The sequence below is a fragment of the Camelus ferus genome, chromosome 17 (assembly GCF_009834535.1).
Source record: "Camelus ferus isolate YT-003-E chromosome 17, BCGSAC_Cfer_1.0, whole genome shotgun sequence".
Classification (NCBI taxonomy): domain Eukaryota; kingdom Metazoa; phylum Chordata; class Mammalia; order Artiodactyla; family Camelidae; genus Camelus; species Camelus ferus.
This window is the reverse complement of record NC_045712.1, coordinates 33,700,112-33,769,471: the sequence shown is the minus strand read 5'-3', so window position 1 is coordinate 33,769,471 and position 69,360 is coordinate 33,700,112. Positions and strand designations below refer to the sequence as shown.

At 49.0% G+C, this 69,360-nt stretch overlaps 2 protein-coding genes across 3 annotated transcripts; one reads left to right on the top strand and one right to left on the bottom strand.

The window, feature by feature from the left end:
- Positions 1 to 34,672: 34,672 nt before the first annotated feature.
- On the top strand, positions 34,673 to 54,115 carry OXTR (oxytocin receptor). 2 transcript variants are annotated; one of them, XM_032458860.1, is made up of 3 exons: positions 34,673 to 35,341; positions 35,939 to 37,241; positions 51,852 to 54,115. In XM_032458860.1, exons 2-3 carry the CDS (start codon positions 36,314 to 36,316, stop codon positions 52,097 to 52,099), a joined length of 1,176 nt encoding a protein of 391 aa, XP_032314751.1. In that variant the 5' UTR covers positions 34,673 to 35,341; positions 35,939 to 36,313; the 3' UTR covers positions 52,100 to 54,115. The 2 variants fall into 2 exon arrangements, with proteins under 2 accessions (XP_032314751.1, XP_032314752.1); XM_032458861.1 differs by lacking the exon at positions 34,673 to 35,341 and adding an exon at positions 35,481 to 35,526.
- Positions 54,116 to 58,751: 4,636 nt separating this feature from the next.
- CAV3 (caveolin 3) lies at positions 58,752 to 68,814 on the bottom strand. The gene is made up of 2 exons (XM_006195357.3): positions 68,580 to 68,814; positions 58,752 to 59,492 (listed from the first exon to the last, which is right to left on the bottom strand). The coding sequence occupies exons 1-2, from the start codon at positions 68,691 to 68,693 to the stop codon at positions 59,151 to 59,153; spliced, it is 456 nt and encodes a 151-aa protein (XP_006195419.1). The 5' UTR covers positions 68,694 to 68,814; the 3' UTR covers positions 58,752 to 59,150.
- Between the last annotated feature and the right edge of the window lie 546 nt (positions 68,815 to 69,360).

Genomic DNA, 69,360 nt, shown 5'->3' with positions numbered 1-69,360 from the left:
GGTCCACATGGGGCAACCAACTGGGACAAACCCCCTTTAATTCTGAGACCAGCGGGACTTAATAATATATGTAAAAATCTGCCGCTCCTCACCCTGGGCTCTCGCTACAGAGAGTTGCCCTGGTGAGAATCGACGTCTAAGAGCAGAGAGCCTGCCCTCGAGACTTCAGTCTCAGCGTCGGTGTTTGAAACCCATTTGTCTCTCTGAGTAGCACTCAGGCCTCAGACTTGGTTACTTAGGAGAATCCACACCATCCTTTTCCAGTTCCCTCTGGGGTTTTCAAGACTAAATTCGAGGTGGACTAAGTAGCCTGTATTTAGTGTCCAGCTGCTCACCCACAGCATACACACCCTTCACACCTCATTGAAATCCATCAATCCATCAGGCTTTTTTGTTTGTTCAAAACAAACTGTAGTTAAAAGACAAACTTAATTTTATTTCGAGAGATACCCAGATACTCGGAATTTCACCTTGAGATGAATCATTCCCTCCAATACAGCACCTGGCTCTCAGAAGGGCCCCTCTGAACCCTGACCCAGGCTGGAGTAGCCACCCACCCCGCTTGATTTCAATATCTCGATCACAGTTAAAGCTGTTTTTGTTTTATTAATGATTCACATTATTACAGCTATTAATGAACATTTTCTAACACTACAAGATGTTTGGGAAATTGACAGATGAAGTCTGCCTCATTCCCTATGTTGCACATGTCAATGAGCTGGTTTCATTCTGGCACGCCGTCTTCCAGAATTGTCCACTGGCAGACACATTTGTACATGGCAAACCTTGCACACGTACATTTCTGCCTCCTGATTTTTACATCTTGTTAAATGATAAGACTTGACCACGCTGCCCCATCATTTTTATGATTATTTTAATGGTTGTGTAACAGCATCAGCAAGTAGTGGAATAATTTAACTTTGTGAGAAACACTTGAGGCGATTTAAGGAACCGTTTTCCTGTCCTCCTCCTCGTCGTCTTTTGCTTCTTTGTCTACCTCTCCCCCCACCCCCTGGGGATGAGGATTCAGAATGAGTCAGCCTATCCCCAGCTCCGGGGACGAATTCTGAATGGGCTGAGACCATCATGGTGGCCCTGTTTCTCTTACCGGAGACTGGTTTGGGGACCCGCCTGCTGTGCTGTTCTGTGAGAGGACATCTGCTGGGGAGCCTCTAGGAAACAGTTTCATGCTTGTAGAAAGACGCATCCAGGACGAGATGTCCTTCCCTCCCCCTGGATGTCGTTGTATCTGTCGGTGATACCCACAAACGTAGCAGGAAATCTGTCCCAGTTGGGCCAAACTTTGTCTCCCACTGGTAAACACTGAAGCCTATTCTTAGGAGACAGGCTCTATTACTAGAGCCTATGTGTTATTAGAGCCTATGATCACCTGTTTGTTGTCAGGACTCTGATAGGCATTTGGAGTTGCAGACCTGGGAGTGTCTCCCAGGCAGCCGATTTCTCCCTGTAAGTAGTATCTTCCCCAAACTCTGGGCCTCTCCCCGGCATCTTACGCTTAATGTCCTGCTCCTCACTGGTGTGAAAGGATGGAGACTAAACCAGGTCAGCCAGGTTCTCTCCTTTTGCCTTGTCCCAAGTGAGTCAGGGCACAGACAGCTGACAGAGCCAGTCTGATCGCTGGGAACAAGCTGACAAGCGGGACTCAGAGCTGTAGACAGGGCAGGAGGAGGCAGGATACTGGGCTCTGAAAGATGCCGGAGAAAGAGCTTCCCCCTTCAAGGACAAGAGCTCACAGGACATGGCTCACTTGGCTCTTCTCAGAGAAAGGATCTTTGCTGGAGACCGAGGCCTGCAGACTTGGACTCCTGTCTCTCTCTGGTGGCCTGGACCTTTGGAGAGGCTCCATTTAGACTGTCCACAATGTGTAGGCTTTTGCAAAAGTATAGGATTTAGACTAAGAAGACTTGGGTTAAGATACTGATTCTGTTCCTGGTCTGTTTTAGGCTAATTGTAACTTGTGGGCATCCTCTACCCTATCTGATTCTCCCTTTCCATTAACTCCAAAATGAAGTTGATGGCTGTATCTCTGTCATAGAGTCATTGGAGTTTGAAGTGACATATATGAAATGGAGGGAAACAGCAGCAGTTTATGCGCCATCTACTATGGGATAGACTCTGGAAATAAAGACATAAATAAGTTTATGTCTTCTCAACAAGTTTACAATCTAATGTAGAAGATGGTTAGTAAAGTATTGAAGTATTGGTTATTTTCTCTACTACCTGGGATCCATGTTTGAGTTTCAAGTAAGAAATTTTCTAAGTGTACGTTGTGTGGTCCTCCATTGCCGCCACAGTCGGGAAACAGGAATGTAGCAGGCTGGGGAGACCTCTGTGGGCCTGGACCTTATCTGCAATTCTGTCAGGGCAGGTCGTCCTTGACATTTTTCATGACTAATCTTGGGGCACTTTCAGCTGAGAAGTGATAGCATCACGTTTCTTACTCCCAGAGCCTCATATCAGAGTTGACAAGAGCAGGAATTGATGAGGATGGAGGAATCTGGAGAGAGGTCTTGGGCCCTTTTCCTTCTGGGACTGCGGGACAGGTAGCACCAAACAGAAGCATCCCTCTGGTTGGTATCTCGCTCTGGATGGTACCTCAGGTATCAGCCCCTCTGCTTCCCCTCCAGCTGGAGGCCACACACTTGGCCTTGATGAAGGAAGTATAAAGACTCACTTGTTTAGCAATTAAGGTTGTTTCAAACATTTTTTAAAAAAGCAAAAAATCCTTCCTTTCAGTGGAAACTTACTTGGCGCCGAGTACATAAAACAAGTAACCGTGGTGTGCTCTTGGTTGACGTTAGTTTTTAGGGCAGGGTGTCCTGCCTGTTCAGCCCCACCCTTTCCACGGAGGCCTGAGAGGATTGTGGGGGAAGCCAGAGGGCTCTGCAGAGCACAGCTTGAAGCCCACAGATTAGACCGACTCCAGCTACACGTTGTAGGTAAATACCCACAGGCCACACACACACACTCCCCTGCACCCAGGAGCTGGGGGCCTCTGTGTCCTTACTGGCTCCCCAGGGGATTCTGAGACGCACCAAGGTTGGAGAACCAGTGGGTAAGAGGATGGGAGGTTAGGGAGTGGAGGGATGAGTGACCAGGACACCCACACCATTATATATAGGGAATTTGTGTGTGTATATGGAACATATATACCATTCCTGCGGTGACTCGATCTCTCTTTAGAGTCCCAGCCCTAAGGAATCTCCCTGGCCAGCCACCTCTTAGATACCTGGAGTTCTATCTCTTGGGGCCTTTGGAAGTTTTCAGTCTTTCCAGAATGCCGCATAGAAATACAGGTGTTCTCGGAAAGGGTACGGTAAGTCTGTGACCCATTCCTGGTCACATTCTCTCATTCATCCATTTATTCAGCTAATATCTGTTGTTCTATAGACCGGGAATACAATTCTGAACACACAGATGAAACCCCTACTTTCTTGCAGCCTGTATTCCAGTAGCAGGTATGGGGGAGGATAGCCAACCGCCAGACCCCAGAGGTTCAGGGTACAGCACTGGGGGCCAGACTGCCCATAATATAAGATAGTCTTGCTGTTCTCACCTCCGTCCTGCTGGCCCGTGCTTAGACGGGGCTGAATGATGGAGAGTCAGACCAACTTGGTGGGGCATTTCTGCCAGACGTGAAGTCAGTTGATTTGCATGCTATCCTCTTGGAGTCTTGGGGTCTGGTGGCAGTGCCTTGGGGTGGAGAAGCGGGGAGAGGTGGGAGGTGGCAAGGAGAGGCCACTGAACTTGGATCTAACTCAGTGCTTGTCAAACTTTGCTGCACAATAGAACCTCCGAGGAGCTATAAAAAAGTGCGGCTTCCTGGCTGCCCCACAGAGCTGTCACATCAGATTCTGGGGCGGGGGTCTCTAGCCTCAGGAGTGTAAAAACTCCTTGGGTGAGTGCAGTGTCCAGCCACGTCTGAGAACCACTGACCTCACTTAGGTGATCGTCTCTGTAAGATTTTTCTTGTTGACAGGTGTCCTGAGCTTTAAATACATCTCGACAGTGTTCTCCACCTTTGGATGGTATCAGAATCGCCTGGGGAACTTGGTTAAATACCCACAGGCCACACACACACTCTCCTGCACCCACGAGCTGGGGGCCTCTGTGTCCTTGCTGGCTGTCTGGGGGACTCCGAGATGCACCAAGGTTGCAGAACCAGTGGGTACGGGGATGCATGGGATCGGTGGAGAGATTGGTGACCAGGGGTGGCTCACAAATCCAGAAAGGAAATCAGGCACCCCTGTCTAGGTTTATGACTTTGGTGCTCTACCTGCTGCAGTACTGTCTACATGCACGGTCATTGTCATGGATAATGAGCATTAATTACCTCGCTCAGTGCCTGGCTCTTAGTAAGTATTGATATTACACCACTGGCGGGCACATGGTGAGGCCCTATCACATCAGTGTAAGTGACTTTGCTAGTTGGTTCCTTGAACAGATATTTATTGAAAGACCCACTCTGTGCCAGGCACCATTCTAGGCACTGGGACCAGCGTCCTGAGTAAGTCAGCTGTGGTTCCTGCCTTTCTGGATGTACAGTCCAGTGGGGGCAGAGAGATGGAAGGGAAGTAGACAGCCCATCACATGATGATAAATTGTGAGGACCCCAAGATGGAAGCAAGGTTAGGGGGCTGAGACGTGGCGGCAGGGAGCCCTGCTGTCTTGGGAGAGCAAGGAGAGGGAAGAGTGATGGGGAAGCTGGGAAGGGAGGCTGAGGACCGCCCCGTCCCTCCCCCACAGTTTTGCCTGATGACTGCAGAAAGGACACTTTAGTTCAAATAAACAGATAAATCTAAAGAAATAGGATCTGTCATAGCAAACTCAACACCATTATTCATGATTTCCTCAAGCACTGAGGAAAGCGGGTGTCAGGAGCCCTGAGCTCTAATGCCAGTGTAGCCCTCAACCGCTGTGTATCCTTGGCAAGACCCTGCCCCTCCTGGGCCTCTGGATCCTGGAGTCTCTCCTGCCGGGTGGGGCTCGGTGCTTCTGAGCACCCGTGGCTTCATGAAATGACCAGCACTTTCCATGGGAGTTTGGGTCAGCCCCAGGAAGGCAGACGGCCGATGGCCAACCAGTTCGCAATTGTCACGTTTCCCCCTCCTGTGCCCACATGTGCCATGTCCCCGCCTCGCTTCCCTGGGCTCCAGCTCCAGGCCGTCTTTTGTTTTAAGTGTTTAGTCATAGTCCAAACAGTTGGCAAATCACAGTGCCCCGGGGGGCAGTGACTGCCAGATTGTGTGTTGTTCCAGAAAGTCATTGCTCACTCTTGGTTCAACCCCAGTGCTTGGGGTGGGGGTGGGGGGCGCCTGCCATGTTCTGTGCTCTTAAAACTTCCCCTCTCCAAGAGTAAGAGCAGATAATAACAATAAATATCACCACAAGAGCCTGTTTATCTTGTACCTACTGTGCCCCAGTGACCAGGATCACAGCGTTTATTCTGCGCATCAAGCCTGCGAAATGGGCACCATTGCCACAGTTTTCATAGGTGAGGGAACTGAAGCTTAGGAAGGTCAAGACACGGTCTGACAGGGGAAGTGTGGTCCTAATCCCTGAACATCTGACTCTGGAAGACGGGTAGTAGGTGAAGTGATAGATATGAGTGTGATCAACCCAGGAGACGAAGTAAAAAGGGAGGAGATAGACAGAGAAAGAGGCCTTTTTATGGGAGACTGAGAGGTATCACTCTTGAGGTGGGAGAAGAAGCCTGAGGGCTTAGAGCTTAATACTCCGTGTTTGCTTGGGATCTTTGCATTTTAAAGAGAGTGATTGGGAAAAAGGGATAATACTCACACCAAAAGAATAGCTTTCTAATGGTGAATTTGGGGACTCTGTGGGAGGAAGATTTGGAGTGAGGCAGCTCTCAAGTCATGCATTTAGATAGGTACCTTCTGTGCCTCTTTGCTGGTCCAGCCATGGCTATAGGCAGCCTCTGATACCTGATTGCCTGTTTTTGACCCAGGGAGGCCCCAGGTAGCACCAGCATTTGTTGTTGAGTCTTTTTCTTAAAATCAATTATTTTTAAAAAGTTGAAGTATAGTCAGTTTATAATGGTGTGTTAATTTCTGGTGTACAACATAATGTTTAATCATACATATGCATACATATATTCCTTTTCATACTCTTTTTCATTATAGATTACTACAAGATACTGACTATAGTTCCCTGTGTTATGCAGTGTATATACCGTAGGCCCTCGTTGGTTATCTGTTTTATATGTAGTAGTTAGTATCTGCACATCCCGAACTCCCAGTTTACCCCTTCCCCCCGTTTCCCCCTGGTAACTGTAAGTTTGTAATCTGTGTCTATGAGTCTGTTTCTGTTTTGTAAATGAGTTCATTTCTGTCTTTTTTTAGATTCCACATGTAAGCGACGTCATATGGTATTTTTCTGTCTTTTTCTGGCTTCTTAAAACACATTATGAGCCAACAACATGGCTGAAGTAGAGGCCAGGGGTGCGGAATGGGCCCGGGGGAGCCGTCTCAGAGGTCCTGTTACTCTTGGCCCGGTGAGGTCAGCAGCTCTCCGGAGTCATTTGGTGTTTCTGCCCTTCCTTCTCCCCCTAGAAGTTTTGAGAAATTCTGAGGCTCGGATTGTTAGAGCTGATACCTGGGTGAGGACTCTGAGGCCCAGAGGGAAGTTCTTCCTCTCGGATGAGCTGGGGCAGATGCCAGGCCTCTGAAAGCTCTGTCCACCAGCCTCACGTCCCCCCATCAGACCCCACCGCTGTCTTCTCCAGGGTCCGTGATGACCACAACTGTCAACAATAATGTCATTTTACAGTCTTAGGCAGTTATTTTCACATTTGTTATTTGCTCGCTCCCCAAATCCATCAGGTAAGTGTGAAAAACTATTAATAGCTGAGAAAGCAGGATCAGAGAGAATCAAGGATTTTCCGAGAGGCAGGAACAGAACCCAGGTCTCCTGGACTCCAAATCACATGACCTTCTGCCTCCTCGTGCTGCTCCCTGGAAGCCCGGCACCAGCAACACCTGACTGCCTGTGGAGACTCCAGGGCCCAGGCCGCTGGCCATTGAAAGTGGGCACTTGGCCAGGTGGCCCTTTTGCAAAGGAGGACAAATCTTCTGGAAGAGCTGGGAAGGAGCCACCAACACAGATGACTTCCTGGTTTCGCTCTGGGCTGACCCTCACCTTCTGAAGAGCAGGATGTTGTGATACAGCTGAGTACATCTTTCTTGACCTTGAGAAACAAGCTTTCAGCTTCAAGAAAGAGAAGATCAAGTAATGCATGCAGCAGACATCACCATCACTGAGGCCTGCCCTGTCCATCCTGGAGCCTCAGACTGTGCCTCTGAGCCTCTCCCGGGGCCTGACCATCCCTTGCCCAAATCCCTCGCCTCAGCCTGGTGCTCTACGGCCTTGTACAAACTGTTCTCTCGTCCCTGTCCAGAGATTGAAACTCACTTGTCTTGAGTTGTCCCCTATCCTTCATCCCAGCCCTGTTCTGTCTCCCTCCCAGTCCCTGAGCCTTATCCTCCCCTTAATGCTGTCTCCATCCTTCACCAGATACGCCATTTTGGCCCCCATCCCATCCCTTACCCCATTCTCAAGCCTACCACCTGCCCCAGCACCAACAATCCACCCAAACCCAAATACCAAACATCACCCACCCCAGCCCACATCCTTCACTTCATCCTTGAGCCCAGGGCTAGAAGCGAGGGTACCTGTTGGACACATCACCAGGAAATGTCATCAGTGCTTCTTTTTCAAGCTAACAGAGCAAGTGTGGCTGTCATTTTGTACACCCAGATCAGATGGAGTAAAATTTCACAAAGCTGAGTGGTCATGTATGTGCTACACGTGGAGCCTGAGAAAAGGGTGGTAATGACTTCATGCGACGACATGACAATGAGTCTGACACGGGGAAGGCAGGCACAGACTGTCTGTCTCTTCAAGCCTACGAGCAAGGTTCATTTTTCAGATTGGTAGGGTTCATTAGAACTAAGTATTGTTGGTTTTTAATGGAGGTACTGGGAATTGAACCCAGGACCTTGTGCATGCTAAGCATGTGCTCTGCCGCTGGGCTATGCCCCCACACCCCCAGAACTCAGTATTTTCTGTCATCCCAATTGCTCATTGGTTTGTCTTCCCCGTGACTTGCTGACTGATTGACTTTCCAAAGCACTTTGGCTCTAGTGGGAGCAGGGGGATAAAAGGAGATCTGGAAATGCCAGTTGTACTGTAATTACCCTGGCAGCGCCATTGGGTGGGCCACCCCATTCTTGTCTCAGTTGACTAGAGATGGCTCCCACAGTGGATTGAAATGTAGAATAGATAAACAAGATTATACTGTATAGCACAGGGAAATATATACAAGATCTTGTGGTTGCTCACAGTGAACAAAAAATGTGACAATGAATATATGTATGTTCATGTATAACTGAAAAATTGTACTCTATACTGGAATTTGACACAACGTTGTAAAAGGACTATTAATAAAAAAAGTTAAAAACCCCCAAAATAGTGTTTTTTTACTCTTTTTTTAAGAATTTTTTTAAATTTATTTTTTCATTGAAGTATAGTTGATTTGCAATGTTGTGTTAGTTTCTGGTGTATAGCATAGTGATTCAGTTATAATATATATTATATATATATTATATACATATATATATAATATATATGTATATATATTCTTTTTCATTGTAGGTTATTACAAGCTATTGAATACAATTCCCTGGGCTATACAGTAGGACCTTGTTGTTTATTTATTCTGTATATAGTAGTTTGTACCTGAGTTGCAGTATTTTTTTAACGAGATTCTTTTTTTCTTGCTTCAGTTGTAAGTTAGGTTTTTAATTTGCAGAAGCTCCCAAGAACCTTCAGCCAGTATTGGAGTCAGACCAAAGCTTGATTGAGGTTGGCCCTGTTTCTGAAGTCCTCTGTACTTTCCATCATCCTTGCCATCTTTTCCCAGTATCTCTGTGTGGAAGGCATTATTACTGGCATTTCACAGGTGAGGAAGTGGAGGTCCTGCAGGGGTTAAGCTATTTGTCCAGATGGTGGAACTTTTCTGAACCCCATCTCCTGAGCCCTGCCTGGCAGTATTGCCACCAAGGTGTTGACAGCCCAGGGAGGGCACCTGAGGCCAGGAAGTCCCGGGAGATGTGTTGGGGGTGACTTCCCTGGGAGACGAATCATGGGTACGAGCCAGGACACCATCTGTGCAACAGGGACATGACTGCAGACTTGGAAATCAGCTCCCTTAGCATTTCTAAATCTCTAGAGGCTTCATGTGATGTCAACTGAGTATCCAGATTTTTGACTGGCTTGTTTTTCCTCTGGGTCATTGTTAATGTTTGGTCTTTTGTAACGGAGAGCCTGGCACTCAATATCTGTGTATCCATCGATTCTTGAAATAACACTGAGATGTGGATGTCTTACGCCCACTTTAGTGGTAAGTTAAGTTACTTGCCTGAGGTCCCCAACTTCAGGATAGAGCTGAGGTTTGAACCAAGTCTTGGATGACTTTTATCTACTATAATGCACCTCTTCTTTCTAAGTAAAAAAAAAAAAAAAAAATGGAATTTTAGCTAAGCTTTCTCTCTTTTGAGTTCTGTGTTGTTGGACAGATTAACAAAATTCAGTGAATGTTTGTTGATTATAAACTTTGTCCAGGCCACATGCTAAAGAGGGAAGGGCAGGGGAGGGAAAGCAAAGACCTTTAAAAAAAAAAAAAAAAAAGGGCAGTGTCTCTGTCCTCACTTTCAACATCAGTGAGTGAATAGCTTCCTTTCTCTCGTGGCTGAGAACACATCCATAAATGAGTGTGGTAGGCTTAATTTTCTGGAAGGTTCCTTCCACAGTCCCTAGATCATGGATTCTGTGATACTGATAGCCTAGGGTGTGAATGAAAAATGTTACCCTCCATATCAGTAAACTTCAGGATGCTATGGCCATCGAGTCATCAGCTGCCACTGCCACCCCTGACAATGAGCAGGGGGAACTCAGGATGGACAAGCAGACAGCCCAGCCTCTGCTGTCACCCCGAACAGTGCACCCAGAGGGGACTCAGAATGGAGCGAACAGGACACTGGCTCTAGACAGCTAAGGTGCATGTCAAAGGAATGATTTCAGTGAGCCCAGACCTTTGTACCTTCCCATATATAGAGAAGCACTAAATTCCTTAACTTGAGGTACCTGGTTTTCTTTAATTAACACTAATCTTTTAATGTTCCAACCAACTGGTCTTTGTTGCAAAAACTCGTTTATATCCAGCCCCTCCCTTGCCTCTTTGGTGCAATCTCTGAGAGCGATCTGAGAGGCTGCCTCCTGGGCTCGAGTCTTCAGAAAGTCCGCTGGATAAAACATAACTCTGCACTTTGAGTTTGTGCATTTTTTTCAATCAACGAGAGTCCTGAGAGGGTGGTGCCCAGACCTCCTGGAGGTGCATCTGGTCTTTCACAGTGTCAAGGTAGTCCATCCCACACTTCAGAAGGGTTCCCTGAATTTCATCAGGTTCTTTATCTCCTCTAAGCACCATTTTTTGTACAACTCTCTGGTTTAATCCATGCACCAACAGTTTGAGCTAGGTGATATTGCTCTCATAGTTTTAAAAATGAGAAAATTGAGGCTTGGTGATTTTTGCCACTTGCAAAGTGTCAGAGAGCTAGCACGGGGCAAAGCTGGGGACTTCCCACTGGAAGAATCGGTGTAACCGATATTCCCTCCTATTCTGGACCATGGGAGTAGCTCAGGCCCAGGAGAAGCCGGCTTGAACCGAGCGACGCACAAGGCCCAGGGCTCTGCAACACCTTCTGAAGGTGCTCAAGAGGGGGTCATCTGCTTCCCCAGACTGTTGGATATTTGTCACACTTGATCTTTGTTATTCTCCCCGTGACCCTGTCTGTGAGTCAGACCCTGACATGTGGTAAGACAAACTACGTGAAGTCAAGCTGTCCAGGTGATCTTTTGGAACCTCTGAGATGCCTGTTCTGTGACACACAGGTATTCAGTCTCCCTGAAGCCTGTCTGTCTTGGGCCGGGAAATGAGTGGAGCCCGCGGCCCCATCTGCAGAAGACAAATGTCCTCCCCACTCAGGTGATGTCACCTGCATTTCCTAAGCCTTTACAACCTCCTGCTCCTGACAGGTGGTCATCATACCTCATCGTGGGCTCCCTTCCTCCCCTGGCAAAGAAACGAGGTTGAGGCTGGGCTCGTCATCACCCCCACCCCCAGTTGAAGGGTGTTAGGATGGTATCTTCACATTGAAGAAAACAAAACAAAACAGAACATCCAAGGGACCAAAATAAGAGTTGACTCATTTAAGAGTGAGTTACTGAAAAAATAGAGTTAGTGGAATATGTCACACTACTAGCTGGTGACCAGTTCTAACCGGTCATTTGGATTAAGATGGGGTTGTTTCCCTTTTGTGGTTCTGGGTATGTAGACATTACGTCATTCTCACCTGTCTTGTTCCCACGGCCGTGGGGAGGGCCCTGGGCCAAGGAAGCGAGTGTGCTGGTCTCCTTAGCACCACGCTGACAGTAACAGAAAGATCAGTGTTAATTGTCACCATCGATTCCTTTCCTGTTTCCTTTTACCCTTCCATCCACCCCTCGATTTCCTCCAGAAAGTCTTTTCTTGTTGCTTCACTCCAGACCTAAAAGCCCTTGTTCTCACGGTCAGGCAGCTCCAGGGCACACACACTCATCCCCGAAAGGAATGCGGTAATTTCCAAGTGAAATCAGATAAGTCCTGAAAGTTCCCGGACATTCCCCTCAGAAACCTGGCAAAAAAATCTTTCTCCTCATCATGCTTTAATTCTGCAGAAAACTGTTCTTTATCAGGTAGCAGTATTCCCAAGAAATAGCGAAGTCATATTCAGTATCCAGTTTCTCATGGATTGAGTCACTGCTCTGGTAAGATCATTACTTTGCAGACAAGTGCTAATGCAGTTGGATGGTATTTTGACTGTCTTCTATTGTCCTTAGAGCAATAAAATTGTCTCCGTTTCTTAGATGTGGAAATTAAGGAAGGAAATGCGGAGTGTTTTAGCTCTTGCTCCAGTGCCCTGGCAGCCAGTGGCACCCCCTTCTCTCTGCCAGCAGGGAGGCACTGCCCGCCATCCTTGCCGTGAGCCCTCGGCCAGTTCTTGTGCTACATCCCTGGACTCACCAGACTCACCAGACTCACTGGGAGTGAGCTGGGGTTGGAGGGGGGGGTCTAGCCCACTCACTGTCCTACAGTTGAGATGTAACTTATATGCAGGAAGTTCCATCTAGATGTGAAAAGTACAGCACAGGGAGACTTACATACAGAACACCTGTGAAACATCTTTTCTCTCGAGGGGTAGAACACTGCAGCTTCTCAGCAAGCTCCTTGTCCATCCCTTCCACGTCCATGCCCTCCTTGTAGAAGGAACCACCATTCTGACCTCTTCTGCCATAGATGAGTTTTCAGCCCACCCACTTAGAAAGTTTTTGATGTTGCAGTATAATAAACAGTAAATTGTACAGACCACCAGACAGGATTTCAGAGAGGATCAGCAGATACAGAGTTGAAAACAAAATGAGAAAAAAACTGGAAGACACAGAGGTGACATTATCTGAGAAGAGTTTGTACTCGTGTCATGACATGCACATTGAGATGATGGAGGATGCAAACCCAACCTTGACCTCCTGGGTTTTAGACTATTCCTCTTCTGAGTTGGTCGGTGGGAATGAGGGGCAGTGAGACAGACTATGCTATATAATCTCCAGGTCTCTTCTGATGCTTGCATCAAATAGTAGAAAAAACCATAATAGAGTGATGTTGCTAAACTTTATTTTAATCCACTAATTTAATGCCTGTTCCTTCCACCACCCTTCATGCAGCAGCAAAGGCTTTCCATACCCACTTCGAGTCTTAGAAATGTGCAGCAGAAAGAATCATCTTGAAAGCCATGATTTTCTAAACAACAAGTTTATACTGTATAGCATGGGGAACTATATTCAATATCTTGTAGTAACTTACGGTGAAAGAAAACATGAAAATGAATATATGTATATTCCTACATGACTGAAGTAGTGTGCTGTACACCAGAAATTGACACATTGTAAACTGACTATACTTCAATAAAAATATATTAAAAAATAGAATAAATTTGGGGAATTTGAAACTAATAAAAGAAAGCCATGATTTTCAATGTCAAAAATAAAATGTTTTTAGAAAGAGGATTATTTTTTTACTTTTTTGCATTCTAACAGCTTTGTTCTTAAGTATCAAGAATGGACTCAGAGGATAGGATTATAATACAAATCTGCAAAGTCTCCTAAGGGAAATAAGAGTTTGGCCAGTTGTCCAGAACGGAAGTACCAGAGGGTCTATGATTAAGATTTAGATACTTTCAAGTTCCTGGTATCCCTTTTGCAAACCAAAGCCCAGGATGGGGCTGGGATGCCAGAAAGCCTGAGAGCTTCCCCTCTTCCACCCCGTACATGCACACGCACACTTCCATGTAGATTTGGGGGATATATCGGAGCAGAAACACCCACTGTTTGGTTTCCCCAGGTATAACCCTGAAGCTTACACGGCTTGTAGAGAAGCTTCATCTTCCAGCAGGTTACCTGAGCGATCAAGCGATGGAGTGGCTGAAGGAGGTGGCTCAGCTGATGGACCAGAGGCCATTTCACAGAATCCTCCCATCCCATCATAGTGTGTGGAAAGCAGACAAGACTTTTAGGGCTCCAGGCTGGCCTTGGGAGGGCAGGTGAGCAGGTGGACCCAAGGAATTTGGGCTTTGGATGAGAAGGATAGTGTTATGTCCCAGGAGGGGAGTCCAGTTTACAAGACTCAGGAGATGAGCATCTCTAAGCAGAAACAGAGGAGGGCCTGGAACTCAATCCCCTCCCCTCTAGGGCTGGAACTTGTAAACTTGGCACAACCACCAGGGAGAAGAGGAAGGGAAAGATCCCAAATTAACTGAGCATTTATCTGGAAGGGACTGAGTCTGAGATCAGAAAGGATTTGGATAGTCTGAGTTGGAAAGCTTCAGTTTTTCTGCGTCCATGGAAATGGTAGATTGAAACTTTTTGATTTTTGAGAAATGAGTTTGCATTTTTACACACATGAGTTTCTTAAGAGTCTTGAGGCTGAAACATTCACACCTGTAGGAGTGGTGATGAAGTGGTTCACACACGTGTATTGGCTGTGGTGCACTCCTGCTGCTCACTCCCAGACAGCGCCTTGACAACCTGAAGACAAAAAGACAGACAAACAGGAACAGAAAGGTGAAAACGGAGGCAGATGGAACATTTATACTCTTTTTTAAATTTTTTTTATTGAATTATAGTTGATTTACAGTGTTGTGTTTCTGGTATACAGCATAGTGATTCAGTTATATATATTCTTTTTCATATTCTTTATCATTATAGGTTATTGCAAGACACCACATGCAGTTTTCTGTGCTGTACAGCAAGACCTTATTGTTTTTCTATTTTATATGTAGTAGTTAGTATCTGCAAATTCCAGACTCCTAATTTATCCCGCCTCCACTTCCCCGCCCCCAGTAACCATAAGTTTCTTTTCTGTCTGTGTGTCGGTTTCTGTTTTGTAAATAAGTTCATTTGTGCCATCTTTTTCAGATTCTACAGACAAGTGATATGATATTTGTCTTTGTCTTTTTTTTAATTGAGTTATAGTCAGTTTACAATGCTGTGTCAATTTCCAGTGTAGAGCACAAGATTTCAGTCATACACGAACACACATATATTCATTCTCACATTCTATCTCACTGTGAGCTACCAAAAGATCTTGTATATATTTCCCTGTGCTGTACAGTACAAACCTGTTTATCTGTTCTATATATACCTGTCAGTATCTACAAATTTCAAACTCCCATTCTGTCCCTTCCTCTGTTTTTGTCTGATTTACTTCACTTAATATAATCTCTGGGTCCGTTGATCCATGTTGCTGCAAATGGTATCATTTTATTTTATTTTTTTATGGCTGAGTAATATCCCACTGTATAAATATACCACAACTCTTTATCCAGTCATCTGTCGATGGACATTTGGGTTGTTTCCATGTCTCGGCTATTGTTAATAGTGCTGCTATGAACACTGGGGGGCCTGTATCTTTCTGAATTAGAGCTTTCTCCGGATATATGCCTAGGAATGGGATTGCTGGATCATATTAAGTCTATTTTTAGTTTTCAAAGGAATCTCCATACTGTTTTCCATAATGACTGCACCAAACTGCATTCCCACCAGCAGTGTAGGAGGGTTCCCTTTTCTCCACAGCCTCTCCAGCATGTATCATAACAATTATTTTTTGTGGCCACATAAGGTATCAACTTAATGTACCATAATTTATATAACTACTTCCCTATTTTTTGATTTTCAGATTATTTCTAATTTTATATTACTTTAAACAATATTGCAGTAAATACTTGCCCTCCTTTCTGTCTTCTTTTAAGTTACTGCTGCACAGTAAACACACAACAGGATTACTGAAGCCCAAGGCGTGTACATTTGCTTTTCATGGGAATGTCCCACGCGATACCAGCCCCACTGCAAGCTCTCTGACTTTTGACTATTGCCTCTTTTACCTGTGTTCTAGAGATTTTAATTGCACATTTCTTCCCTCATTAGAGGTAGAATCTTTTTCCTCAGCTGGGTTTGCTTTTGTAATTGCATCTTTTCTTTGTGAATTAAATGTCAAGAAATCTGTACTTCTTGTATTTATTCGTTTTTTGCTTCCTTGCCCTTTAAAACATGTGGTAACTACAGCTTTATAAATGCGTTACCATTTTATTTTGTTGTTGAAATGTTCTCCACTCTCCAGCTGAGCATCAGAATGCCTGTGAACCCGCATGCATGTGTGTATACGTGTGTGTGCACACACGTGTGTTTTCATTAAATGCCCAGGCCCTTCCCTCAGAGGGTCTGATTCATTGGGTCTGAAGCAGGACTGGAGGATGCGGGGGTGAAGGTGGGCAGGTGGAGACAAGGTCCTGGGGACACAGACCTGGTGCCAGTCCCCGGAGGTGAGGAAGGCTTTGAGGCTGGGCGGTGACTTCACAGCTCAGAGGAGGTGAATACAGGCTGAGCAGCTCCTAGGAGACCCAGCCGACCGGGGTCCGGTCCTGCCTGTCTGTCTCGAGTGTCCTGTGGCCTCTGGCAGATCACCTTCCTCTCCGGGCCATACCATCATCCCTGCCTTCCCTTCCCCAAACTCAGTTACGAGGAACAAGTGAGGCTTGCTGTGACACAACTCAGTAGTCCCACTTGCTGGAATTTATTACAGTATCCGAAGATGCAGGAAGAGGAACATCTGTCTATAAGCTGGAAGATTTGATTTTCCACTCACACAGAGCTTTTTCATGTCACTTACTAACCGTAGCTCTCACCTCAAACCTCCTGAACTCCCCCATGCACCCCCGCACCGGCCGCTGGCCAGCAGATGACCTCACTCTGTTCTTCACTGAGAAAATAAAGACAATCAGAGATTGCCCCATGGTCCCTCCAGGTCTCCCTGCTCCCGTGGCCTCTGCCCTCCTGCCTGCTCCTCTGGAAGGCATGTCCCTGCTCCCATCAGAGGCCAGCCCTCACCTGAGTTGGGGTCCTGTTCCCTCCATCACCCTCTCTGCCGGAGCATCCCAGGAATATTCTAGCATATTCTAGGACCTTCCATCTGGGAAGAGCCTCGAACAAGACCCTCAACTGAGCCCTCCCTCCGGCCTTGTGGAAACCGCTCTCCTCCTATGCCGTCATGCCTTCCCTCTCCTGGTTTCTTCCCACTGCGCGGGCTGCCTCTCCGCACCGCCCTTTTCTCTGCCTGCCTTCTCTCTGTGCTTTACATTATCTCTCTCTGCTCAGGTCCAGACCTTTCCCCTACATTCCAGCCCATTCACCTGACTGGCTGCATGAAATCTCTGCTCGGGTGTTTAAAAAGCCTCTTACAACAGACGTGTTAAAACTGAACTCCATTTTTTCTACCTTCCTGCCTGGAGTCAAACCTGCTCTTCCTTATCTCAGTGAGTGGCCTCGGGCATCCCCATCCAAGTGGCTGCTCAAGCTAGAAACTTGGAAATGACATCTGATTCTCCCCTCACTATCCCCAGCACATTCAGTCCCTCAGCAAGTCAGCTGGTTCAACTTTGAAGCTGTCTCCAGTCTGTCTGTCCCTGCCACGCCCTCCACCTGTCCCATCTAAGTCACCCCCAGCTCTTGTCGGCATAGAGTACACACATACACTTCACCTGGGGATCTTGTTAACATGGATTCGTACTCCAGAATTGTGGGAATTCTGGGGTGAGGTCGGAGATTTTGCATTGCTAACAAGGTCCCCAGGAATGCTGATACAGCTTGTCCACGGAACACACTTCGATCAGAAAGACATTTAGATGTCTCTACCTGCTGTCGTAGGTAACGATCATACACGTGTGCTTGTTTTGGCAGGAAGCAGAAACGAGCCCTTATAATCCTTATCCTGTATTCGAGTGGCTTTCTAGTTGTTTGCACTTGATAACTTTATAACTCCCGGGGCTGTCTTTTGGATCTCTTGCCTTTCAGGTGGGTTACATCTCTGTGTTTAAAAGCAAAGACTGCTTCTCAGAATTCAATTACCGACTATTTTCCATACCTTCATGACTGCAGCAGCTGTCCACTGGGTGGCCGCGGGCTTGCCGTGGCACAGGGAAGGGGCATGAAGATCTGAAGATGTGCTGGGTGCTGCGTTGGGCTGGTGTGGGAGATCCCAGTCCTGGATCTCCTGGAATCACTGTAGCTGATGTCTTAGATGTGCAGTCACTAGATCCTGGTGATTCAGAGTCTGTCTGCGTCCAGTGAGTTTCCTCAAGCAGCTTTGCCTTCTGGCCTTTGTCCCTTGTGCTGGCTTTGCCCGTCTCTTCACTTGAGGCAGAAGGAGCAACGCCCAGTGCATCCAGCCATTGTGCCTGCCTTTGCCTCCTGGGTCGTGCACTGTGACTTTGGCTGCGGTCACTAGTCCCTGTCTCTCTGCCCCTAGCCTTAGAGTTCATGCATGCTCATTGCCACTGGAGGGATGGCTGGCCCCTAAAACAGGGGCTCAAGGGAAGGGAGGCACCGAGAAGACAATCTCTGTTAGAGCTCGTCCCCACACCTGTCTGAGCATTTGCTATCAGCCACCCATCTCTTCTCTCCCCAGCTCCTCCTGACAGCTCTGGGAGGAAAGCATATGAGACTCAGGGAAGAGCTGCCAAGAGAGGTGGCTGGCTCACGCAGGGTCTCACAGCTTGGGTGGGGGGCGACCCACCCTGCACTGCAGTGCAGAACTGCTGTTGCTGCTTCGTGGCAGGTGTAATCGCACAAGGCCCCTTGGGGAAGAAATTTTGTCGAGCCAGGGCCTCATCTCAGGCTTAGAGGAGATGTCGAGAAAGCACAGGAAAGCCGGTGCCATAGGGATCAGTCTTCTTGGGGCTCTCGACCAAGAGGGCTCTGGGGCCAGCTCCGCTGGGGTTCTTCCGGAGGGCTGCCTTATCAGAGGCTCTGACACCTGCACTGGGAAATCCCACCACAGCACCAGTTCTGCCCTCCAGGCTGCTTTCTGCAGGGCAGGAAGTTTTTGCAGCTGTGGGTCTGGCCCGCTTACAGTTATGCAGAGATACTAAGTTAGAAGCATCTCGCTGTGAGCTTGTTGATGAGACCATGTCTGAGACAGGAGGCCGTGGTCACTGAGGAAGGTGGAGGTGGAGCAGGCGGGAGGTTGTTCCTGAGTTACCAGTTCCATGGGGGTGAGGCAGGATGGGGGAGGTGAGAAGAGGCAGTGCTCAGAGAGAGGAGGGTAAAGGCTGGCAGCTGGCAAGGGACCAACCTGTGCCTGAAAATGAATGAGGAGCTGATGAATGCTAACACCTTCTGGATTCTTAACCATGTGCCCGGTGCCGTGCTGAGCTCTTAGAATTCATGTCTTCCTCCTTCTTCCCTCCCAACCGTCCTTTCATTTAACTTAACATGTTTAACATGAATGGGTCTAGCATGAACCTGCATGTTTACCAGTCCAGGTGATGCTGAAACGTGTAAAGCAAAAAGCAGGCCTAGCTCTCCCACCTGACACCAGTCTAGCTCTCAGAGGTAACCAGGCATTGTTAATTTCCTCCCTCTCCTATGATCAATATGAATGGATGTAATTTTTTAAATATATTTTTCTTTTTGCAAAAAAAGCCATACCATACTCTCTGTCGTTTTTCCATCTGCCTTCCCCCCTTTACTGCAGAGCATGGAGTTTTTCCGGTCAGACATATGGATTTCCAAAGGGTAACTAGACTCAGATGAAGATGGGCAGAGATGGATTGTTTGAAGGTCCTGGGAAAAGGTAGAGAAAGTGTCAGGGAAGCAGGATGGGGGCCACCAACACTGGTTTCTATCCACCCAGGAGAGTGCCTGCCATCCTGAATTCGTCAATGGTCCTGCCTGGTAGGTGCCAGTGGAGCAGATCACCCTGGAGTCCTCTTCTTGGGTTGCCACCCCCAATTCCCTTCCTGTCAGAAGTCAGTGCGGCCAGACAGCCAGGGTGCTCCAAGCCTCTCAGGGTGAGCCATTGGGCTAGAAGCCATTGGGCTTTGAATGTGAGATTGTGACATTGAGACACATGTTGCTTAGCAACTGCATCCACAGAAGACCAGAGGGGTTCAGTTGATGGTAAGCGGCATGTGAGTCAACGTCATAGGAAGGAACGTCCAAGGAAACCAGTTTGTTCTCTAGCTACATTAATGGAACTGTAGCATTTAGGACAAAGGAGAGGGCTGTCTCACTGTTACCAAGTCCAGACTCATTCTGCTTGCCACACGACAACCCAGTAAATCAGGAGACAAGGTGCTGGGGCAAGAAATAATGACTTTATTTGGAAAGCCAGCAGATTGAGAAGATGGGAGACTAATGTCCTAGAGAACCATCATCCTCATCAGAATTCAGTCTCCTTTTATACTAAAAAAGGAGAGGTGTGTGGTTGGTTGATGCAAGCTTCTTGGTGTCAGAATCTGTTGTTCTCGCAGCTGTCTGCGTAGGTCAGGTCATGATGTCCTGTAAACCTCCAACAAGACAAGCGTTATTTTCGATTATGCAACTTTTAAATCTTTATATGAATGGGGAAGTGTTATACTTTTCAAGGTCAGAGCCTTGAGAATGGGCTATGCTGTGTATTTCAGGCTATAGGCAACATTCTTTTGCAAAAGGTGCAGAACAAGCATGACTAAGCACTGGAAACAGAGCACAGGGTTAGGGCCAAAGGAACAAATCAAATATGGATTCAGATTTGTTCTTCCCGATTATATTACCAGCCTCTGGGCTGGGCAGATATCATCTGGAGCCGTGGACTCACCTCTGATCTGTGCTTTGTGAGGGACAGGGCAGAACGACATGGGGAGAAGAGTCCACAAGCTCTGTCCTGAGGAGGGATCGGAGATCAGGGATATGAAGGTGGAGGAGCATGAACAAGGGACCTCTGCTACAGGGTCTGTAGGGCATTGTAGTCAAGTCCACAGGCATCAGGGCCAGGAAGAATGTGCTGCCACTAACAGTGTGACCTTGGGCTGACCTCACCTTTGCTGAGCCACAAGTTCCTCAGCTTTAAAAGAAAGGACTTGGAAATGTGATCTCTAAGGCCAACCCTTGCTTGAGCATTGCAGATCTACCTTTAGGTCTATTCTTTACTGTCTCCTGGTAACAGCTCTAGAAACACCATGAACATAGCCAAGCTGAGTACTCTGGAGGAGGGCAGGGAAATGCCCAGCATGGGTCTTAGCCAGTGGCAGGACTTGGCTTTCTTCTTGATGATTTGTTGTCTTCAAATCAGGGAGGAGCAACCAGAGAGAAAAGATGTATTCTGTATCTTGCCCTAGAGGTAGAAGAGGTAGGAGCAGAGCATTGATTCCCTGAAGGCATTTAGACCTTGATTTTCCCAAGCAGTAAGATTAAATCTCAAACTGACTTGGTGAAGTTGTGCCCAGTTTTTCTGGGCAACAGCAAATGAGTTTTATTAAATACCAATAACAATAATATGAAGGACTTAGCACTAACTGTGCCAGTCCCTGCTCTGAGTGCATCTTATGTATATTGATGCAATTAGTTCTTAAAGGAATAATAATAATAATAAACATCATCATCATCATCATCATCATCATCATCATCATCATCATCATCATTATTATTATTATTATTATTATTATTATTATTATTATTATTATTATTATTATTACTCCCACTTTACAGATGAAGAAACTGAGATGGAGATAGAACTTAGCCGAGATCATCTGGCTGGTTTGTCATCTCTTCCTGCAGATTGAATGCTGATAGGAAAAATTAAACAAAGAAAATCCCTATGAAACTGTCTGAATTGAATTAATCTAGAGGTATTTCCCCACCAGCTCCATCCAACCAACCTCCCTCTTCTAAACCCAGCCAGGAAATGCTTTCTGGGAGGTGAGGTTAGATCCATCAGAAATACCAAAATGCTTTCCGTAATGAGCAAAGTGATTCACATCCTTTTCTGTAAGGATTGGCTTCATCAGTTCAAGAACTGAGTCAAAGAGACAAGTTTTTTGTCTTAATTGTTCACTCTGCTTTTAATAGTGTTAATATAACTGGGTCTTTTGCTGTAGAACTCCTCAGATCCTTTTAGGAAGCCAACAGAATGTAAGTAATGAACACTTGGAATAATTTTATGAGCAAGCCTCTGCTCCTGGTGCTTTGATCCTGATTAGATGTCTGTAAAGTTCTTTAAACATCCCTACATTAGAGATAATACTAATGGCCTTCATAGATCAAAACCACTAGAGCTAAACTTTATATGCATTATCTCATTTAATTGTTATAATAACACGATTTTACAGTTGAGGAAATGAAGATTTGGAGGGAAGAACTGACTTGCCCAAATTTGTACCCAGATCCAACTGTTTTTGACATCTCTCTCTATTTCCCTGTCTAAGGCGTCATCCTCTGTCTCCTACCTAGTCACCTGCTTTCACTCTTGATCTGTGTGTAGATTGCATCATTGGTCCCAGTTCTCTACCATTCCCTGTATTCTTGCCCTTTACATAGATTTTGCAGTTCTTCTACTAAAGGGGTGTTATGTATTCTTTTGCCCCTTAACTTTGAGTTGGTCATGTGACTTGCTTTGACCAGTGCAATAAAACATATCCTTAAAAGATTTGTTTTCACTGACATCTTGAGCTTCTGCTGTCAAGAGAAGGATGTGTCTACCCTAGCCTGCTGGTCCCAGGAGAAGGATCCAGCCAGTCTCAGCCTAGATCAGTCTACATCCAGCTATTCACAGGTGCATAAGCTAAATAAATGCTTATTATTTCAGTGGTTCTCAAAGAGTGGACCACAGATCCCTTTCAGGGGGGTCAATGGGGTCAAGATTATTTTCATAATGATATGAAGACATTATATGTCTTTTAAACAATGTTGACATATGCACTGATATTTAAAAAGCAATGGTGGGCTAGATAAAAAAAACTAACTATATGTTGTTTGCAAGAGACAGAGTTTAGATTCAAAGGTAAAATAAGTTGGAAGTAAAATGATGTAAAAAATATGTCATGCAGACAGCAACTATACAAAGCTGGATCAACTATACTAATATCATAGATTTTAAGACCAAAAGTTACTAAAAATAAAGTAGGGCATTCTACAATGATAAAAGAGTAAATGCATCAGGAAAATAAACAAACACACGCACTCTCTCTCTCTCCTAAAAATGAAGCCCCAAAATACATGAAGCAAAAACCAACAGAATTAAGGGAGAAATAGATAATTCAACAATAATAGTTGATGACTTCAATATCCTAATTTTAATAATAGAAAACTAAGCAGAAGCACAACAAGACTGGAACACCATTATAAACAAACTAGACCTAACAATTATCTATAGGACATTCTATCCAACACAAGCAGAATACGTATTATTCTCAAGGGCACATGGAACATACCAGGATGGACTACATTCTAGGCCATAAAACAAGCCTTAATACATTTGAAAGGATGGAAATAATACAAACTGTTCTCTGTCCACCCACAGAGTGAGATTAGAAATTAAAGACAGGAGAGATTTTGGAATATCTGCAAATATATGGAAATTTAAAAACATAGTTTCAAATAGCCATTGGGTCAAGAATGAAACACCTTACAGACTTCCTGACCTTACAGGAGTTAAAAGGATTATAAGAGAATATAATGAATAGTTGTATGACAATAAATTAGATAATTTAAATGAAATGGACAAGTTCCTTTCAGAAAGACAGAATTTACTGAAACCGAAGAAGAATTGGAACATCTGAGTAGACCTATGACAAGAGATTGAATTAGTGATTAAAAGTAAACAAAATTACCCACACAAAAACCAGACCTAGAAGGTTTCATTTATGAATTCTGCCAAATGTTTAAAGAATACTTAATGCCAATTCTTCACAAACTTTTCCAAAAATCAAATAGGAGCTAACACTTCCCAACTCTTTCTATGAGGCTAGCATTACTCTGATATCAAAATCAGGCAAAGATATCACAGGAGAAAAAACCTACAGACTGTTATAAGAACAGACGCCCCAAAATCCTCAAAAAATACTAGCAAACTGAATCCATAAACAAACAAACAAAAACCCCAACAACTGTATGCACTATGACCAAGTGGTATTTATCCCAGGAATGCAAGGTTGGTTTAACATCAGAAAAATCAAATAATGTAATATACCATATCAAATGTTCATAGTAATAGTATTCATATAGCTCCCAAGTGGGAAAAACCCAAATATCCATCAACTGATGAATGGATGAATAAAATGTGACACAGCTACACAGTGGAATGGTATTTGGCAATAGAAAGAAAAATAATACTGATACCTGCTGCAACATGGATAAACCATGAAAACGTTGCATTGAGTAGAGAGGAACAGACATAAGAGACCACATATTGTGTAACTCCGTTTATATGAAATGTCCAGAACAGGCAGACCCATGGATACAAAATAGATGAGTGATTGCCTGGAGCTGGGAGTTTGGGAGAGAAATTATGAAATGTCCAGAACAGGCAAACCCATGGATACAAAATAGATGAGTGATTGCCTGGAGCTGGGAGTTTGGGAGAGAAATGGGGAGTGTGCTGATGGGTATGAGGCTTCATCATAAAGTGATAAAAATGTTCTACAGTTGATTGTGGTGATGGTTGGGATATTAGTTTCACACATCTGTGGCTTAAAACACCATAAGTGTGTTTATCCAGTTCTGGAGGTCAGAAGTTGGAAATGGATTTCTTTGGGCTAAAATCAAGGTTTCAGCAGGGCTGTGTTTTTTTTGGAGTCTCTAGAGAAGGATGTGTTTCCTTGTCTTTTCTAGCCAGCTGCATTTTTTTGGTTTGTGGCTCTTTCCTCCATCTTCAAAGAGAGCAGGGCAACATCTCCCAGTCTCTCTCTCACTGACGCAGATTCTGCTCCCTGCCCCCTTTCATTTATAAGAAAGCTTGTGATTACATTGGGCCCATCCATGGAAGTCTCAAGGTCAGCTGAGTAGCAACTTTAATTTCTCTTTGGCTTATAACAGCATATTCACAAGTTTCTACTGTGTAGCACAGGGAATGATATTAAATATTTGTAGTAACCTATAATGAATCTAAGAGTTTCTTCCTAGAATCCCAGACACCTGGGGAAGGGATGGGAAAGAGAGAACTCCCTTTATGTCCACCTGCCCTGGGCCTTTTGGTGTCCCTCTGAACATTTAATAGACACTATTGAACATTTCTCTTGTGCCAGGTGCTTTTTATACACAGTCCCATTCTTTGTTTTTCAATTGGGATATAATTGACATATAGCACTGTAGAAATTGAAGGTGTACAGCATAATGAGTTGACTTACCTACAACACAGTCTCATCCTTACAACATCCGTTCAAGGAAGGTATCCTAGTCTTCTAGTTACAGCGGAGGAGACGTCCCTGTTCCCTCTTTTGGCCAGCCAGGCCATTGTCAGTGCCAGGATTTCCGTGTTTGTGGCAGGCATTGGTTCATGAGGCCACTTGTGTATCACGTGACTTGTGCATGCACCATGTTCTAGGCACGGGGACACAGCGGTGGCTTCAGCTCTTGGGGCCAGCATTACCCAGAAACCTGCACAAATGTACATGAAATCACACCCATGGGAGGTGCTAAGGACGACAGGTCCTGATGGAGTTAGGAGAATGGGACAGACTTGCTGGGATATGAGTTGTGAGCAGGAGGTAGCTTGGCCAGCGACGTGGGGGGGGTGGCGAAGCTCAGAGACCCAGAAGGAGGGTGATGCCTGACGGGGCCAGTGTGGGCAGCAGGGGCTGGACCGCTCGGGCACTCTAGGCTGCCTTAAGGTGTGTGGTCTTTACCCCCAGGGCAGGGGGAGGACATTGAACTATTTGCAGCAGAGGATGATGTCATCACAAATGTCATTTTACAAGGTTACTGGCTGCTGTGTGTGAGTGAGCAGGTGGGAGGGGACAAGGGGCTGCCGTGTCCAGGATGTGTGTGGGCCGCAGCTTGGAGTGAGGCACTGACATGGAGATGGGGTGGGGTGGAGACGTTTCAAGAGACACTTAGCAGATAAATCCGATAGTTCTTGGGATGGAGTGGATGGTGTGAAAGTGGTGAGCAGGTTGGCTTCACGGACCTGCAGCCTGTGCGTGAGCCCCACCCTCAGAGGGCCTGGCTCTTGGTTTAACGCTCTTCCGTCACTTTCCTAAATTCTTCGTGAAGTTGGAACAAGGTGCTCCATCAGCATCGTTACTTTGCACTGGGCCTTGCAAGTTAGGTGGCTGGACCTGCCCTGAGACTGGAGCTGGGGCTCTCGGGCTCCTTCCCCAACCCACTCCAGGCAGGCGAAAACCAGCTTTTCTGGAGCAGATGGTACAGGCCCAGGACTGGGGGGCTCACTGCCGAAGCCGTCAAACTGAGGACAGGCCAGAGCTGTAGCCAGAGGGGCCCGGGCCCTGTAAAGAAGCAGCAGGAAGCAGGGCTGGTCCTGATCCCATTTCAGATCTCACTTTCATTTTCTGAGAAATGATGAGATTGCAAGGCGTGAGTCCTTCCTGGCCCAACGTTTAATGTCTTTAGGACTCTCTCCTGTCTGTTCCCATTCCCTCTGTGCTCCATGCTGTGCCAGGCCCTCAGGACTGCCAGGATGTGTAGATGAAGGCTCGGAGGGGCTTGGCAGGGCCCTCGCTTGTCCTCTCTGTCACTTCTTTGTCACTGTGTACCTGATTTCGCACCATTCAAGAGAAATGCACCTCAAGGTAAAAAAAACAAACTTCTGGGAGTAGTGATATTTGGGCTACTTTCAGCTGAAATTTCTGCGGCATGATCTTCACTGGTGGGGGCGGTGGGGGAGATTTACTAAGAGAGGACAGACAGTCCGGTCACAGCGTGGCCCTGTGCTGGGCAGTGCAGACCCTCAGGGACTGCTTTGCTGGCCTAAAGGACACCTGACCCTCTCTTCCTGGAAGCTGCAAGCATTTCCACTGCCTCTGCAGCGGTTTCTGTTCTTACTTCCCAAGCTCTTTGCTCAGTTCTTCATGTCTTGTTTAGGATGTGTGGCTTCTCCAGGACCAACACCCTTGGCTTCTAATCTGGGGTGTCGGGCAGTAGTGTTGGGGTGATGGATGAATGGTGGGGTGCATGGGGAAAACTCTCCTTAATGAGGGTTTCCAGTCATAGGCCTCTGGTTCACTCAAATCGGGGACAGTGAAGTGAACCATGAGCTTTGTGTTTTGGGGTGTGGAGGACAGATTCCAGCTTGATCCTCTGGGCGTGGCCACTGGGTCCTGACCTGTGGTCCCTAGACTCCTGGGCATCCTTGTGGGCAGCACCCACATCGTAGCTCCTGTTTCTTGGATCCTTGTCATGTACCAGGCACTGCTGCAATTCTTACTTCATGGAAGCTTCCTGAACGACACAGTGACATGGTGGGAGTGTACAAGTTCCCAAAATGGCACAGCAGGACTTTCAGCATCTCACCATTCCCTGTGAAAGACAGAGTCTGTTTCTCCTCCTCCTGCCTCTGGGTGGGACTTCATGGCTGCCCTGTGGATCAGCATGTGGCAGAGGGATGCCCTATGACTTCTGAGACTAAGCCACAAACGGCCTTGTGGCTTCTTCCTGTCTATCTCTTGTCTCTCTGTTTCTTTCTTTTTCTGTCTGTCTCTACTCTCACTTGTGATGCTTGCCTTTGGAACTCGGCCCCCATATGGTGGGGCAGTCTAGGAACCCACCACACACAGGCCTTCTGACCCACAGCCAGGGTCCCAGCCCGAATGGAAGGCTGTGTGGGAGAGCCAGCCCTCACCAGCCACGAGATGATGGTCCCAGCCCCCAGTATTTGCATGGCTCCAGTCGATGTTGAACGAAGCAGAGATGAGCTGTCCCCGTCCAGTCCTGTCCACAGTATCGTTTCATGAGCAAAGGGCCCATCCACTCTCTAGAATCCTAGTCCAAAGTTCCAAAACACAATTCTCAGAAAAAAGGGTGACAGGCCAGGAGGGAGTCAGAGATCTGGTCTGACACTAATTGGGGCAACTTTAGGCAAATCACTTCATGTCATGAGCCTCAGTTTTTCCATCTGTGACATGGGCAAGGTATGGGATTCGATAGAGGGAGGGTACTCCCAGCAGGGGAAGGGGCTGAGCAAGGATGTGGAGGTGGAATTGCCCAGTGGATGGGGGGATGGGCCAGGGGCAGAGGAGGAGGGGTTGGGAGACCTGCCCTGTCTGGGGAGCCATGACTGGTCCAAGGAGCAGAGAGCTGTGTGGGTAGAAGGGAGGCAGATGGGACGGGCCAGAGGCTCCTAGGGGTCTGCAGCGTGGGATTAGGGAGAGCCCACTAAAGACTGGGAGGTTAGTGTATTGGAGAGGCAGCTCCGTCAGTGGGGACCTTAATCAGTACCCCGAGCCTGGCATCCTGGTCCAAGCTGGATCTCTGACTCGCTGGGTGACATTGAACATGTTATCTTCCTTGTTCCACACCTCAGATTCATCCTGTGTGACATGAATGTAGACGGGTGCCTGTGCTCCTCACTTCCTAAGGCTCTAGAATCCTTGGGGTCCTGCCCTCAGTTTGGGGCTCCTGGGTCAGCTCTAGGATGCAGCTCATTCAGGAAGAGCTTCTGCACATGGGCTGCCCCAAAGCCCAGGCTGTAGGGACCTTGGCTTGTGGAAATAGATTCTCTAAGGATTCTCTAATAGATTCTCTATTTTGCAATGTGAAAAGTCACATTGCAAAATAATCCCTATGTACAGTGAAAACCAGAAGATAGAGATAATAAAAATTTTTGAACCACCCCTAACGCTACCATCCGGAGATAAGTGCTGTTCATTTGCTTGTAGTATCCTCTGTGGACGGTTCTCCTTCTCCACTCCCCTCCCCTCTCCCCTCCTGCTTCCTTCTCCTCCCCCCTTCTCTCCCCCTACTCCCCGCACAGGAATAGTCCGTGTCAATTAGCACAGATCCACTCTGTCATTTTTCACTGGCTATTCATCATAGCAGCCTTGTTCCCCTCATCCTCTGTCACTGTTATCAGCAATGCTTGCATAGCATCTGTGTTCGTATCTCTTTGCATTTTTGCAGGATTGTTTCCTTAAGTTACCTCCTCAAGGGTTCACTGCTGTGCCCAAAGATATCCATGTTTTTGAGGCTTTTGCTGCATCTTGTCCAGTTTCCTTCTAAAGAGTCCCTTCCAGCATACAGTCACGTGAATGGTGTTTGAGAGCCTCGGATTCCCCCAAGGCTTCCTTCTCCTTCAGCTTCACCAGTGTGACCTGGTGAAAGTGACGTCTCGGTTGTTGAAGCCTCACCGTCCTGGCTGAGCGCTTCAGCCATTTCTGAACCGTCCGTGCTCGTTCCTTCTGTGGGTGTTTACTGAGTACCTACGAGATGCCCCAGCCGTCGGAGCCCTGAGGATGCTTCATCAGACCATCTGTGCTCGCTGCTTCGCTGCGTGTTTTGCTGAAGGATGGACAGTGAGAGCAGTGAGGGAGCCGAGAGATTGTCAGACACCCTTGTGCTCAGGAGAGGAAACTAAGGCCAGGGAGGAGTGGGGACTCACCCTCGATCACACAGGGTGGCGGGTTCCTGGTGGAATCGTGACTCGGGATCCCATCCGTCTGTTTGTCTTGATTTTCTCGCCCAGGCCAGGTCTGCTAGTTGGTGGAGTTCAGCTCCAGACTCAGCCCTGCCTCTCAGTGCTACGATCCAGGGTCCCCCCTGCCAGGCACATAGTAGGTGCTTCAAAAAGGTGTCTTGAATGGATGTTTGTGCACAACAGCACAGGCTCCACTCTGTCACCGTGAGCACATCATCCCAGGAAGAAAGGCAGAATTCTGCAGGGGGCCCCTTGGGGAAGAAATTTTTCTTTTCTTTTTTTTAATGAAAAAGAAAAGCAAGTGGGCTGTTGGAATTGGTGGAGGAGGAGAAGTGGGGCTGCCTGGGGCTTGGAACAAGGTTTGTGTTTGGAGCTATCACGTCCCTGGAATTTCCTTTATGTTCCTTTGTCCTACCAGAGATGGACGGATAGAAGAAGGCAGGGCGGAAGGCGGGAGAAGAGTTTTGCTTTCTTTGTGTGCCCTGTGTGAGTCTAGACTGACCTCTCCAGTGATGCCAGGGGACCATCTCAAGTCGCCTTTCTCGTCCCCTTACAGTTGGTGCCCCCATCCTCTGCTGACCCCTTGTGTTATCACTGATCACATCTGTCCCTTAGGGAAAACGCCCGGTACTTCCGGCACTCTTGAGAGCCAGGTCCCCCAGGCTGGGGAGTCTAGTGCCAGTGACCTCTCAAGATCTCTCATGCTTTGCTCCAGCCCTGCTGGCCTTCTTTAACCAGCTATGTGGCCTTGGGCAAGCCCTTCCCTCTTTCTGAACCTTAATTTCCCCCTGCATAGCATAGACATCATGAGAATCCCAGTCATTCCGCTGACAGTGAATATACCAACCATGTTTAAATGCCTCTTCCCTCCTCTAAGCCCAACTCCTCCAAAAGACGATACAAATTCCGAAGCTCCTGATTCTCAATAAACCTTTTCTTCTGCAGAAGAACAGCCTGCTTGTATTCCGAGCTTTCTTGCTCCCAAAGAATGCCTTTTCTCTCTGGCTATGCCTTAAACCAGGTCAACAGCATCCACAAATGGAGAATGTGTATACTGAGCCAGTTCCTTAACAGGGGTAGTGTTGTCACCTCGGTGTTCAGTGGACATGTTTGTGGAATTGGAAGTATTGTGCTTTATCTCTGCAATCGCCCCCTCTCCGGGAGAATGGCATACGTGTATGAATAGCATGCTTTCTTACCATAATTCCTCTGAAATATTGCTTAATATTCCATAATTCCTCTGAAATAATTGCTCCGGGAAGCAAGGGTCTGACCCTTGTGATTAATTTGCTGTGGGAGGTTCTGGGGTAATCCATCTGTTACTTTCTTGGCACATTCTCATTGATCGGTATGGATGGTAGGAAAGATAATGGGTGAATATATAAAGTACTGTGATCTCGAGGCTTATTCTAGGCACTTATCACTGCACTGGGGAGACTGGGCATGTTCATACTACAGGTGATGTCTGCAGTCTTGCAGCAGAGGTTCAGAAAATGAGGAATTCTCTGTGGGATGAGGTGGTCAGGGAGGGCTTCTCTGAAGAGGTAAAGATCTCAAAGTCTCATCACATCAGTTAGAGTTCAGACTTTCCTTGCCTGGGACAGTCAAATACACACACACACACAGGGTTCGTCTTACTGAGTTGAAAAGACACGTGAGTTCGATCTGGAGAGATTAATAAAATGGAGGTTAATTGGATGAGAAAATATTTTCAGAGGATGGTCTTGGGGTGGGGATTGTCAACCTGAGAAAACAGCTTCAGATGTACAGTACTGAGTTGTTTACAAAGCACTCCTCGTGTGAATTAAGTCTTATTTACTCACACAGGTCTCATGAGGTCAGCACCCAGGGAAACTGAGTCCCAGAGACTCAGTGACTTGGCCACACAGGTAGTCGGTGGTAAAACCCAGACTCTAGCACTTACTGCTGCGAGTTTACAGTGCTTTCCAATATGAAAACATGTTTGTCTCTCTCTCTACTCTCCATGGAACATAGGAATGGAACATAGGCCAAGAAGTGGCCCAAAATGATGCTGACTGGAAGATGTACTGTGAGAGTTATAAGCTGGCATCCTGGCACAACCTCATGAACCTCCTGGGCCATCCCATGTCCCCTGATGTTCCTGTATCTGGACGGCATCGGTAAACAAGGAGACTGGGGGGTAGGGTTGCTGGCAGCAAGATTATTGCTAAGATGTGTCCTCAGTGTTCATGTCTGAGAGTGTTTTGGATGCCCTTTTGAGCTAGAGGACCCAGCAGAGATGGAGAGATCATTGGATGGGTGGGGTGTTGGAGGATGGTGTTGGGGTGGGGAGAGTGGATTAAGTGTGTTTACAGCTCGCTTCCACCCTGACTAAAGAGCAGGACCACCTGGGCTTGGATCCATGTCTAAATAAATGTACCAGAGCTGGAAAATTCCCAGGATACTACAACTAAGAATCCAGTTCCTGGAGGTAGGAGTGGGTACTGGACAGGTCATTCTCTGGTCATTTCTTAGGGGACCTGGTCCACTCAAGAGAGTGAAACTGCCCATAGAGATGTATATTCTCTTTTTCCATCCCTCTGTCCACCTCTCCCACCTTCCCTCCCTTCCTTCCTTCTCTGTTTAATAAATGCCTGTTAAATGCCTTCTCTGCAGTGTCCTATTCTGCAGTCCATATAGATACAATACTGGCCCTACCCTCAAGAGGCCTGGCTGCTCAGGGAGACTGGGAAATTGGTAGAACAGTGATGGCTGAGACTCCCTCTGTGATTGCTAACTTTATGTGGCAACTTGTCTGGGCCACAGTGCCCAGGTATGTGGTCAGACATTATTCTGGATGTTCCTGTGTGAGTATTTTTGGATGAGAGTAACATTTACGTCAGTGGACTCCGAGTAAAGCAGATTGCCCTCCCTAATGTGGGTGGGCCTCATCCAAACAGTTAAAGACCTGCATAGAAAAAAAAAGGTTGACCTCCAATGAACAGGAAGGGATTCTGCAGCAGATGGCCTTGAACTACAGCACTGCTTCTTCTGTAGGTGTCCAGGCTGTCTGTCCAAACTGGAGATTTTAGACTTGCCAGACTCCATAATCACATGAGCCAGCTCCTTAAACTAAATCTCTTTTCATACATATAAGTGTGTGTGTGTGTGTGTGTGTACAGTATAGATTCTGTTTCTCTGGAGAACCTTAATACTCTCCAGTGTCACCCACCTAGTCCGTGACTATAATAGCATCTCTTACCTGGATCCGCAAGGGTCTTCTGATGCCAGGATCTCCTTCCCATCTTCCCTGTGGCCACCAGGGATGTCTCGCTAAAGCACATGACTATGTTCTGCTTACAGTCGTTCTGTGTGCCCAGCCTTCCCCAACTCTGTTCCTCAAAGCTTCCTTTATGATTTTTGTTATAAAGAGTGTCTCTTTGCTGAACTCAAAGGAATGAAATAGAACTTATTAAAGAACTCACTTCTCCACCATGTTACTCAGTATCTCTCAACAGTAAATCCACATCTTGAGTAACATCAGAGAAAGTATTCCATCCCACATTTGGGGGGAACATTAGTTTACAGAATAAAATCTGTTCTTGGCAAGGCCTGCAAGGTCCTTCAGCACCAATAAGGATTTTTTTTCTTTTTTTAATTGAAGTATAGTCAGTTTACGGTGTTGTGTTAGTTTCTGGTGTACAGCATAATGCTTCAGTTATATATGTACATATATTCATTTTCATATTCTTTTTCATTATAGATTACTATAAGATATTGAATATAGTTCCCTATGCTTTTCAGTATAAACTTTTGGTATCTCTAAAAGTATTTATTAACACTAGTAGTAATGCCCCAGGTTTCAGACACTCATCCCACCTACATGGAATAGTCACACTGCAAATATATGAGTGATTGTCTCCCTCGCTAGAGGTCAAGGGGGTGGGAGCATGTCTTCCTCATTGTGAGGTGTCTTCACGGGACTCCACAGTAAATAGCATCCTCTCTCCCCTGCCTGGCTTCTGAACATGTTGAGAAATAATACAAAAGAGAGAAAATGGGTCTCACACTATTCACTTTCTTGTTTCAGATGAAGGCTAAATGAGAGCTTAGCTTTTGCTTGAGACCAGACGGTCCTGCTAAGTGAATCCAGAACTCACTTGGCAGTCCCAGCCACAGTGCAGAGAACACACAGGACTGGGCAGACCTCTCCACATGGGCTGGAAGAGCCCAGCCCTGGGGAGATGGCCCAGGAATCCCACTCCCTGAAGGCAGCTCTCTTCAAGGAGTAGGGGGCAGGCTGGGCTCTGCAGAGCCAGTGTTTTCCATTCTGAACTTACCACTCAGGGTTGTTCAGGGAAAACCCCTCCTATTCCCACCATGGAGCGGGGCAGATGTCTTTTACCCCATAGGTTTAAGCTCTCGGATGGCATAGATAATCAGAAAACCCAGGGGATGAGATCTCAGAGATTAGCTATCGTGACCAGCCCTCTCATTTGACATATGGGGAAACTGAGGCTTGGGGAGAGGATCAGGGTCACTTAGTCCTCACCTGGTTGGTCTGTAACTTTAACCTGTAATTTGTGTGAGAGACTATTAATTAAAAACAAGACAACAGGACCAAAATGGAGCCACTTATGCTAAGCCCCAAGTTACCAAACTGAGATTTAACTTAATTACAGTTTCAGCTATCCCAGAGATGGAATTTTAAACCAGTCAGGAATCACCTGGTCAGCATGAGTTAAGTAATCTGCTTGATTGACCCCTGCCATCCCCCACATAGGGAAAGTAACCTTGCCATAACCAATCCTCCCTTTCCTAGTATAACTTCTTGTTGCTACTCCCTTCTGACTATAAGTCTTTCATTTTTGTACAGCTCCTCAGTGCTCCTTTATATCTGCTAGGTTGGATGCTGCCTGATTCAGGAATCATTGAATAAAGCCAATATGATCTTTAAAATTTATTCCATTGAATGTTGTTTTTAAACAATATTATGATACAACTCTCCAGGGCAAGAAAAAGACAACTTCTGCCTCTTACCCCTTCCCAGTGCTACCAGAATCCCCAGGCCCATCCTGGGATGCTCGCTCACCTAGAACCCTGGGCCCAGGGTGGCAGCAGTGGTCTAGCCCAGGATGTCTTGGTGCAGGGCTGTAAGTGTGGAGTCAGGAAAGCCTGTCCTTGGCTAACTCAACTCTGGCCTCATAATTAAAAGAGGGATAAGTGAAATGTCAGGAGGAAATATGCATTTAATCATTTTTAAAGAGCCGTGTCCATTTTTGAATCCTCACTTTTTTTTTCTGCCTTAGTTTTTGGCCACTGTAAATTACTTCAAAGAATGATTTTAGAATAGAAAAGGAGCTAGGAGTTAGAGAAGCCACCTTTAACATTTCATTTAGGATTTTAATTTTGAAGCATGGCAAAGAGGGAGAAATGGCTTCAGGCTACAGATTACCAGAATCACCTGAAACTGTAGATTTTTAACTAATTTATTTATTTTTGCTTGAGATCTTTCCCTAAAACGACCTAAGGAATGAAGACTTCTCGCAGTGCTGACTGGATCAGAAAGCATTTCTAATTCCTCGTGAATGGGAATAACAAAAGTATTCCAAAGGAAGGACTTACTTGAAATTCACTGCTAAATCCACTCTGTCTAGCTCACTGGAGGGAAAAATAAAAGCGCTGAAATTAACCTGATGATTGGGAAATATCAGTTACATGCTTTTGTAACTTCATCACTGTCACCTCAACGGGAAAACCCTGCTATCCAAGCCTCCCATTTGCCTGAGAGTCAGGAGCTTCTAAACCAAGAAAGGAAGAAACCAAGCGGTTTATTTACGAGCTCCTTGCCTCTTGCTGCTTTAAGCCACTGAAATAAGCTGTTTGTTACCTCTCTGGGGCAACGCTGGGTGAGGTAACCCGCTCTGGGCGGGGGTCGGCGCCTCCTGCCTTCCGCGCCTCCTAGCGGACTTGTGTGGTGGTGCAGCCTGGGCCACCTGCAGAAAAGCGGACCACCAGCAGACAGCGCCGCATCCTGACGCTGCCCGCGAGCACAACCTCGGCAGCGCTCCTCACTCGCCTCCTGTCCCTATCCAGCGACCAGTCAGGCTGCGGAAGAGGGGATTCCAGCCCAGCCTCCAGAGTCCAAACCCTCAGTCTCCTATCGGACTGGGTGCCTGCAGCAGCCACCTCAACTGGGCCGGGAGCGCACGCGTCTTTGGCGCCGTCCGCATCGGTGCAGATTCCCCAAGAGAGCCAACTTTAGGCCAGCCCCAGGACTCAGTGCAGGTGGGTGGGTCTTGCGCACGGAGGGGACGTGATGGCTGGGAGCCCAGAGTGGAGGTGGTGGGGTGCCTTGGCGATCCTCATTCCTGGAGGTGCTGCCAGTGCTCTGGGAGATTATGAAGTGACTGCTCAGGTCCCAGATGCATCTGTTGGGGGCCAAGGCACGCGTTAGGTTCCCGAACCTTCAGGTTTACTGGGCTGGGGAGGATCCCTGCGAGAGGTGTCTAGGCCTGAGGGATACTGGAAACAGCGGCTAGGCGTCCTGAGTAGTACTGAGTCTGGAGTTCCTCCGGGATGGACCGCTGGACTGGGGTTCCAAAGAGGCGGCTGTTGCGGAAGTTCAGGGGTGGATCCTAAGCATCTTAGAAACAGGAGGTTGGAGGAGGATGGTCCTGCACTGGGCTTTCCAGGGCAAGTGGCTGTTTGGGGATCTCCGGAGGGAGCACCTGCAGTAAGGTTTACTAGGAGAGGTGGCTGGTTTGGGTCTCGATGGAGGTGGGTTCTGGGGGGTACACAGCTAGCTGGAGGATCCCCGGGGGAGGTGGCTGGCTTAGAAGTCCCAGCTCCGGAGGAAACTGATTATGATCCTCCCTCTTTCAGTGGAAACAACTGAATGTCTCAAGGAACTGCCGGTCCGGTAGACTCCCGCTCATTTCCAGTGTCTCAGAGGAGGTACCTTAAATGGGGATTTCTGGGGTGGCGGCTGAGCAACCCCAGGGCTGGCGGTTGTGGCGCTAGTCCCAGATGACTTGAGTTCCCGCGGAAGGGGGCAGCTGAGCCGCAGGTGCGTCGGAAGAGAACCGCGCGGCCCTTTCGCGGCCCTCGGGGTTTGTTTCAGGAGCGGATTTGAGCGGATCCCAGGAGCGCCCCCCGCTCCCTCCCGCAGGCACTCCGGCACTGCGCGTCCAGCCCCCGCCCCGTGCACCACGCCTTAAAGGGCTCGAAGGCCAGGGGCGCACGGCGGGAGCCACGGTCATGGAGGGGGCGCTTGCATCCAACTGGAGCGCCGAGGCGATCAACGGGAGCGCGGCGCCGCCGGGGGCCCAGGGCAACCGCACCTCCGGGCCGCCACAGCGTAACGAGGCCCTGGCGCGCGTGGAGGTGGCGGTGCTGTGCCTCATCCTCTTCCTGGCGCTGAGCGGCAACGCGTGCGTCTTGCTTGCATTGCGCACCACGCGCCACAAGCACTCGCGCCTCTTCTTCTTCATGAAGCACCTGAGCATAGCCGACTTGGTGGTGGCGGTATTCCAGGTGCTGCCGCAACTGCTGTGGGACATCACCTTCCGCTTCTACGGGCCCGACCTGCTGTGTCGCCTGGTCAAGTACCTGCAGGTGGTGGGCATGTTCGCCTCCACCTACCTGCTGCTGCTCATGTCGCTCGACCGCTGCCTGGCCATCTGCCAGCCTCTGCGCGCGCTGCGCCGCCGCACGGACCGCCTGGCCGTGCTCGCCACGTGGCTGGGCTGCCTGGTGGCCAGCACGCCTCAGGTGCACATCTTCTCGCTGCGCGAGGTGGCCGACGGCGTCTTCGACTGCTGGGCGGTCTTCATCCAGCCCTGGGGGCCCAAGGCCTACATCACGTGGATCACGCTCGCCGTCTACATCGTGCCTGTGATCGTGCTCGCCGCCTGCTACGGCCTCATCTGCTTCAAGATCTGGCAGAACTTGCGGCTGAAGACCGCGGCGGCTGCAGCCGAGGCGGCCGCGGGGCCCGAGGGCGCGGCGTCAGGCAGCGAGGGCCGCGCGGCTCTGGCACGCGTCAGCAGCGTCAAGCTCATCTCCAAGGCCAAGATTCGCACGGTCAAGATGACCTTCATCATCGTGCTGGCCTTCATCGTGTGCTGGACCCCATTCTTCTTCGTGCAGATGTGGAGCGTCTGGGACGCCGATGCACCCAAGGAAGGTATCGCGGGCAGGAAACCGGGAGGAGGGAGCGCGGCGGCGCGGGGCCCTGGTCTGGCTGCCTCTGAACGTCCAGGGTTCTGGGGACCTCATGGGGGAGAAATGGGTTTGGGAATCCTGGAGACCTGGATTCGAGTCATGGCCCCATCATCCACTGGACAAGTGATTTTGGGCGTAAATTCTGAAACTTGGCTTCCTTTTCTGTAAAATGGCAATGATGATAAAAGTACCAGCTCTCCCCAGCAGTAGGGGGATGAAATGAGAAAATGCACGTAAAATCTTTAGCACAGGCTTTGGGCTGCATGTGGGACATTAGGTTTGCTATATGGACCAGGAAACAGGTTCCAGTAACTTGCCTTTCCCACCTGATTGGCGAGTGGGGGAGGTAACTTTCCAACCCAGGCCCCAGCTCAAGTTCCTTCCAAGTTAAGTTCTCTTTACATTGAACTTCCCCTTTAAGTCCAAGTCGGTCTGAACCGGTGAGGTCTAGTTTGGATCAGAGCAGAAGGAGGTGGTTAATTCCATTCCTCCAACCAAGCTCTGAGAAGGTGCCAGCAGGGCGTCTTGGGGTGCAGAGACTAGTCCCTGGACCCCTCTCCCAGTGGACGGGACAAGCTGTGCGAGTGGAGAGGTGAGTACTGCTGGGGCTGGGGACAGGCACCTGGGCTGGTGGTGCCCAGGAACCGGTAAGTAGCTCCTGCTGGGGGCGGGGAGTGGGGCGGGGAAGGGAGCGGGGATACAAACTTTCCCATTTGACTGGGGAGGCTAGGTGATTTCGGCAGGCAGGCAGGGAACGCGCCGTCCAGATTGGAGGACGGGGAGGTCAGGGCTGAGGGTGGCCAGGGGCCATCCTTGAGCTTGGGTGTCGGGGAGACCAGGAGAGCGTAGAATGGGAGGCTCTGTGGGGAGAGAACTTGGGGGAGCAGAGAGCGCCGGCCGCTGTAGGCTGTGGCCAGCACTTGTGAGCTCTGAGCTGCAGGCAGCTCCACTTTCATCTCCCACAGTTCCAGTAGCTCATTTCCAAAGAGCAAAGGGGAAGGTGAGTGGTGGTGAATGACTTACACCTTTTGCCCGAGGTTAAGCATTAACAGTGCACTGGGGTGCCGGCGGCTTAAATGCTTCTAAGGAAAGGCTGAGGGGTTTGCTGTTATCCGTTCTGTCCCTGAGGTAGTGCACATGTCCCATTTCTGGACGGAATCACTAGTCCTCCCAACAGTCTCAAATACAACCATCCCGTGAAAGCGGAAATCTCCCTTCATTCAGCTGGATAAGTTTGCTTTGCTCTCTTCCCAAAATCACAGACTGCTGGCTTTACCCAACCTTCACAATTAGCCCAATGTCTGCCTTTGTGGCTGGAGCAGTTACCTTAATTCAAATTGATTGAGCACCTGTGGAATGCCCGGCCGGGTGGTTTGCACGGTGAGGGCTGCTGTGAAGACTCAGCAGATCCAGCCTGGGCACACCCTGCAGAGGGGGTTCAGGGGTCCAGAGAGGGCAAGGCACTGGCTCCAGGTTACACAGCAGATGGGAAGCAGACTAGAATTGGGGTTTCCTCCCTAACCCTTGTTGCCCCAGTGCCAGGCTTCCTCTGAAGGGCAGACGACTAGGGCATTGAGATGAGTAAAAGCCAGTAGTGAGTGTTTCTAAATAAGGCATCAGGCCACACCTGTTTCCTGGGCAGGATCAAGAGATGCTAGACCCAGGTCTTGAGGAGCTTAAACACCAGCTCTCGAGGAAGTGAGAGCTGCACCCATTTAGAGCAGATATTGGGGAGACCTGGGATCTAGTCCTCCCTCCAGCCCTTACTAGCTGAAGGGTCCTCTTCTCCCCCTGGCACCTCAGTGTCTTGCTTTTAGAATGAGGGTGGTTCGGCCTTCCATTGATTCATGGGGGATAATCCTGCTCTTCTCTCTTTGCTGCATCCTCCTGCCCCCCCCCCGCCCCGCCTCTCTCATTTATTTTCCTCCCTGCTGACCTTCCTCCCTCCTTCTCTCCCCCCATATGACTTCCATCCCCGCACCTGTGCCCCTCTGTCTCACTTTCCTTCCTAAAGAATGAGAATGTGTGATCCACACATGTCATAATCACTCAGTGAAGTTTAGATCTTTTCTACCCTTTAAAATGTGTTGAATGATTCATGTTTCTGACTTAAAGACAAGGCGCAGGGAGAGACATAGCTAGAGGGCGTCCCCAGCTGAAGTGGGGGCTGGAGGACTTTGGGGTACATGTGGTCCCCCGATGATTTCCTGAGTGAGACTGGCTTCTGCTCAGGCTCCAGGAGCCTCAGGTCCCTTTGCTCCCTTTCCTGGTTCAGAGGAAAGAGTGGAGTCTCATGAAACACCCAAGTGCTCAGTTGCTCCTTGGCATTCTGTCCTGGGTGCTCTGCGCACAAATGCAAACAACAGGGGAGTCCTAATGCCATGGCTCCCAGCACCCCGCTTCCCCCAGCGTGTTGCCAGGGGTGGGCTTCCAGCTCACCCAGCACAGAGGACTTAGGTACCTGCCACTGGCCTGGTCAAGGTCATTCCTCAGCCTCAGGGATACAGATCCAAGTGGATGGGACATGAGCCAGAAGCATGCCTGGTGCTCACTTGGCATTCATTTGAATAATTGCAAGTAGCAGGCTGAGCCATCCGGAATGCTGGCTTTTACAGTCACTTAGGAGACATGACTCAAGTCTAGAGGCTTTCGGCAAGTGGTAAGGAAGGAACAAGGCAGGGACGTTCGAGCTACTGGAGATTTTGATCAGCAAAGTGACATGGATGCGCAGCTCTAGCCTTTCTCTCCAAGAGGAAAGGAATTGACAAGAATGCAAACTGTCTAGATCAGGGCCCCAGGCTCTTCTCATCTCTTGGTGAGTGGGAAGTGCTTTGTGAACAGCATGACATCCTTCCTCGAAGCCCAGGGGCAGGCAGGCTCTGTGGGAGCAGGAGTGGGGCATCCTTCCCGCTGACACCTTTGTCATGAAAACCTCGGGGAGAACCAGCAGCTCCTCAACCTCTGACAGGTCAGGGGCTAACAGAGCAGGAGGAGAACTCGCATGTGCCCTGGAGGCTTCCTTGGGACTCCAAATTCCTCCTTCAGGAGGGTTCCCTATCCCTGCTGTTCTTGTGAAAATCAGATGCTCCTTTTCCTTCTCTCTCCTTGAGCAACTTCTTTCCCCGTACACCTTCACTCCACCAAGCACTGCCTTTATGGGTTTAGAGCTCCTTGTTCCAAAAATAATTTGAGGAGAGCACAAAGATTTGGGGGATACCACAAGATAAAGTAGACATGAGGAAACTGGGAAGAAGGGGAAAGGATAGAAAAATAATAGCAATAACAAAAATAATGAAGGCTCTGTGGCAGGGTGGTGAGCTGTCCTTGAGGCTTCCTTTTCATCAGAGCCAAAGCAAAGAGGAAAACTCAATTTCAATCTTTCCAACATTCATAGGAAAAAACAGAAGAAAAACCTCAAGGGGAAGGGCTTGGGATTTCATGAGCCCCTCTCCTTGAGAGCAGCCCCATACTGCTGGGCCCTGCTTTGGTGCCGCTGCAGGAGGCAGGCTGGGACCAGTCACCCGGGGCAGGTTTGGAAAAGCCTTGGATGTAACTTTCAGGATCCAATTCCACAGCAAGAGATTTGACACCAGCCTTTTCCTTTGCGCTCAGTGTAATTTGCTTTGCTGCTGGTCCCAAGGACTCTGACCCCGGGGTGGTGCTGAGGGAGGTGGAGAGGAGATGGAGGTATCCAGTTGGCCAGGACAGCGGTGGGCACTGTAGGACCCCAGGTCCCAATGCAGGGAAAGAGCAGATGTTGGAGCCACGTGGCGGGCCTGTGTGTGGAGCCCACCCTGCCACTTTCTCCTGTGTGTCCTTGAGCAGGTAGTGTCCCTCTCTGAGCCTCAGCTTCCTCCTCTGTTATAATGAGGATGGCAAATCTATTCCTGGAGATGTTATGAGGATGATATGGTATGACCTGTCTTCCCCTCCCCTCTCCCCATTCTTCTTATTAAATGTTTTGTTTGCATTCTTGGGATTGACTATGAGAATTCTGGCACTTACTCCAGCTGGAGAAATGGACATTTTTCTCTTGAAAGCCTGGGTGGAGGGAGAAGCGGGGTGAAGGCAGGGTCTTCTGGACAGTAGCCAGTGTGTCCAGGGAGGTTGTTATTTGGAGAAGCATATTAAAGCCCGAGAGGTGAACTATGAGCCTTGTCATAGCAGGGACGCCACCTGTCCTGCTCACGGATGTGTGTTCTGTGCCTGGCACACGGCTGGCCGCCCATCCGAGCTCAGCCAGTGCTTGTTGAACAAACATGTGGGAGATGAGAGGAGGAAGGTGCAGGGGAAGGGGCAGGGATGGGTGTATAGAGTTGTACTCAAGAGAAATAAGGGCTTTCTGGGCAGCCCTCCGGCAAGAGAATTGGTGACTTAGTGAAGGAGTGTCCCACTACTGGGGGTAGTCAAACATCTGTCAAGGTCTTGCACCAGGAAGGAGGCTGAAATGCACAGGAGGCCTGGTTTTACATGTTTCCCCATCTGCAGAATGAGCTTCCCTGTTTCTGTGGAATTGTGGCCCCTCCTGTGTGGCCTGCCCGCCTTACCTTCCCTAGAACACTGTGCCCGAGGTGTGGGTGGGCTGGGTACCTTGGAGGGGCTTGCTCTTCAGGTGACCCACTGAGATGGAGAGCAGTGGGGATGGGGATGCAGGAGGAGATGAGACAGAGCTTTCCTTTTCTCAAGCTTGGTCCTTCTGGGCATGAATTGCAATTAGACAGGCAATTAGTGACCACAGTCTCATCCGATTGAGCAGTTGTGGATTCTTGTGTGCTCTTGGCTAATGCTGATGGTTTCTCCTTGGGTTTCTGCCCCCAAGATGACTTTATTTATTTATTTTTTACCCAAAGATTTGCTCAAAAACAGAAAAAAAAAAAAAAAAAAAAAACCAAACCCAAAACAAACAAGCTTGTTGGGTGAGGCTTTGCTACATATATTTGTCTGTTTGATGGATGTCTGAGTGGGTTGGGGAGCAGGTGGGAGGTGGAACAGGGGGCCCGGGAGGGCCCCAACTGCCAGAGCCCTGCGGGGGTGGGGGGATGGGGACAGCACTGGAGGTGGTAAGAGTCTCTTTCAGAGGCCTGGTCTCAGGCCATCTGTGTGATTTGGGGGCATGTCTCTGGGTGGTCTCTGGGCCTCTGTCATTCCTGCCTGAGCAGTGGGGACAATACCTTGTGATGGAACATGCCACCCTCTCTGGGCATCAGTTGCAGTGAAGTGAGGAGTTGGATTAGTTGAAATCAGTAGCCGCCCCTTTCTGAGTCCCGGACCCTGTGCCTGGCTCCATCTCTTATCCTCACCTAAACACAGCAAGGTAAGGGGGTGGTTTCCCCATTTTACACATGAGGAAACTAAGGCTCAGAGAGGCACAGACTGCTCAACAGCACAGGCGGGGCTGGGAACTGAACCCAGGTCATCCCATGCCTGGGAAGGCCAGACTGCTTCCCTCCTGCCCCAGCCCCTGTGCCCTCTGTGTGGCCCAGATGACTTGACTCCTGGGACCTCTTTCCTGTAACACCCAGCACACACCCACCCACTGAGCTATATCTGTGCTAACCGCCAGGCCCTTTCAGCAGTCTGGGTTCAAAGCCCATGTCTCTCCACTCCTCCCCGCCATCCACTGTCTTCCCTTAGTACCTCTCACCTCTCATGTCTCTATTTCCTTCCCTTTCCATCACCAGCTTCTCAGTTTAGAGCGGGTTTCTCAGCTTTGGCGCTGTTGACATTTGGGGGCAGATAATCTCTGAGTGTGGTGTGGGGTGGGGTGACCATCCTGTGTGAGGTAGGATGTTTAGTGGCATCCCTGGCCCCCACCTGCTAGATGCCACGAGCACCTCCCTGTGGTTGTAGCCACCAGAAATGTCCCCAGACATTGCCAGATGTCCTCTATGGAGCAGAATTGCCCTCGTTGAGAGCGCTGGTTTGGGCCCACTGTGTAGGCCTGGCCGGGACTACGGTCTAACAAATGAGTACCCTCACCACCTCCGCACTGGGCTCTGGCCAGTCCGCCTAGTGCGCCCAAGCCAGACCTGCTGACTTGCCACTTCCCGCAGGGCCTTTTGCTTTGCACGCAGGCTGATTCTCTTTCCGTCCCAGGAGCACCTACCTCAGTCTCTTCTGTGGAGACCCATCCTTCACAGTCCAAGTCCAATGTGTGGGCTGCTTTGTGCACAAATCCAGGGGGTTCCATTTACCTTATGGTCTGTGAGAATGGTGCTCCTAGGAGCTGTGCAGTGCACAATCTTAACAGCTGGATGTGGCGGCTTTGTCCCCTGGTCACTTTCATGAAGCTTTCCCTGTTTCCCCCAGCTGGGGTGTCCCTCCTCCTGTGAATGCCAGTGCACTCATTCTGCAGGCAGTTATTCAGCACTGCCCGAGGGTCCTGCACAGAACCTCTGCCTTGAGTTGTCAGTCTTCCCATGAGGAGAGCGTGCAAGGAGCCCTCCCTGGGCCCTCACCCACCCTCCTGTGGCACAAGCATGAATGTGGGGCGGTCAGGCCAAGGTTGGTCTCTGGGTATACCCACCGACCTCTGGGAGGGACAACCCTAGTTTCTGCCAGGATGGTTCCGTCCTATGTTGTGGCCAGATGAAGCCGTGGCAGTGACCCTGGGTGATTGACTCGACTTGCCTGGGACTCAGTTTTCAGGGGTTAAGAGTAGGGTTTAGGTTGTGGGGAGGGTGGAATGAATGGTGACACAGTACCTGGATGTAGTAAGTGCTCAGTAAATGCTTGAAAAAGAGACAAATTTCAAGCCATGTTGGGTCCCAAGGTCAGTCAGTGCAGTTGAGGAGGTGAATTGTTTTGAGCTCAGGAGTGCGTGCTAGCAGAGGGGTCACGTTCTCACTGAGTGGCGGCAGGCCCGGTGATGCTGGGAACAAGACTTAACAGGTAAAGGAAAGTTGCGGCCTCGCCTGGAGGAGGCAGTAGGGGAGGAGGTGGGGAGGTTCTAGCTCTGGGCTTTGGAAACCCAAGGGGACTCTTGCATGAGGGGTTGGGGGTGGGAGGGAGGAGTAACCAGGCAGCCTTTCATTCCCAGCCCCCGATTCCTGATTTCTGTGCTCCTGATTCCTGGCCACTGCAGACCAGCCTCTGCCAGCCCCTCCCTCTGTGGTCTGCTGGGAGCTGGCTCCTCCCACCTTTTTGCCGAAGCTTCAGTACCATGGGCCTCTGCACTCCGGCCATGTCTCATGCTGTAATGGTCACTCTTACTCATTCTCTTTCTTTCTCTCCACCTGACCTCAATATCTGAGTGTGAACCTAACTTTCCTGGAGGGAATTGCACTGGAGTCCAGCTGTCTCGTTAGGGGCCCGTCTCCCACTGTTACGCAGGGGAGTTGTCTTTTTGTCTTTCCAACACGCTAGTGGCAGTGACTGACCAGGACTTCCTGTCTGCTAGTTTCATGCTTCAGTTCAACTTAGTCGCTTATTGAACATTTCCTACTTTGCAATCTCTGCTGGCAACCAAGGACAGAGCCACAAATGAGTCACAGAACTCGACCACAGATTATAAACATAAATAATGACAATAGGAAGGGATGGTGCTGATTTATTTACCAAGTGCTGTGAATGCCCCAGGAGGCATTTGTTGATTTGGTCTCCCTGGGAAGAAATCAGGATTTCAGAGAGGAAGCAGCATTTAAAAGGGGTTTTGAAGGATGAGTAGGAGCTGGCTGTGCAAAGAAGCAGGTGCACATTCCATGTTGTGGTCACTGGACAGTTACTTTATTATCTTTTCCCATACTGGAGGAATACGTCTCAGACTTCAGTGTGCTCACAGATCACATAGGGGAACTTGTTAAATTGCAGATTCTGATTCAGTAGGTCTGGGTAGGGTCCAGGAGTCTGCATTTTTACAAACTCCTAAATGATGGCTGTGCATTATCCATGCAGCTGGCTCATTGGCTGCACATGAAATGATGAGGCTTTAATATATTAACACTGTTACCAAAATGTGTGGCTAGCCTTTACATGGGTGGCCCAAATTGGCAGCAGCGCCCTGTCACACTCTGAAGGGTAGACAGGGGCTGGTCGTTTGCAGGAAGCCCCAGCTCTTCTGCCTCCAGAATGTGGTTATTCTGTAGGTCCTGTGTAGTGGGCCCCACATGCCCCCAGATTTGAGCAGTGACATTAGAGAAACCCATTTAAAGCTCTGGAGCCCACAAATCTGGCTTTTATTGCTTATCATGATTTCAGAATACATGGCGAGATCCTACATCTGTGACTTTAACAATTCCGTTGTTGTAGATTGGTGGTCTGTTCAAAGAAGGTGCCCTGTAATACATATTAGAATTCAATTTTTATGTAAGTGCACATTGAAATATATATATATGAAATATATATAAAATATATATATATAAAATATATATATTTTTAAGTCTTTCAGTAGACCACAGTTTCCAAATTCCTACACAGTCTCTATCAGGATGAGAGACTTAGACCTGAATTCCCGCTCCCCTGGGAGAGAGGCCTGATTGGAGCGCTGGGGCCAGGAGGCCTTGAACTCAGTGATTGGTTTCTGGGGTGAGAGCCTCTTATGAAATTGATGAGCTTGATCTGATCCAGATGAGAGAAGTCAGATGAGCCATATGTCTTTGAATCGTATGAATACGGGAAACGTGTTAGTTACCCTAGGAACAACACAGCCAGAGAGGCCCTGGCCAGCTGCCCGTCAGCTGTTCTGGGCTAATTTGGGCGCATGGTGACGGTGCTGGTGATGGGTGGAGGGAGTGCCGGGAAATCCGAACAAGGGAGTTCTTGGGGCTTGAGTCAAGCCAGGCTGTAGGCGGATGGAACGCTGGGGGCACACTGTCCTCGCGTGGCCCTCTGCCGCCCATCTGGATGAATCACAGTGCTGGGTGTAAGTTCCGAGTTGTTTCTGTCCCCTGGGGTCAAATGCCCAGCAGGGGACATTTACTGTTGGCTGGCCCTGCTTAGTCCTCTGGCACATAGGAGCTGTGCTGGAAGATGATCCCTAGTCCCCAGCCTTGGGTCCCCCCACCCTCTCCCAGATCTACACCCCCCACCCCCCGCCATTGACTGGGGTGGAAGAGACAGATGAGAATGAGCTCTCCTGGTGGAGACCCTCAAGTTCTGCTCTCGCCCAGGGTTGCACCCCTTCCCCTCTGGGGTTCTTACGTCACTGGCAGAGTAAGTTTTTCCAAAATGGACACTCTAGAGTTCCCCTGGGGTCATGTAATCTAATGCTAGGACTCCAGGTTTTGATTTTTGTTTTTTAAATTTTTGAAGTCATGGAAGAAAGGACAAAGGACAGTTTCTTGAATCAACCATAGACTAGGAGTCCCCAGCCTTGGGCTAGAAAAAATTACGGAGTTGATCATATTTCATATCTGTTAATAATAATAATATAGTAACTTGAACAAACACTTTGCCATTCACAAAGCCCTTTTACACTTTTTTTTTTTCCAATTTTCTCAAAGTCCTCTGGGTGTCACTTCAAGGATGGGCGGCTCAAACAGTAGATGTGACTCAGGAAATGAGGTGGGAGGGGGGTTCAGACCCTGGGGGTTTGCATCTTGATCCTCTGTGAAGGGCTCCCCACTGGCCTGACCCCCCAGGAGTTGCTGGCTGCCACTCCTTTGGTGAGTCTGTTGATTGTGACTTCCAGGTCCTCCTTTTGTCCACACTGACTATATCATTGCTCTGCTTTGTGGAAAGTGTGGCCGGGGCCAGTGTCATGGGGCACTTAGGAGCTGGGCTGGCCCTTCAGGGAGGCTGGGATGAAGGTGAAGGGGTGGGCTTTGGTGCACTGGGTGTGGACTGCCCTGAGCAGGGTGTTATCCTCTGGAGGAACTCAGGGATGAGCACTTGCACCTAATATGGGACTGGGCATGGGTACCACAGCATCCACTGCCAGCCTGCCAGACTCCACTGAGTCTAGCCTCTGTAAGCCACCTTTTCAGTGTCCAACTGCAGCAACCTGCTGGGTGGCTGTTTTGAAAGAAGACAATCAGCACAGGAAGGATTTCAGGGTAGAAAAACCACCTAGGTGATGGCATGGCCCTAGGACTTGGTGCTGAAATGCAGGTGGGCAGGAGACAGGGAATTTTACAACAGAGAGACAGCAGCTCCTCACAGCTGGAATGACCAGGCTCTGTGTAAGCAAAACAGATCTTAGCACTGAGGTCTGCAGGGAAAGATCAGATACTCCCAGGACAAAAGCATCCTCATGCATCAGCTGGAAGAAGACAGGAGCCTTCTTGTCTAATGCTGCGTCATTGCTTCAGCACACCTTTGACCTAGTGGGGCCCCAGGCATTGCCCTTGTCCTCCCCAAAGATGGCCCACTGTTTCAGTCTGTTTAAACCCATCAGGAAATTAGAAGCTAGCTGAGAAGGGCAGACCAGCTCTGCGGGTTACACTAGTGGGGCAGGGGGTGGGGGTGGGACTTTTGAGCCAGCACAGAATCGATGTATAAGCCGACCTTCTCGGCCATGCAGTCTGACCCAAAAGCCACACTGGACAGACATCGCCATATGGCAGTGCAGCCTCCAGAAGCTCCGACGGTGGTGCCGAGTCCCAGTGCCCCACGCTGGGTCTCTGCCTCAGTTGCCAGGACACAGCCCAGCTCAGGGAGCAGCCTCTCCCCGTTGTTCCACACGTCGGCCCTGACTCTCTTATTGATAAGAGAAGTGACATTTATTGGGCATGCACATATCATTGTAGTGATGATAAAAGTTAGCTAAGCTTTATTAAGTACCAGGAATCAGGGTGAGCACTTGGCATCCTGTCTGGTTAAACTTTGCAATGATTCTGTAGAGAAGTTCTTTGTATTATTCCCATCTCGCAGGTGGAGAAGCTGAGGTTAAGAGAGGCTCGCTGACTTGCCCTAGAATGCATGGGTGAAGGGTGCCAGAGCCAGGGTTTGTGCCAGGTCTGGGTACTTTTTAAAAGCAACGGCATCACTCAGTTCTGCTTCCAATGATTTGGGGAAAAGTGGGCTGAGCTTGCCTGGGGGGGGGGTCTGCCCCTCCCTTTTCTGAGTTGTTTCCCTCTACTTTTTAATATCTGCTCCTCCCACAGGCATCTAGATAAGGACAGGCTAACTTTTTCTCTAAAAGGCCAAACAGTAATATTAGGCTTTTGGGATATAAGGTCTCTGTAACAACTACTCAACTTTGCCCTAGGAGTGCAGAGGCTGCCATTGGCAATATGTAAATGAATGGGCTTTGCTGTGTTTCAATAAAACATTTACAAAAACAAGCAGTGGGCAGGGTTTGCCTCCCACACCTTTTGTGTCTAGACCTGTAGACATTTCTGCCAGGGAGGATACTGGTCCAATAGGAGGCAGAGTGTTTCCCCTCCCAAGTTCACTGGATTTTAAAAGACCATCACTGGGAGCTGGGCAGTGTTTAGCCTCTGAGGGGGCCCACGTCTGTTCTGGGAAAGGGGGATTGCTCTCTGACTCTGTCCTTCAAATCATACCATGAGGGTGATTGCCCAGCAATCCGGTTAGGGAACTAGCCGGAACCAGCCTGACGTGTGAATGCCGACCTTGCTTTCCAAGGCCTCAGACTTCATTTACTTTCAAGTAGGAGCACAGGGTGACTTGCTGTGTGTCCTTGGGGAAGTCACTTCCCTTCTCGGAGCTTCACTTTCCTCATATATAACATGGGGATAAGGCTGCTTTGAACACTGTTGTGTTCTGCGGAAGCTTGAGCCATGATTCCGGTGGTCGACTGACTGCATTGTCATGTGCTCCCTTGGAAACAACATCACAAAATGCCAAGGACAGCATTTCTGTGCTTTGTTCCTGTTCTTCAATCCTAGGACGCCTTTCTAGCCACCAGAAAGGGCAGTGTTGTAACCTAAACAGGATACAGTAAGCTCAGAAAGTAGATGAGGTGCAGTGAGTCACTCGCCTGCTCAGAAACCAGTAACTCCCCATTGCCTGTAGATTCAAGTTCATGCTCAGCCTGAATTCAAGGTCCTCCTCCTCCGCTTGGATCTTTCCAGTCTCTTCCCCCCTTGAACCCTCCCTCCCCAAGCCTGGCAGCCCCCGAATGTGCTTGGATGGTCTCACTCACGTGCCTTTATTCCTGCTGCTTCCTTCCTTGGGAATGTCCTACATAGCCTGTTTTTTTGTTGTTTTTTTTTTTGTTTGTTTGTTTGTTTTTCACAAACAGCTTGAAACACCACTGCTGAGGACCCATATCTTTGGTTGGTTAGGATATTGCCAACTTTTTAACAAGTCCAAATGTGCCTTTAGCATTTGGCAACTTGACATGAGCAGGTTCAGCTTAGAGGGTCATCCTTTCCCGAGAGCCAGGCCAGGCTGGTCATTTGTGTCTGTGGCCACCAGGTCGGGGCAGAGATGCTGGCTGTGGTCCCAGCTCCTCCCATCCACTTGAAGGTAGAAAAACTCCACGTGGCTACTTGGGGATTCCTTAACTGTTTGCTTTTTTGTGATTACTGTTTCTTTAGGTTGTTTTTTAAAAATAGGATAAACAAGTTAAAATATCCAAATGTCAAGAGTGAGGCAAGCAGCTGCAACAGCTAAGATTATACCGTATAATTCTGTACAGCTGGGTGAAACGTGCTGCCCCCTCAGTCCACGTGAGGACTTTGCCCCTAAGACGTCCTTCTACCCGTTTCATAGCTTTCTACACGGATGTTCATCCCTTGTGTCTGACAGTTTACTTCTCAGTGCCTTGCTAAATGTTGACGTTCATGTGTTGATTTTGCCTATTTCATTCTATATGTTTCATGAGGATTTTGAGGACATTCTAGTTTCAGTCTTGGTGATGTCACTAGAATTTCTCAACTTAAATTCCTCTTTTTCTGACCCCTCCAAATCCAGTGTCTCTTTTTCACTCTCTGTTAGAGAAAGTGAGGAATTCAAAAGCTCTGGCTTCCCCCTCCCCACCCCAACCCTTTACTTTTCTACTTTTCTTTTCTTTCCTAGTTTAGTTTAAGGATTAGACTCCACTCCTTTGCTTCCTAAACGTTTTCTTTTGCAAGACGTGGGGCTTTGTGCGTTGTGGCTTGCTTTTGTTCTAACAGGTGCACCAGGTAATTAGAGCAGCGGTTTCAGACTTGCGTCAAAAGGGGAGGAGGGCTGTTTATGACACAGTACTGAGCATCACCCCCGGGAGTCTGATTCGGTAGATCTAGGGTGGGGCCTGAGCTTGTACTTTTCTAACAACTTCCCAGGTGAGCCGGGAACCCCACTTTGAGAACCACTGAATTCCTCTTACAATCACCCTCCCCCTTTGGCACTTGGTGACTTTGCTGACAGATGTCTCTGTGCTCAGCCTACATTGGTGGTGGCATCCAGATCTTGCAGCTCCAGTGTCCCTGTGAGAAATGCTTCCCTGGATCGAGCTCTTGAATTCTGGGGCTATTTCTTGAAAATTTTTTGCAGAAAATATTGAGGACTAAATATCAGATTTTCCAAGCCTTCTGGCAGCGCCTTCACTCACAAAGATGTGTCTGTGAACAGCGTTCTTGGGAACGTTGTTTTCCTCATGAATTTCTAGGGGGGGTGTCTGTACTTCTCTGCTGGTGGGGGTGTCTGCAGTTTGTCAGATTTAAGGCCATTGAAAGAAACCCAGATTCCCACCCCTCAGCTGGAAGTTCTCAGGAATTTGTCTTCCCCTTTGAAGCTTAAATTTGTGACCAGCAATGTCTTGAAGTTGCTTTCTGATCATTAATCTGGTCTGAAATTCAGTAAGTCTTCAGTGTAACAGCTTCTGCACAGTTCCTCATAGAATTTCAGTGCCCTCTTTTCCTGTTCAAGTCCTATTGGTCGTGCTGAAGCAGTGCTCTTAGGGGTGTCCTCACAGAAACGCTTCCTCGGCTGTGAAGACAGCAGGTGCTTTCTTGCTTCCATGCCTTTGCCTGTGCTGTTCCTTCTGCCTGGAGTGCCCTTCCTCCCCTCTCCGCCTGGGAAGCTCCTGAGTGTCCTTCAGATATCAGTTCAGATGCTGGTGCCTCTGGGGCCGGCCACGATTTACTCTCAGAGCGAATTCACCCACCTCGGTGTGCCCACCTGACCCATACCGTGCCCAGCTCATGGGGCTGCACAGTTTACTTTCGTGTCCCAGCGCCTAGCCTGGCACCTGGCACGTGGTCTTGATGGCAGTGTCCGTGTGTTGGGCACCGGCTGTGCCAGACGCTCTTTCACCCTCGTAGCCCCCCCACGAGCTTTGTGGGCTCTTGTTATCCCCATTTAAAGACTAGGAAACAGCAGTTTCTTGGGGAATTACTTTGTTGCTGGCAGGGCTGGAATATAAACTCAGTCTGGCAGCTTCCGACTCTGTGCCCCTGGACGCTCTGAGTAGGAGGCACTTGATATTTGCGGGCTGAGTAATGAATGCACAGGTGGCCATGCTGATGGAGAAAGGACAGGGATGCTTCCAGGGCTGGGCAGAGCCAGGGAAGGCTTGGGGGGCTGGCTGAGTGCACCCCCAGCACAAGCATATGGAAAGAAGGAAGGCAGACTTCGTCTCTTAAGCTCTCCGTCTTGCGACCCATCCCCTGGCACCTGTTCTCAGGAGACAAGGCTGAAAGCCCCAGTAGTGATGCCCTGTTCTCCCCGCTCCCTCCTGCAGCCTCAGCGTTCATCATTGCCATGCTCCTGGCCAGCCTCAACAGCTGCTGCAACCCCTGGATCTACATGCTCTTCACCGGCCACCTCTTCCACGAACTCGTCCAGCGCTTCCTCTGCTGCTCCTCCAGCCGCCTGAAGGGCGGCCGCCCTGGAGAGACGAGCGTCAGCAAAAAGAGCAACTCATCCACCTTTGTTCTGAGCGGGCACAGCTCCAGCCAGAGAAGCGGCTCGCAGCTGCCCACCGTGTGACCAACCGGCGGGGTCAGGACCGCCCCCCTTGGCTTGGGTTGTGCAACAGGGACAGTCTGGCCCTTGGTGGCTGCACACGTGTGTATATAAGGTATCTTTCAGTTTGGACCCCTCCACACCCTGGTGGAGCTGGAGTAGGGTGGGGCATTGGGACCTGCAGTGGGGAAGCCGTCTCACGGGGGAAGATGATAGGGCGGCTCAGTTGTCAGACAAGCCCTGGAGCCCCCCTGGGCTCCCACGGTACTGCTGCTACCCTGACCCCACTGCTACCCCTGGCTACTGAATGGGCTTTTTTTTCCCCTGGACCTGTGATTTCACCCCAGTATCCTTTCACTCCTTTATCCTGGGATCACGTGAAAGGTGGTATGTATAGGATTGGTGACCAAATGGGTGCGGAAGCCTGGCATTCTGAGCTTGGGGTAAGGGGTGGGAATGGGAGCTCGGATGGAGGGTGGTGCTCACATCCCCCCTGGCCTCAGAGTCCTTTAGCCTTCGAGTGGGAAGGTGCTAGCATCCTTGAGCGCCAGCTTGCCAGAAGGTGGCCCTAGGAGCCAGGGATTCTCTTGAGAGAACGTTCAGCACAGACAGTCAATTAAAACTTGGGTTAAAAATATTTAAGACCGGGTGGTGTATATAGCTCAGTGGTAGAGTGTGTGCTTAGCATGCACGAGGACCTGGGTTCAACCCTCATTACCTCCGTTACAAAAAATAAAAGTAAAAAAATGTTTTAAGAAGCTACTACTTAAGAAACCATGGTGAAAGAAAAATAAAAGTCATCCAAATTGGAAAAGAAGTACATAGAAGATTCTAAGGAATTCATACACAGAGATGCTCACGCAAACCCATTACAACTAACACATAATTGCAGGTTGCAGAGTACTAGGTCAAGACAAAAATCAGTTGTTTTTCTTTACACTAGCTATGACCAGTATGAAAATGAAATTAAGAAATAATTCCATTTATCATAATGTCAGAAAGAATAGAAATAAATTTAATGAAAGAAATGCCAGACTTATACTCTGAAAACTACAAAATATCATTGAGAGAAATAGAAGTCTTAAATGGAAAGACATCCTGGGTTCATGGATCAGAGACTTAAATATTGTTAAGGTAACAGTACTCTCCAAATTGATCTATGGATTCAGTGAAATCCCTATCAAAATCCTAGCTGGCTTTATACAAATTAATAAGCTGATTCTAAAATTCATATGGAAATATGAATAGCCACATAAACCTTGAAAAAGAAGAACAAAGTTGGTAGAGTCACACTTCCTGGTTTCAAGGCTTACTCCAAAGTTACAGTAATCAAGAGAGTGTGGTGTAGACCAAAGGATAGACGTATACACCAGAGGAATGGAATAGAGAGTACAGATATAAACCATTACATCTGTGGCCGACAGACTTTTGACAGGTGTGACAAGAGAATTCAGTAGGGAAGATCGTCTCTTTGATATATGGTGCTGGATATCCACATGCAAAAGAATGCAATTGGACCCCTACCTCACATGGTATGCAAAAGATAACTTGAAAGTGCGTCAACCTAAAGGTAAGAGCTAAAACTATAAACATCTTAGAAGAAATCAGGGCTAAATCTTTGTGACCTTGGATTAGGCAACAGTTTCTTAGAGATGACACCCAGAACACAAGTAAAGGAAGAATAGATCAACTGGACCTCATCCGAAAGGGGTGCAAAACTTTTGTGCTTCAAAGGGCACTATTAAGGAAGTGAAAAGATGGAGGGGGGAGTGCGTATAGCTCTGTGGTAGAGCACATGCTTAGCATGCATGAGGTCCTGGGTTCAATCCCCAGGACCTCCATTAAAAAAAAGAAGAAGAAGAAAGTAAAAAGACAATTCACAGAATGAAAGAGAATATTTGCCAATCATACACTTGTATCCAGAATATATCAAGAACCCTTACAATTTAACAATGCAAAGCCAAATGACCCAATTTAAAAAATGGGTGAAATATTCGAAGACACACATGACTAGATGTATTTCCGTATCTTCTCCAAAGAAACTATATGAATGGCCAATAAGCACATGAAAAGACCTTCAGTATTATGACTCATGAGGGAAATGCAGATCAAAAGCACAGTGAAATACCACTGCACACCCACCAAGATGGTTCTCATCAAAGAGATGGGCAAGAACAGGCGGTGGCAGGGACGCAGGGAAACTGGATTTCTCAGATACCGCTCGCGGGAATGCAAAGTGGCATGGCCGCTTTGGAGAACAGTTTGGCAGTTCCTCAGAAAGGGACCCGTAGAACTACCTTATGAGCCGGAAGTGCTACGCCTAGGCCTTCACCCGAGAGAAGTGAAGTCGCGCGCACACACACACTTGTCCACAAGTGTTTATAGTGCTCTAATTTATAATGGCCCCAAGCAGGAATAACCAAATGTCTATCAGCTGTTGAATGGGTAAATACAGTTTGTCTGTATAATGGCACATTATCCAGCTAGAAAAAGAAACAAAGTACTGACACAGATCCCAACGTGGAAGAACCCTGAAAACATCAGGTAAAGTGAAAGGCGCCATTGCAAAAAGCCACATAGGTGGTTCCATTCACATAGGTGAAGTGTCCGCAAAGCCTACGGAGACAAATTATAGAACGGTGGTTGCCAGGGGCTGGAGGCTCGCGTGGATGGGGAGTGACTACTAAGATACAGGGCTTTTTTGGAGATGATGAAAATTTTCTGGAATTAATGATGTGCACGATTTTGAGACTGCTAAAAACTACTGAATTAAATACTTTAAAAATTAAAAAAAAAATCTTTACCAGCTGGATTCAGAGGCAGCCAGCTTGAAGGATGAATTCCTTGAAATCTCTTACCTCCCAGAATTTTTGTTTCCATGTGACTAACCATTTCAGAAGAACCCATGGTTTTCATTCTTAGTTTTTTCCTGCAAGAGGTGGTATTTCCTGTTTGCCCCAAAGCACCAGCAGTGATGTTGCCTGCGACCTGCTCTAGGGAAGGCCGAAGTGATGCCTTGTAGCTGTGGACTGCTGTGTTTTATTCAGAAGAGCATCACCGAGGGTCTCAGGTTTTACTTAATCTGGTAAACAGGTTCTCAAATGTCCTCTCAGTCTTGAGCTGCAAAGTGACCATGTCCAAGAAATACCTTGAGTCATCAAATACAGGACATTATAGGAGGTTTCTCGACTGAAACTGGCCAGCTCAATGGTGTTCTGGAGCACTTTTTTTTTATAATTTTCACACATATTTTTGGGCTCACTGTGGCACAGCAGGAGCACTTCCCAAAGCCACAGATCTCTCTCCATGAACACTTCCCCTTCTCCCTCCACACTGCATTATACACACACGTTCGCACATGTACATGCACAGCAGAAAGAGCTAGCAGGGCCCTCTTGCTAAGAAGAGAGGCGTACACTGAAATGCCGGTTTTCAGAACCCCAGCGTTTAGTACAGGATCTTCAGTGCTAACTGGGGACTGAAGACAGTGTCATCTTTGGACCGAAATGCGTTGTGCTGTTGCTGTCACCAGCCAGTCCTGGCTTTTTGGGAAACTGACAGGATGCTGGTTTGGGGTCTCAGTGCCCATGTCCAGGACCCAAGTGCACCCTGGATGCAAATGCAGCGATGCTTGGGTCTGTGGGCATCTGAGCCTCTCTGCTCACCAGCCAAAGATGCCCGGTCTCTGCTGTCCCCGGGGAAGGTGCGATCCTAGCAGCCACCAGAGGCCACTGGGGATCAAAGAGACCATTGCTCAGTAGATTTTCCTGACCACGGACACAATCTTGCCGAGAACGCTGGAACTGCAAGGTTCTTCGGACCAGAACCAACTGGGATGCTTTTCTCATTCTCCTGCTGTGAAAGCTCTGGATGGGACCTTGATTCTCACGATGACACAGGGGGTTTGCTTTATAGAAAATCAGTGACATTTGCTTTCAGCCGCACCACTGGCTACATGCCCCTTCCCTCACAGTCTCATTCTGGAGAATATTTTGTCATCTCTTTCTCCTTCCCTAAGTCGAGCCTGGAAAAACGAGGGCAGGGGCCAGGACGCTGCCTCAGGCTTAGTGGTCTCTGTCCTCCTCCTCCAGACCCCGCGCCTGAGGTCTTCCAATCACCTTTGCCTGCAGTTTCAGACCTGTTTATAAACCTAACGTGTGGCTGGAGGGACCAATACATTGGAGTGTGCAGATTTTCTTCTGCAATGTTTGTCCTGATGGTCCAAAGTGAAGTGTGAACACTGGCAGACCCTGAGCCTTATTACTTCTTTAGGCCCTGAAAAAAAATCTGCCGCAACATTTGGTCTCCTTTTGGGGTGGGTCTGCGGGTTGTGTCTGCGGGAGGCTGCCCTTTACGAAGATCCTAGTCTCAAATCACTTAACCTTTTGTACTTAATTGTCATGAAATGCCACTAAATGCAAAATGTGAATTCCTCAGTTTTGTTCTACTTGGTGGCTTTCTGTGGTACCTCCTGTCTGTGCCAGTTGGTGAATAATGTGCCCAATAATGAGATGCCTGCATCATTAGCTGCTTTATAAAAGGTGCACTGAATAAACATGTTTTTTCATACATGGCTTTGTCCTTCTTTTGCCTCCTGGGAACAGTGTCCGTTTCAGGTGGCTTGTGGACTTGAATTCCCTTGTGGGGCTTCCCTTGAATACCCCAATCTGCCTGATGATGACAGAGGTGCATCGGGGCTGTGTGGGGTGGGAGGAGGGGCCCTGGTCCATTCTCTTCAGTCACAGGTATTCTGATTGCTCAGAGTTCTGTCAGAAGATGCTCTAAGACCCACCAGCAAAACCTCTTGTATGATGTAGCCACACACACTGCGTCGCAGTCTAACTCGGCACAGTGGGATTCTAGATCATTACCTTGAAGGGACCCTAATGCGTATTTCTTCAAGTGGGATAAGGGGTCACTTGCAGAATCACAAATGGGTTTATGTCCCTTCCTGGGCTCCACTACTGAATCACCTTTTGAAGCTTGGACCCCAAACCTGCAACTTAAACAGGAGACCTTTCTGAGCCAGATGTAGCGAATGAGAGAGCGTGGAACCCCACCTTCCCCACCTGGCCACTCTCATCGCCCTCCCGCCCCCCGCGGTGTGCTGTCTCGTGGGCTGCTTGGTGGAGGTGGTCCCAGAAGGAAGAAGCCCTCAGACAGACATGTATCTAGATTTGTGTCCTCTCTCCAGCCCCATGAACTTCATGGGTGATCAAGCCCCTGCCGCAGCCTGGCCCTTAGAGGAGAACGAGCTTGAAAAATTGGAGTCAGGGTCAAGCCAGGTTATAGCCAGTGCCAGGAGGGCAAAAGTCTTGGCATAACCCACTATTCCAAGTCTGAAATGGGAGGCCTAATGACGTGAGAGATGTTTGAGGGGCAGGCCCTTCGAGGGGGTGTAATTTTGGCTTTAATTCTTTCAGCAGGAGGAGCCTGGCCTCGCTGAGTCCACTTGAGAACATGCAGGGCCGTTGGTAGATCAGAGAGCAGTGGGCTGGAACCACAGCATCAGTGTGACTAGCTGTGCACCTTTTGGCAAGTCTGCTGACCCCTCTGGGCGATAACTTTCTTGTTTGCAAGAAGTAAGGGATGAATGATGAGTGTTTAGCAGTAAAATATACCGATATCTGCAGCTTATTTAAAAAGGCATAAAGATGAGATGGGTGGATGATAGATGGATAGAGATGCAACAAAGCAGGAGCAGTGAATGGGAGTTGTCGAGCCTAGATGGTGGGTAGATAGGGGTCCACAGCAAATCTTTTCAACATTCCTCTGCGTTTGGAAATTTCATATTAAGATACTTGAAAAAACAGAAACAGGTAAAAAGTTAGAGCTGACATGGACATTAGAGATCATCTCAAGGATGGTAAAATTGAGGCCAAAGAAGGCAACTAGGAGGAGAAGCAGGAACAGAACTGAAGCTGCCTGTGCTGTCTTTGGGGATTGGGGGATATTGGTCTAAACAGGTTTCATTACTGCGGGACTTGTCAGAGCTTTTAATGTACTAATGTCTGTTGAAAATCTCTTGAGAGAAATATATGGCACTTTCCAAACAAATTTAAGTACAAAAGCTACCCCCTTTCCTTTTTCTTAGGGCTAAGTTCTGGATGACACACTTGGGAAAAGCATCCCTAGAGAATGTAAGATTTTTGTTTGGTTTGTTTGTTTTTCTGGTGGATGTCGGTGGGCAAGAGGGGGGCATGCCCTTTCTGTTGCTTTTAATTTCCATGGTGAGGCCACACAGGCACAAATTGGACCTTCTGCCCTCATCACATCTCTTGGGGCTGAGGGTGTACGTGCCAAGAGGCGATATCAGGGGCTCAGTGTCTGAGTCAAAGGGGAGGTTCTGAGGGTTTTGAACCCAGGCCCTCCCTCAGTGGTGCCCAGGGAGTTGTCACCTGCCCCTTCCAGCCCAGGGGCCATTTTCTTCTATTAGTGACCACTGCTGGCCCAGGGGCAACAGAAGTCGGTGGGAAATAATCTCCCAAGGAACACGGAGGGAGCAGGTACCCAGCAAACAAGAATCCCAACAGAAACTGAAGTCTGGTTCTTGCATTTGGCTGAGAGGAGGGCCAACCGACTTGCCCCTCCTGTTTCTCAGGCCAGCAAAATATCTTTTTTGGAGCTGATCAGGATGCACACCCATCTTCTGACACACACACAACACATCATTCACCACATGCAGCGGAAACCCTTTATTGAAGCCACCCTCCTAATGCCAACAGTCACTGGTGGTTTTCCCAGGTGGGGTGCGTCCCGGGTGGGAACTGAGTGCTGGTTTATGCTGTTACAGTACAAGTGAATGCAAAGATTTGCAGTAGCTGCCTCTTAGCAAATGATCTTCCCTGGTGCTCAGTGACAGGGGCATTGTGACTGGGGCAGGGGGCAGTGGGAAGGTCACTGCACTTCCGTGGCAGGCTGTCTTTTCTCTCTGGCTTCCCTACACTGTGTGCTCCCGTCTTGGGGGAAGTAGCAGTCCCTAAGGAGAAAGAGCTCTCCAGCAGCCCTGCGGAGCAGTAGGGGGGCCAGCCTGGCCCAGCTCCCCTGCCCCACCACCCCCGTCGCCCACCCAGCCTTACACTTCTTTCCGCAGCATCACCTTGATGTTGCTGCAGACCTGGCCCAGGGCAGCGAAGAGCGGGTTGCAGAAGGTGCGGATGCAGAGCGAGTAGATGTGGCTGATGCACTGGATCTCGATCAGGTAGCTCTTGATGCACGGCACCACCGCCCAGATGTGGCAGAAGGAGATGCAGGCAAACAGGAAGCCCCAGAGCAGGGCCAGCGGGACGCCCAGCAGCGTGGACAGCAGGCGGTAGCACCAGTACTTGGAGACGGTGAAGGTGGTGTAGCTCACCTTCCACACACCATCGAAACTGTAGGTACCCACAGGCTCTGCGATCACATCTTCAAAATCCACCTGCAGGGGCGGGAAGGGGAGCCCTTAAATCACAGCATCCACCCGCTTCTCAAGTTTTTGTGCACGAGTGTCAGAAGCTCCCTGGAGGGCTTGTTAAACCAGGTGGCTGCCCACCCCCCCATCCCCTCCAGGTCCAGGGTGGGACCTGAGATTTTGCATTTCTGACAAGCTCCCAGGTGACACTGTTGCTGCCTAGAGCAGTGATGCACAAGGGCTGGTCTAGCCGCCTCACCTCAGGGATGGAAAAGAGGCCCTGAGGAGAGCTGAGTGACTTGCTCAGAGCAACTGTCAGTTAGAGGCAGGCCAGGAGCCACTCTCTCAAATTCTGTTATTTTATGATCCTAGGGAATTGGAGAATCAGTGATTTTGAAAAGATTTATTGGGTGCCTGCTAATGCTAATATGATGGCTATCAGGACTGCCCTCCCCTAGCTAATGGCAGGCAGTTACATCACAATGACGAGTGCTTGGGGAAGGGAAGGACAAGGGGCCATGTGCACCCACAGGGCAACATTTAACTCAGCCTGGAGGTAAGGCTTCCTGGAGGAAGGGACACTAGCTAAGCTGGTACCTGAAGGTTGCCAGGGAGAGTGAGGGGTGTGGGCTGAAAAAGAGTGTTTGGGGCTTCTACTGCCCGGATGTACAGGGCTAGACAGTGTGTGTCCTCAGGGAGATGCACGTACTTCTGGAAGGCTGACTGCAGGGCCAGAATGGCCTGAGTGAGGATAGAGAGGCCAGGCGGGGCAGACATTGTGAGATGAGCAGCCTCTGAAGGCTTATGCACGGGGAGTGGCTCGGCTGGATTTCAGGGTTTTTTTAAATTAAGGTATAATTTACATAGAACATGTTAATTTCAGGTGTATAACATAATGATTTGATATTTGTCTATATTGGGAAGTGATCACCTCTGCTGCCTGCCCCTCCTCCATTGTGGCCGTGCCCAGCCTGTGCCCCATGCCTCCTGGGATCCGGACTGGCCTCTGGAGCCTGGTGTGGCCCCAGGAACTTTGTTGGCAGCGGTGGAGGGAGGTCTTTGGGTGGAGACATGCTCCCTGCCTCTGTCCAGCATCCTCTCCCTCTTTCCTTCCCTGCCCATTCATGCCGGTGGCCCCTCCTGCCCTTCCTGTGGCTGTTCCTTTAGGACAGTGCCTGCCTCCCCGCTCAAGATGACCGCCCTGGCTCCTCACAGTCCAGCTGGAGAGACAGGTGAATCTAGGCATCCTGATTCTAATCTAAGCTCTTCATGCTGGCCCCGCCAGGGTCAGACCCCAAGGTAGATGCTGGCTGTCAGGGTGGGTGATTGTCCCCTCAGAGGTCTGGTCCTTGTGGGCCAGAGAGACCCTCCCCAAGGCAGGGCCCTTGGCCCCTTCTTTACAGCACCCCCCACTCTGCTCCAAGCAGTTAGCAATTTCCTCACCCTCTGCAGCCCAGCCTGCTTTGCTCGCTTATTTCAGCAGTATTTCTCCTTTCAACACATTTGATGACTTGTGTCTGGCTTCTAAGAGGCAACAGAACAGAAAAAGCCCTTGACTGAAGTCACGCTACTGAGGTTTGCATCCAGCTCTGCCACTTATGGCTCTGTGACCCTCAGGGAGTGTCAGCTTTTTTAATGCCTCATTGTCCCAGATGTATCTCATAAAGTTGATTGAAGGGTTGAGTAAGCTGAGACATGTAAATACTCAGGACATTGCCTGGTACAGAGTACCTGGTCACTGTTAGCTGCTGGTGGTTGTTACAGGGTGCTTTCTTCAACAGGAAGCTAGAGTCCCAAAGGTGTATTTGCACACCAGTGCCGCTGCTGATCTGATGGGTGACTTTGGCAGATAACTTAACCTCTTCAAACTTTATTTCCTCATCTGTAAAATGGGTTTGCTACTTCTTACAACCTTATTATGAAGAATATAGAAATATTTTTTCTTCCATCTACCCATCCTCCCATCCATCCATCCATCTATCCATGCATTGATCCATGGACCCATCAATCCATTCATATGCATTCATCCATTCCTATCCATCTACCCATTTATCTATCTATCTGTCATTCTTTCCATCCATCCATCCACCCACTCATTCATACCCATCCATCCCATTCATCCAAATATTTATTCAGCACCTACTTTGCACTAGGCACACCACCTCTTGGGCAATGCTTAGTACAACATGTGACACATGGTAGGTGCACAGTGACCGTAATCATTTACTCATTTCCTCTGAAGTTCCTAGGAAAATACATCTCAGAAAGTCAATTGATACTCCAGATCGTAAGTACAATTCTCTGGCCTACCTAGTCATCAGTGAGTGTGTGTGTGGAGACTCAGCCTGTGCCCATAAGATGGATGGAGTCCTTTCCCTCTTTTTCTGCTTGTGGTCATAATCCTACCCTCAAGGATATCTCTATCTTTTAATTATCTTTTTTTTTTCTTCAGAAGCCATTGAGGCTGATGTTTGAATTATTTCCAGTCATTGCCTTCAGGCACTGTGCACGGGGCAACTGTCTCGTTGTCTGTGAATCTGAAATTGTGCTCTCAAAGGGGTGCGCCATCCTGGGAGAAGGCAGCCCTTCCCCTCACTGGGACTGACCATTGAGACAGCTCTAGTCACTGAGCTAGTTTGGGGAGATACTTATAAGGGCTGGCTCAGGCAGCTCTAGGCAGACATGCCAGTGTATCAGAAGCACACAGTGACTTCATTTCTTAATTCGTTTCCGGAAGCTGAGGGGGGGTGGCTTTTTCTGGAGGGTGTGGTTTGGGAGCTGGGTCCGTGGGCTGAGCTGTGGGGCTGGGTGTGCGCTCGGAGAAGGGGCTGGGGGTGGGAGGGGGAGAAAGTGGCTGCTCATTCAGTTGGTGCCCCCTTCTCTGGCATATTTATTTTTGGAACAGCAAGGGAGCCAGTTGATTAATCAACCCGCCAGGGCCACTCCCGCCGTCTCCCAGAGGGCAGAGAAGGTGCAGGGCCAGGAGCTGCTGGAGGATTTGGGGGCGGCTGTCCAAAATTCCTCCCCCAGATTCCTGCGTGACTCAGTCCTTGGGCATCCTGGGGCCTGGACAATTCAGAAGGGCTCTCTGTGGGTGGGGGAAATGGCTCTAGGCAGGGGCATGGACATCTGGGTCCATCTCCACTCGGTCACTGAGCTACTGTGTGATTTGGGGCATGGTGCTTTCCCTCTCTGGGCCTCTGGTTTTTGTTTGTTTGTTTTTGTTTGTTTGAACTCTTCCGAAAAGATTGGGCCAAGATCCCTAGTGACACGGAGTTAGTTTTGGGGTCAGAAGACCCAAAGGAGTGGCTTAGCTTCGCTGGATCTTAGTTTTCTCACCTATTACCTTGCTGCTTAAAGTGTGGTCCACAGTCAGTGCCCTCCTTCCCAACAAGGTAAGTCAAGAAGCTGAGAGTAGGCATTTAGAAATCGTCACAGCAATCTGAGCCAGTAATGTTGTATCTATTGATTCTAGTAATAATAAAAATTGGAGCTTACATTTTCGATGCAGACTTTTCACTTCATATTTCTAGTAGTTATTTTTTATTGACTTCTGCAAACTATTGGTGTACAACAGATTGGAATAATAATAATTAAACTGGCCCTTCATCCACATAGCTTGAGAAGCACTGGCATAAAGTAGAAAGCTAAAATGAGGTGATTGCTGCAGAATAGCAGAAAAACGGCAAAGCATGTTTCACGTGGTGTAGTTGGTAATAACAGTAACAGGCTTCTGTACCATCTGGGATAACCATAGTGACGCCTACAATTTGGCCCTTGTAGGTGTCGGTTTCTGGCCATGTGTCTTATATCCAGTATTTCAGTCGGCATATAAGGGACAAGCAGCGGTGGAGCCCACGTTGGCCTGACATCAATCCTGTGCCTGAATTTCCTCTGCCATCTTCCTGACCAGGGTCTTTGCGGGACTGGGTACCTGAGTGGGAGCTGTGGCAGGAACGTAGCACAAGCTGGTTCTTAGGGCGGGAGGAGGGGGTCAGGGATTAGCGGGAGCTTTGGGTCTGGAGCATCCTACAGTGGGGACCTAGGGCACCTGGGCTGGGTCTATGGGGCACTTGGGTTCATGTAAAGGAGCCTAGAAGAGGCAGAGATAACAGAAGGCATCAAAGGGGAGAGAAGGGACCCCACCAGAGGAGCCCCATCAGATCTCAGTAAGTCCTGCCCTAGCCGATCTCTTCCCACCCTCTCCCTCTGCTGCCTGCTTTGTCTCTGCCTTTGGGAAGGCTGGTGCAGGGGACTGGAGAGCAGTAGGAATAGCCCTGAGCCAAGTTTGAGGCTGGGTTGTGCACCAGCTTCTGGGGGATGGTTAGCGAGTCTTCAAAGATGACCCCCCGATTAGTCATGCCTCTCAGTTCTTATGTCCTGCATAGTCCAATCCCATAGCATGTCTGGGCTTGCCCTGGGCCTTGCTTTAACTATTCAGTAGGAGGGACGCTGCTGCAGCTGCGTGAGAGGCTGCCGGTGAGACCCGCAGCACCGCCCAGCTGAGTCTAGTCAACCTACAGGACTGTGAGCAATCACTGAATGGCTGTTGCTTTAAGCCATTGAGTTTTAGGATGATCTGCTCCACAGCAGCAATTAACCGATCCTGTGTGTCTTTAGGGAAAGCTGGTGATAACGCTGGACTCCAGGTGTATCTTCTGTAGGATTAGGGGGACTGGTTTGCCTCTGAACGTGCAAAACATTCACCAGCTCTGCCGAATAAGAATTTCTGCTAGCAGAGCCCAGAAATCTGCATTTTAACACACTCCCTTGCTAAAGAGGACCACGTTCTAAAAACTCTAGACTAGTTGATACCCAGGAGTCCCCCTAACACTAAGTTATAAATACCTCAGTGTGAGTCAGTCCAATGTAGCCCTTCTTAGGCAAGATGTTTCCAAAAGGAAATAATTGCCAACCTGGAATGCCTCGCAGGTCATAACCTTCCTTAATTTAGCCTCAACCTTCCCCTTTTGCCTTCTCTCCCATGAATTCCCCGTGAGATACTCTTAGCCCCATTGTTCTCCTGCAGACAGAGGAGCAAAGAGGTTTCATCTGTGTGCCACCTCAGCCTGGAAAAGTGCTGGGATCCATTAGTAATGTCTGCCACTGACACAGGGGAGGGGCAATACCCGTGCCTCATGTTCCGACTCTGCCCAACCTTCTCAACGCTGCGGCCTTTGCTTATTTTCTCCTCTTCTTGGAAAGCCCAATGCCCCTGTCCCACATTGTACATTTTTCTCATTATTTATGCTTCTTGGATACCACCTGCCCATGAAGCTGTCTCCTGACTGTCCCAGATGAAAGTCCTGTCTCCCTCCTGTAACCTCCTGGACCCTTCAGCTGGCCCTGATTTATGGCGTTTCGCACCTCCTCCTGGACATTCTCATCATTTTAGCCTCATCTTCTCTGCTGAGTTAGATTCTTCTCAAGAGGAAGCACCAGGTCAATTTCATCTTTCTGCAACTGGGTGTCGAGATGGGCCCAAACTGGGAGTGAAGTTTGGAGAACAAGGGGTGGGGGTGGTGGTCCTGGGTCCTCTGGGTGTTTATTAGCCTGAGCAGATGGGCAGGAGGTGGTGTTTGTGTGACTCCTAAAGGAGGAGGACGTGTGGTGGCAGATGTGGGTTGGAGGTGGGTGGGAACCAGGACGCTAGGCTGGGATCAGGTCTGTCCCTGGCCCTGTTTGAAGGACTGGCTCTGAGTGCCTGAGGGGAGAGCGGTTGAAGCCAGAAGCTGAAGGACCTGCCTGACACTGGGCTCAAGTGTCCTTGCTCTAGGGCCTGGGGCCTCACTGTGACCTGTGGAGAGGGAGGGTGGCTGCTGAGGCAGCCATGAGCCCTCGTGGAAGTAACTCAGGTGGGCCTTGAGTGGGGGCTGGAGCCCTGCAGAAATGCACAGGAAAGGGGCTGGAGGCTTTGCAACACAAGCCTGAAGGGCACGGTGTTCTCAGGGGTTTACGTGGGTCTGACTGGCTTATCGCCACCTCCTCTGAGAGAGCACAGTGCCTGGCACATAGTAGGTGCTCTGTAAAGATTCATGGAATTGATGTTCGACAAATGGTGGTGCTGGTAGGCGGCAAAGGGAAGGGGGTGCGTCTTCCCTCTGCCCTCGGCCCAGCCGGGAGCTTGGAGATGACAGTCAAGTCTACCGGGCTGAGCAGGGCTCTCCATCTGCCTTCGGCACTCATTTTCCAGCCTGCACTTGAGGGCAGCACCAGACCATACTTGGGGAAATTCGGGGAAGTTTTGACTTTGGAAATCCAAATGTGATCACCTCCCCCGCGCTGAGGGTCAAATCCACGGATCTGATGGGTGCGCCTCCTACTCTTCATCCTTGGCTTTTCCATGTGTTTTTAAACCTCAGCAGTTGGTGGCAGCGGGGAAGGGTTCCCTTCTTCTCTGCCTAGCCTCTGTCTACATCAGGGACTCAGGCCCAGAGAGGGAAAGGGATTTGCCCAGAGTCACACAGCAAGTTAGTGTCTGGGCTGGGGATAGTTTTGGATTTCTATAACCTGTCTTATTCTGGCATCTTACCGTGTCATCATAGCCCACGTGGAGTGCTGTTACCACACGGACACCACGCTGGTGGGTGCCTGGCCAGCCTTAATCTCGGCATCCTTGTTTCTCTTTCTCTCCTGTCTCTGTCTCCCTCACCCTCTTGCTCCCTTGTCCTCTCCCCTCCCTCCACCTTGTCTTTCCCTCGGTTGATGAAAGATGCCTGGGTGACCCAAAGGCCGGCCTGTTCAGACAGATTGCCTGTGCCCCCTCCCTTCCTGACATTCTCTCTCCACTTTCTTCCTTTGCTCTATTTTTTCACGGCCCACTACATCAACCTGAAGTCTACTTGAGCCGTCTGTCGTATTTATTTGTTATCCCTATTCTAAATTTCAAGATGTTTCCATTTCTCACTCATTAAAAATGAAAGAAAAAGTCAAATAAATTCCCAAACCAGGGAAGGTCCAGTAAAGATACCAAATAATAATCTCCTCTCAACAAGATGATTTGGGGCCTTTTTGCCTAGCCTTGGAGCGATGTGTTTCTGGGGCTCTGGGCCTCCAGGAGAGAGCCTGCCCAGCCCCAGCAGGGGCCGCGTAAGCACCTGCGTCTGTGTGGTCACCCCATCCCTCCCTCGGATTATTGTCTGGGCCTGAGCCTGAAGCCGGCTTACTCCCAGCTCAGCAGGACCTGAGAGCCTAGATGACTTGTTCAGTGTCATTGGTCTTAGGTAGAAGCATCTGGATTTGAAACCAGATCTGTTAGCATCAAGTCCTGGACTATTCCCTCTAGACCCGCCCTGTGCAAACCACAACGAAAACTGTTTGACATCATGTAGTACTTTTCAGTTTGCAAAGTTCACTCCCTAATTTTCCCCTTTGCAGCATTTTCCACACTGTGCTGTAATGACCCTATCTCCACAACAAATGATATTTATAAATATGATAACAGCATAATGTGAGCTGTTAAAGAGGAATGCCCTGAGTGAAGTGAGGGCACAGAGGAAGGAGCAACTGATTGCCTGGAGGAGTTGGGGAAGGCTTCCTGGAGGAGGTGACATTGAAGTTGGGTCTTAAAGGCTGAGGAGGGGGTACATTCACCACGTGGAGCAGAGACCCAGGAGTGTGTTTGGGTTTATGTGGTCTGCTCCTGGCGTAGGGGCTGGAGGGTGAGAGAGGATGATGGGGGCTAGATTGTGTTGGGGTTTGAAAGCCATGGGGAGAATTTAGACTTATCCAGCATGGGAGGTGTCCCCCTGAAGGTGACAATGCAGGGACTGTGCTTTAGAACCAGCCCTTAACCATGCTGTCTAATCCAGTGGCCTTGATCTGTGGCTAGTGCAACTGAAGGATTCTAAATCTTGTTTAAAAATTTTCATTAAAATGTGAATTAATGAGAGTTAATTCTGTGACTGGGAAACTTGTAAGAATGTTTGGAACAGTTCATACATGTGAACTGGTTGTCAACTGGACATTTTATGATACCTAAGTACAGAATAAGAATTTCTGATAAAAACTCTGGAGTCTGAACTGAGATGCACCTCACATCTCTGAGACACATTGGACTTTGAAGATGAAGAAAGACTGCAATAGCTCATGAATCATTGTTCTGTAGCTGAAATGACACATCAGAATGGTACTATTTTTGATATACTGAGTTATGTGAAACATATCATGAGAGTTAATTTCACTTGTTTTTCCTTTTTAAAATCATGGCTGCTAGAAAGTTTGAAATGACATAGGGTGATTGTATAATTGGTCGCATTATATTGCTCTTGGACAGAGCTGGTCTGTGATTCTGATGTATTCAGAGGACCCAGGAGGCCCCAGTACCTGCTTTTTTAAAGGCCCTTCCAGTGACTTTGATGCTGGTGGTTGGGCACCAAGCTCCCAGGAATTCTGCTGTAGTAAGATCCCTGTGGCTACCAAGTGGAGGTTGGACTGAGGGTGTGGGCCTGGAGGCAGCTGAGCTGCTGGTGGCATCCAGACCTGACTCAGGCACGGTCATGGGAGAGACTCCGTGAAGGCTGGGTAACCCTCATCCAAGATTCCCTTACAGGAGCCCAGGTGCCCTCTGAGAGGCCTCTGCCCTGGCCTGGCCGCCGGACCTGGGGGCAGGCTGGAAGCAGGCATGGGCGCTGGCCACGGCCCCCCAGCCTGGGGCAGGGGATGTTGGGCAGTGTCCCGGGGGAATGGGTGTCCCTGCAAGGGACCGTCAGCCGTACTGGCAGCCGACCTCCAGGGATTAACCCCGCACCCACTGTGGAGACCGCAGAATGCCCCTGGCTCAGAAAAGAGCCCAACTTGGCCACCTTGGCTGTCCCCGGCAGAGGGCCAGGAGCTAATGGGAAGAGCTGTAGAGTTGTAAAGAGTTCTTTTGAGACTTGCCTCCTCTGCTCGGGTCAATGGTCCTGTATGTGTGGCTGATTCTTTGAACCTGTTTACGCTCAAGTTCTTTGTGGGGTACAAGCTGGCTTTTGGAGAGGGGGATTTGGAGAAGTTGGAAGAGAACAGGTCTCTTTTCAGGGTAGCCAATCACACACAGAGCAGAGCCCTTCCCCGGCCAGCACCCAGCCCGACACCCTCGGGGCCCACGACTCCAGGGCAGGCCCGTGAGCCTACCTTCACTATGTCCTCGTTAATGTTCTTGGGGTCCCGGTTCACCAGGTCAATCTCCTTGAAGTGAATGTCCTTGACGATCTGGGCCTCCAGGTCTGTGTGCTCCTCGGCCATCATTGTGGAGCTGGGGGAGCCGTAGGAGGAGATCTGGGCCGCGTGGCCGGCGGGGCCGAAAAGACCTGGGGCAGGGACACCAGTTCAGTGTCCCCAGACTTGTGCCCCTGCCGGCTAAATAGGCCCCACCCAGCATGCCGGCTGACAGCTGTCCCACATAACTCCAGCCTGCCCCTGGCTAAAGCCTCTGGTGGCAGACCTCCAAGCTAAAATTAAGACTGGAGCCCTGCTGGAAGGCCCAGAGCTCCTTAAAGGGGGCTGCCACGGGTGCTGGGCCTCATGCAAGAGCCGAGGGCCTGGCATCCCCTGCCGGCCACCGCGGTTGGCTGCTGGCATGGGGCCCTGGTATGGCACTTGGGCTCCTCTGTGAGGGAGTGTGGGGTCGGTCCCCAGCTCTGCCAGTTGCTGGCTGTGTGAGCTGGGGAACACCTCGCCTCTCTGGGCTACCATGTCTGCACCTGTAAAGTGGGGCTGTAATAATAATAACAGTGAAGACTCTGACCCCCCAGGTGGCAGGGACTTTGCATCCATTCATCACCCACCGACTCATCTGTTCAGGATTTGCTGACAGCTGAGGATAAACAGACCCATCAGGCCCTGTCCCTCCTTGTCCCAGGGAGCCCACAGCCTAGAGGGACAGACCAATCAGGAAATAAGTAATTGTAAGACT

Excerpts from the sequence above, each read along its gene's own strand:
- CAV3 (XM_006195357.3), bottom strand. The coding sequence starts at position 68,693 with ATGATGGCCGAGGAGCACACAGACCTGGAGGCCCAGATCGTCAAGGAC. Across the intron at positions 59,493-68,579 it reads TTAACGAGGACATAGTGAAG|GTGGATTTTGAAGATGTGAT; the intron begins GTAGGCTCACGG and ends CCGCCCCTGCAG.
- OXTR (XM_032458860.1), top strand. The coding sequence starts at position 36,314 with ATGGAGGGGGCGCTTGCATCCAACTGGAGCGCCGAGGCGATCAACGGG. Across the intron at positions 37,242-51,851 it reads CGCCGATGCACCCAAGGAAG|CCTCAGCGTTCATCATTGCC; the intron begins GTATCGCGGGCA and ends TCCCTCCTGCAG.